Source organism: Rhinatrema bivittatum, chromosome 2 (genome assembly GCF_901001135.1).
Source record: "Rhinatrema bivittatum chromosome 2, aRhiBiv1.1, whole genome shotgun sequence".
Taxonomy (NCBI): Eukaryota; Metazoa; Chordata; class Amphibia; order Gymnophiona; family Rhinatrematidae; genus Rhinatrema; species Rhinatrema bivittatum.
Genome location: NC_042616.1, coordinates 41465531 through 41535160, shown reverse-complemented (window position 1 = coordinate 41535160; position 69630 = coordinate 41465531). Strand labels below are relative to the sequence as shown.

Here is a 69630-nt window from a genome sequence, read left to right as displayed (position 1 = left end):
GGTTAAGTTGTATCCTCTTCCTGAGAAATACAAGAACCAAGCTATTGAGGTTCCCGCAAATTGATGCACTGGTGTCACTGGAACCTCCAATTCGGTAGAAGGAGATATATCTCTAAATGTCTCCCAGGACAAGCAGATAGAAGCACCCTTCTCCACAGGAGCCATGATGATTTCGGCCTTGACTGCCATATAACATGTAGCTTGGGCAGTATTGTGCTCGGGTGCCCAAGAGTCAAGAAACAGGACACCTGGGAAGGGGCCTGTCTGGCCATATACATTGTAGGTCCTGATTAGATTAGCCTCTACTAGTCACCTTCAAGGTGACAGCTTGGAGACTGTCCTAGCACTGTATTCGAGCAGCAGACTTAACACCCTAAAGTCCCTTTAAGGGGGGCTACTATTTGGAGAGATTGAATAAATTTTAGAAATAGCCTAAAGGTTGGAGCAGTAGGCTGTGGACTGGGGAGACCAGTGTTCAGATTCTGCTGAGGCTGCATGCGATCTTGAGTGGGTCACCTCATCCTCTATTGCCTCTGATACTAACATAAGGCCAGACTTAGGGGTTGTTTTCCATTGTACAGCCACAGTGGCCCAGCTTCCAGAGAGGCTGGTCTGGGCAGTGAACTATGCAAAAAACAGCTTGGAGCCCTCACATCCATAGAGTTCTTAGGCACCTTCTTTGATTTGAAGGTAGGAAGAGTGATCCTGGCACCCAGGAGGATCATGAAGATATTAGAGCAGGTAAGGATACTCTGTGCTCTGGTTACACCCAGGCTATGGGATTGTGTCCAGCCATGGATTTATTTATTTATTTATGTAAGGTTTTTCTATACCGACATTCGTTGTTGGATATCTCATCAGTTTACAGGCAACATGGAGTCAGCAACAGAGCTTTACAGTGTAACCAATATAACAACTTTTACAGAATAACTATAATGACAGTTTAACAGAAACAGCTAAGCAGATTATATTTGTTAAGTGCAGTAGTAACAGGTTAATAATGTGATCAATAGGGGTTTGCATCATAATGAAATGTATATAAATATCTAAATTGACTAGTATAGTTAATGTAATAATATATTTGTGTGTATAGACTGGACTGTTTTTAGTAGAATAAACTAGGGCAAGGTGAAGTTTAGTATTCTCCGTGATAAGAGCTACTGTGTTAGGATAAGTGCGGGGGGCGTAGGTTATTGTGAGGGCAGGGAGTAGGGGTGGTATAGGATGCATTGTAATAGGGATGCAGTGTAGTGTTCTTGAGATTATGAGTATGCTTGTGTGAAGAGCCAAGTTTTTAGTTTTTGTTTAAATTTGTGCAGGCAGTGTTCTTGGCGTATGTCAGCGGGCATAGAATTCCAATGGATAGGGCGCGTTCCCTGGTGGCGTTGTAATGGGTGAGTCTGGGTGTGGGAATGTTTAAGGTTGCTAGGTAGCGTGATCGGGTGGGTCTGTTTGTGCTGCGGAAGGAGAAGGTGCTATGGGGCCAGTTCATATCTGGGTTGTGTAAGGATTTGTGTATTATTGTGGTTTAGTTCCCTGGGTCAGGGTTTATATGCACCTATTAAAAAAAAAAGTCAAAATCAGTCCACCGGACTCCGATCCCCCACACCTGTGACCCTCACCTGTGCGTCTCCCAGGTAGCAGATAGGAGTTTTGGGGCAGGTGGCTAGACTCACATGACCTCATAAAGGAAGTGGGCCCAGAACCACCTGGCTGGGTCTTACTAACCACAGACGCCTGCATGGGCGAGTGTGGAGCACCTTGCCATGGCCCGGTGGCCCAAGAGAGTTGATCAGAAGAGGAAGCTCGGTGAGCAACAAAAAGATTGGAGATAAAAGCCATCAAATTATTACTTCAGGCCTTCTTGCCAAAGAGAAAAGGGGAAAGGCAGTCTGAATCTTCTCAGATAGTGCTGTGACGGTTGCAGGCATGATCAGTCAAGCGACAGACTGGACCCAGGGGAGCAGGAGTTCAGCCAGGAAGCTTGCCAGATCATAGTGGAAAAAGAGGGTTTGACCCAAGCTAGTGCCAGTGCGGACTGGCTCCAATGGGATAGGTGGCCAAAGCACAGGCTGCTGTACGTGTTCCTATTTTGGCCTCTGAAGGGCAAGGTAATAAAAAAAAAAAGTTGGGATTCAATGCCAAGAAGTGCAGAGTCATGTATCTGGGGTGAGGTAATCCAAAAAAGCTGTATGTGATGTGGTATGAAAGACTAATATGCATGGGCCAAGAGAGGGTAATATTGTCTAGAGATCTAAAGATGGCGAAGCAATGTGACAAGATGCTAGCTAAAGCCAGAAGAATGCTGACCTATATATAGAGAGGAATAACCCATAAAAAAAAAAGGTGATTATGCCCTTCTATAGGTCCTTGGTGTGAGGCCTTACTTGGAGTGCTGCATTCAGTTCTGGAGTCCATGTCTCAAAAGGGACAAACGACAGGATGAAGGTGGTCGAGAGAAGAGTGACCAAAATGGTGTAGGCTCTGGTAAAGACCTATGAGGAGAGACTGAAGGATCTGAGTATGTATACACTTGAAGAGAGGAGGTGCAGGGGGGATATGATACAGACCTTCAGATACCTGAAAGCTTTTAATGATGCACAATCGACAAACCTTTTCTAATAGAAAGAAATCAGTAGAACTAGGGGTCACAAAATGAAACTCCAGGGAGGATGTCTCAGAACCAATGTCAGGAAATATTTCTTCAAGGAGAGGGTGGTAGATGCCTGGAATGCCCTTCCAGAAGAGGTGGTGAAGATGAAAACAATGAAAGCATACAAAAGGGCATGAGATCCCTAAAGACTACAGAATGGAAATGAAGAAATGATTGCACGGGGGTAACTTGCCGGTGTGGCGGTTACTACCCTTAACCAATAATCCTAATACTTTTGATCCAACACAACATTGCTGTCTGCTTCAACAGCAAAGGGTAATGGGGAATTTGATTACAGGTCTGGGAATCTGTTAAGCATGTGGGTAACCTGCATGACACGGCAGATGTTGCTGTGGGTTTGCTGGGCAGACTGGATGGACCATTTGGTTCTTATCTGCTGTCATTTCTATGTTTCTGTGAGTATCCTTGAAGAAAATATCAACAATAATATTAAATCGTATAAGTGAGAAGTTGTAAGAATGGGTGCTTGTCTGGTTGCTCTAACAGCTAACAGGGCTACTGGCAAGGACCTGAGGCCACTTCCCTCTTATAGATAGAAATGAGGTCATGAGGGGATGTGCTCACTATCTCCATCAGCTGAGGCACGGGGTAAATCCCTAATGTAATGGGTTGCTCTAGAACAGGGGTCAGGAACCTATGGCTCGGGAGCCATATATGGCTCTTTTGATGGTTGCATCTGGCTCGCAGACAAATCTTTAATAAAAAAGTAAAAATCTAACAAAATCCCCCACCCTCCTGAAGCCCCCCAAGACCTCCAAAATTAATTTACTACAACCCCCACCCTCCTGACCCCCCCCAAGACCTGCCAAAAGTCCCTGGTGGTCCAGCGGGGGTCCAGGAGCGGTCCGGGAGCAATCTCCTGGACTTGGGCTGTCGGCTGCCAGTAGTCAAAATGGCGCCGACGGCCCTTTGCCCTCACAATGTCACTGGGGTTGACCAATGGCGGCAGTAGCCCCTGTGACATAGTAAGGGCAAAGGGCCGTCGGCTGCCAATAATCAAAATGGCATCGACGGCCCTTTGCCCTTACTATGTCACAGGGGCTACCGCCGCCATTGGTCGACCCCAGTGACATAGTGAGGGCAAAGGGCTGTCTGCGCCATTTTGACTACTGGCAGCCGACAGCCCAAGTCCAGGAGATCACTCCCGGACCCCCGCTGGACCACCAGGGACTTTTGGCAGGTCTTGGGGGGGGGGGTCAAGAGGGTGGGGGTTGTAGTAAATTAATTTTGGAGGTCTTGGGGGCATCAGGAGAGTAGGGGGTTGTAGTAAATGAATTTGGTAGGTCTTGGAGTCAGGAGGGTGGGGGGTTGTAGTTAGTATGGCTCTCACGGAATTAATTTTAAAATATGTGGCGTTCATGGCTCTCTCAGCCAAAAAGGTTCCTGACCCCTGCTCTAGAAGGACTCAAGGAAAGAAGATTATCAGGTAAGAATAATTTAACCATCTCACTCTGGGGCTGTTATGCGACTGTAAATTGTATTCACCTAGAAAACTCTCCCCCTGCCCTGCTGAGTCCCAGTACTGGGAGGTCTCCTGATGGACGAGATGTAGAAGGTGCTGAATGTGGAAGGGTTTGTGTTTCAGGTCCCAGTAACCTTTGAGGACATCTCCATCTATTTCTCCCAGGAGGAGTGGGAGTATTTAGAAGAATGGCAGAAGAAACTTTACAAGGAGGTGATGAAGGAGAATTATGAGACCCTGATCTCACTGGGTAGGTTATATTTATAGATTTTATTAGCAGCACTGTGCTAGACCAGCCATGAAAAGTCAGTTCTTGATTGTGAGGGTTTCCCAGTTTAATTGTGTAAGAAAGTGAATGAGTTCTGTAGTGATCACTTTGCTTCCTGAAAACATGCAGCTGATAAGAGGGGCTGATGCAACAATTCAGCAGAACAGTGTATTCACTTCTGTTGCAGTAGGATAATGGCATGCTAAATCTTCAAAAGTTTAAAAAAAAAGTGTTTTATGTGTAGTTGCAGTTTTCTTCACATAAAAGGCAAAGTTAGCTGATTTTTTTGTGCATAAAAGTGAGTTTTGAGCAATTTTCTGAAGCAAAGCAAGGATGGATCAGATTTGAGCTCCTTGGGAAGTGAGTTCCAAAGCAAGGGGCCAGCCATATCAGTGCGGCCTAGTATACGTGGTGCTGCATAACCTTTGCCTCCCCCCATTGCAGCAGCAACCAGAAACTTGATAGAAACATGCAATATACCATTTTAATCAGCATTCAAAACGGAATTAAACAACGTCTAATTAATAGTTGGTGTGCCCACCGTTTCAAAGCGGCTTTAAAACGAGCGGGGTATGAACACAACAAATTTTGAAATAAATAGGTATCGTTTTCCAAATTTAATAAGACCAATTCCAAATTTCAACCCAGTTTTGGTGGAATAACATCCCTGACCACTTTCCTTCAGCATTAAAACTCTCCACCTCATCCTTAATAACGGCACCTTTGTTTCCGGCAGCGTTCAAGTCTGGAGAGTTCCCAGGCCAAACGACGTTACCTCAAAAATCAGTGCCACTTTCGTTAAGCAGCTGTGGCGTGGCATTGGCTGTCATGCATGGCGCCTTATCTTGGACAGTAGCAGCTTCACCCACTACAAAAACGTTTACCAGATCACTCCAAACTGGGATAACATTTTCGGCTAAAATCATATTCCGAAAAGAGGTTCCATCCCAAGATTCCCCGCATTCTTTAATGACCCACATTTTCTTTGCTGTGACCATGACAAAAAGACCAATGTAAGCAGGGTTTCTGACAATTTGGTGATAATGTTCCTCGTCTCTAATTTCATTCGAAGTTTTTGACCAAACTCAATCATTTTGAAAATTTGGTTTTAGAACTGACCAATTGAAAAATTTGTCGGAAGGTGCTAAATGAAGGAAATCCTCTTCATCCTGATTTCATAATCAATTTTCCAGCCAGAGACTGTCTTGGATGTGGATTTCAGTTTTCAATGGTTTCGAAATAACATGAAACGCCTGGATACCAGCCCTGACTCAATAATAAACTGTTCCTCTAGCGACTTTTCCTCCTCTCATCCAAAATCATTCTTGCCATCTGGTAACAGCTTTTTTTTTCTGCTTGTTGCTGGAATTTTCAATAATTTCTTGGCTTTCTTGAGACAATTTTAATGGTTGCCTTGTCACCAAATTCCATGAAGTTGGCAAGTAGCTCATTTAAAACAAATCAAAGAAAATTCCTTTTCACTCAGTGCATGGTTAAGCTCTGGAATTCATTGCCAGAGGATGTGGTTTCAGCAGTTAGTGTAATTGGGTTTAAAAAAAGTTTGGATGCCATAACAGAGAATGGATAGGTACCACCGACATCTTCACGCCAAAGGACTTGCTACAAAACTGGTGTGAACCGCTTGTTCTAGGAAACCACCTGACAGCGCCGAAGTCCGCCTTACCTTTATACATTCGAGAATTCCCGTACGTAGAGGCTTGCCGTAAAGCTTGGCGGCATCTCTGCTTGCAGCTTCATATTTCCTGGAAGACTCGAACCTTTGCAACCATCGAAGGCCTTCCTACATTTACCCCTGGATGGGAGCATGCGGCATTTCATCATTGGCGAACAGTGGGCCTCACTCATATCCATCACCTCTTTGATGCTGTGGGAGGACACTTCCATTCATTCACAGAGCTACAGTCCAAATTCGGGATTAAACGAGGTAGTTTCTTCGCCTATCTTCAAGTGAGGAATTTTCTACAGTCATGGTACCCTTACTACCCCTCACCAAGCTTCATTAAAATTATTCTTCTCACCCTCCTTGAAAGCTATGACCTGTTCCATCACGCTGAAAAACTTATTGCCTCTGGAACACTTCAGAGCGTCTCGCTCATATGGCAACTGCCTGGACTCAGGGCCTTCAGTGTGAAACTTCCCCACCACAGCTTGCGGAGTGCTTTAAAACCGTGGCCAGCTACACAGAAAATATACAGTTACGGGAAATCCAATTTAAACTGTTACGCAGAAGTTATGTTGCTCCAGGCCTATCAATGGCGGCTGGCTACGTCTGCGGCTCGTTTTAAATGTGGGCACGAGCCTGCCACTTTCCGGCATAATTTTTGGGACTGTGACCTCATCCGGCAGTTCCGGGCGCAGGAATTGGGCCTATCTGGGCCACCTTCTGGCACGAGCGATACCGAAGGACCCCCGACACTTTTGTGTTTGCTGCCCCTGCTGCGGGGCGTGCTACCAGGGGCCCAGAATCGAGCGCGGCACCTGTTTTTGTGCAAAGCCTTGCTATTAGCCAAACGGTCTATTCTGAAGCAGTGGATATATAAAGACTCTCCGACTCTGACACAGTGGAGGTTGAAACTTCATCAATTTAGTGATCTATGAGCAGCTTTTGGCTAAAACATCTGTATCGGCTAAGAAATAGGACTTCTTTCCAGCTATATGGAACCCATACCTAATGTCTCTTAATCCCAGAGCGAGAAGCAAGATTTTAGATGCAACCAATTAAGGATCCAGAACTATAGGACCATCCACGATGTGCACCTCTTCACCCAATAAGAACACTTTGTTCCATCAGCAAAGGCTCGCTGTTCTAGCATATCCTGGACAGCGCATGTGGGGGGAACGACAGCGGGTTATTTATTTATTTATCACCCATGCTTCTTTTCTATGTTTATGAGATCTGTTTCTACTTTGTGTGTATCATGCATAAGTTCTGTGCGCCTTGTTATGGTGGTAAACGCTGTCCGTGTTTCATGCTGTTCCTTGTTATAAGAAAAGTTAATAAATAAAGGTTAAAAAAAAAAAAAAGGTTTGGATAAGTTCCTAGAGAAATTTAATGTTTGGGTACTTGCCAGGTACTTGTGACTTGGATTGGCCACTGTTGGAGACAGGATGCTGGGCTTGATGGACCCTTGGTCTGACCCAGCATGGCATGTCTTATGTTCTTGTGTTATGTTCCTCTTCCTAGGGACTCTCGCCAGCGTGCCTGAATTATTTAACATGCTGCTACTCTTTGCCGAAGCCTGGAGGGGGAAGGGGCTTGGGTCAAGTGCCCTCCCAGCTCTTCCTCTGCACGGGGTTGCAGCACCCTCCCACCCTAGGCTGGCTACCGAGACCATGGCCTTCTCCTTGGGCCAGCAGAGGAGGTGAGGGTGGTGAAGCCTAAAATAGAGAGTGACTTCCAGCTTCAGGTTATCCCAGAAGGAGCGGCTTGTTCTTGTTTGCCCTGCAGGTTGATGCAGTGGTGTTTGCAGTGGCCCACAAGACACGGCAGCAGATACGGATTCTTAAGGCCCTGCCTTATCAAGTTTTCCCTTTTTAGGGTTATTGTTTGGGCCGAGTCCCGATGAATCCCAGACTCCCAAAGGATCGAGGATGTTAGAAGAGGCAGCCCAGGGAAGCAATGGTTTGTCCAAGTGTTGATCAGCCCATTCATAGGGTGAGGAAATCAAGAATTATTGATACAAGGACTTTTCCAGCTACTTATCTGGCCCATTGAGGGTCGGTGATCCTCCTCCAAAGCAATTCTGCCAGGCAGACGGTTACAGTGGCCCTACGAGGAGTGATTTCCCCATCTTGCCAGGCCAGTGGGTCTTGGTCGTGGTATGAGCAGGGCCGCTGATCTCTCGCAATTCATCGGATGCAGGAAGGGCTGCAGAAATCTTCCCTTCCCACGTACTGTGCAGTTCCCTATGGAAGCTGGGTCCAGTGTTGCTTCTGACTCCAAATCCCCTTAAATCCTTTTCGGGGTCTATGGTCCATGCCCTCCCCCGTCCATGTGGGCGTGAGGAGGAGAGCGTTAGCACATCTGGCTGCGTTTTCTTTCCTCATTTTGCTGGTCGGGCACAGTTGCCACTTTCTTCTGCGGGCTCACGTGTGACAGCAGCGGTCGGGCTCAGCCGGCAGAGGAGGAAGACACGGCTTGATGTGGAGAGGATAAGGGAAAAAGGGGGGTGGAGTGATTGTGTGAAACGAGGGGCTGAGGGGACGGGTGTGGTTGAGTGACAACAGGGAAAAGCCAGGAGGGCTGAGGAAAAAAGGTCATGGGGTGTGGCTGGAAGGGATAAGGGGGAGAGTCGATGAGGGGGTTGCGGTTCAGAGCCTGGAGAGGATATGGAAAGGGGGCTGGGAGATGGGAATCGTGCGACGGGGATGGTGGAGATGGGCTGTGTGAAAGAGTTGCCGGGGAAGGGTAGGTAGACTTGGGTGTGAGAGAGAGATGATGGGAGGGGGGAGCCAGGCTGGAGTCCCAGGGGGGATCCTTCCCTCTCCTCCTCCTCCCAGATCTCAGCACTTCCCTCCTATCCCCCATCCCCAATCTTCACCTCTCCCTCCCATTCCTGATCCCTTTTTCCTTCTCCCCTCCTCTCACTTCCTTTCTTTATCCTTCCCCTTTCCCTCAACCTCTCCTCCCTCTGAGCCTCAGTTCGTTATCTCTCCATCTCTTCTCCCTGAGACTCCGTCTTCATTTCCCACCTCTGGGATTCCCTCTCCCTAATTCCCGAACCCCCATCTTCCCAAGCACCAATAATTAAGATCTCTTTTCCATTAATAAGAACATAAGAACATGCCATACTGGGTCAGACCAAGGGTCCATCAAGCTTGACTAGTACCTAAGGAGGCAAATACATTTGGACACAGAAATGTCATCAAATGACTAGTTTTATAAAGTTACAACAAAATTACATTATTTAAATTGCAAATATATGTAAATGTAACACGCTTGCTGCAGAGCTGTAAAAAATGTGCCACAGAATTTGCTAATTCTTGCCGCACAATCTTGAAAAATCTTACCTCATTAAACCGGAGGCTCTGAGTAATGGGACGTGGTGGTCCCTAGAGGTCCCTTCTCCTTCGTTGGATTTTCCCTGTGCGTCAGCCTCCAAGAGTGTAGGTGGCGAAGGCTGCTCTGGTGAGACTTCAGAGCTGGGAAGCTGCCTTCCAGTGGCACTCGAGGCTCAGGGTTTCGGTCGGCACTCCTGTTTGGGTTTCCAAAAGAAACAGGCCGGCTTCCTCCCGAGCTTCTTCAGTGAGATGGCTTGGCATGTCGCACTTCTGTACAGAAACCCTTGCTCTGTCATTCTGGCGGTGAGGCCACAGGGGTTGCCTCTCTTCCCCTGGGTCTTTCAGAAGCTTCTTTTACAGTCCCATCTGGGAAGGTCTCCGGAGGTTCTCTTCGTTCTTTTGCGCTTTGTATTTGAGGGAAGCGTTTCTGTTTAGACCTCTGCTCTTCAGACTCGCCTCAGTGCCAAAGTCCTACGCTCTGGGGTCTAAAGGACACGCCCCGTCCTTATTGCAGTACGTACCTTGAATGTTAAGGAATGCCTGTCAACCTCGTCCAGGAGGGCTCAGGTCCTTGGGGTCTTGGCCTGAGTGGTGAGTTGTACAGGAAGCTGGTGGGTAAGGCAGTCACATAATGCTTCAATTGCAGATAAGAGAAATAGTTAGCGGTAGTCCTACCGTATTCAGTTTGTAACGATCTGAATGGCCTCATGGCTCCGTCTTCAGACAATACATGGTGCAGATGAACAATTCCCCTAGCAAACCACTTCCTAAAGTCCTTGGACTGCCCTCCTGGAATAAAATCCATATTACCATAAAGTGGTAGCAATTGCGATGTGTTCGGGGAGTGACTGTACAGTCGTAGAAACCTTTTCCGAGCCACCAGCACATTCCTACATAGTGCCCTCGGGAGTTTCTTGTCTGTGGCATGGAGGATATATCTCTGGAATCTCTGGAGGCTTACTTTGACTCCAGGGGTGGCAGGAACTTCTTGACGCAGCTGGGGGCAGTAGGGGACTGAGGGGAGATAAAACAGGACTCGTTATTTTTGTTGGGGAAATGGAGCCTTTTTTTTGTGTGGGTGGGGATGGATATTAGGTTGGAGCTGCTGAGTCTGCATTGCTTTTTTGTGGGAAAGGGTATTAGGCTGGGACTGCTGCGTCCTCAACATTATTCTTGTGGGGGAGGGGTGTTATGTAATATAACAGCCCCTTCTCCCCACAAGAACAATGACTGGGGCTCGACTTAGTATAGCAGGAGAGGATTTCTGCTTCTAGTGCTCCAGGGTTGTGTTGCATGCAGAGTCTGGCTTCTTGGGGTTACCACTTCCGCATATTGTTTTTCTAATTTGTGACCACTTGTTTTGTATTTGGTGAGGGCCGTTTTGCACGTGCGACTGAGGGTGAGGTATTCTAGTGTGCATTTTTTTTGGGTAGGGATCTATAGCGGTCCAGCTTGTTCTGTTTTCCAGTCTGCACCTCTCGATAAGGAGGTGTTTTGATATTCCAGACAATCTAGAGCACATTGCAATTTTTGTAGGAGTGTTCCACTTGCTGGATCTCACTGAAATTTGATTACAGAGTACCTTGCCTGGGTGTTAATGGTGTTCTCAGATGTCATGGAGATTGTCCAAGTGGAATGGTTCCCGAGGGAGTTTGATATGCTGACTTGTACGGGGGGGAATGCTCTGCATCCATGGATGGAGTGGGGAGGATGGGTGTTTCTGGATGCAGAGTAAATATTTACAGGGTTTATATTGTGTTTGTCTTGCCCATTCCATGTCAAGAATGAACTTCACTCATAAGCCAAGGTGTATGTGGTTTATGATCTCAAATTCTGAAATTTACTGCTAGTGATCTTCTTAGTGCATGCGTTGTACCAAACAGCTTTTTTTCTGAAGCTTGTATGGTGTAAATATATACAGGCAGCATTTCGAGGTAAGCTTGGAAGTTCTTGATAAATATATACACCCTAGAGGAAAGGCGGAATAGGGGAAATGTAAGTACCTTTCAGTGGAAAGAAGGCTCTGCAACAAGGGGTGATAGGATGAGACTGAAAGGGGACAGAGGAGTAATCTGATATAAGAAGTTGCCATACTGGGTCAGATCGAGGGTCAATCAAGCCCGGCATCCTGTTTCCAACAGTGGCCAATCCAGGCCATAAGAACCTGGCAAGTACCCAAAAGCTAAGTCTATTCCATGTTACTGTTGCTAGTAATAGCAGTGGCTATTCCCTAAGTCAACTTGATTAATAGCAGTTTATGGACGTCTCCTCTAGGAACTTATCCGACCCTTTTTTTTTTTCCTTCTTTTTATGGTTAATCTGTTTTTATTAATATCATGTACTGTACACAATATTATACAGATATGTATGCAACAAACAATACATCCATAGAATGAGTACCATAATAAAAAAAAAAGTATATAACCTCAACTCTGGGGTGAAGCCATTGTTTGTCCTGACACACCTCGACCCCTCAAATCAACTGGCATAAGGAACCTTTACAACACATTGAGTTAACACTTGGAGTATATACGGTGATATCCCTCCCCCCAAAGAATCTGAATAAACGGACATATAGACCGACATATAAATGGCACATGTGACCCCCCCATAAATGACTGTCCAAGCTAGATGAATATGAACGACATCGTCACCGCATGGTGGGGGGACTCGTTAAGATAAGTTGTTCAATATCAAACTCCGTGCTTTGGGAGTTAGAGAGTTAAGATAGCAGGTCCAGGTAGCCTTAAAATACTGCTGTTTCTTAAGAGTGGTGAGAAGCCTTATAGTCCATTACCGCCAGTGTATGAAATAGGTTTCTCCAGGTCCAGTAGGAAGGTCCGGTGGCCTCCTTCCACGTCAGTAGTATGGTCCTCTTGCCCAACCCTTGCGAAACAAAGTTGGTGTCCCCCCCCCCCTTCTAGAGCCCCGAGGGCTGCATAGAGTCAAAGAGGATGGGCCCATAGTCCAGTGGAATGCGATGATTTCAGAGAGTGGAAAGATAATTCAGGACCTTTGTCCAAAAATGCTGGACTACCCAGCAGGACCAAAAAACGTGCGTCAGTGTTCCTTGTTCCTGCAAACGTTTAAGACATAACTGAGATTGGGCTATGCCAGCCTTACAAGCCTAAATAAAAAAACAAAGCCCAGATCTATTCGAAATCTGAGGAAAATTATCTAAATAATCACATAAAAACTTATCCTCAGTAGAACATAATTTTTCTTTTAAACAGGTAAAGTTTGTAGGACCTTCATGACTTCAGTTTTCGATCATCACAAACTGTACAGACCTCTGGTCCACTTTATTCTTTAATGTTTTCCAGACACACTTCAAAATAATAATTTTTATGCAAGATTTTTTTATTTTTTTTCTAAAAAGTCATGAAAGTCCTCGGGGGCAAATAGATCTTTTCCTATTTAATTCATAGGGGAAGAGAGCTTTTACTATCAAGCACTTAGCTTCAATGTCCGATCTGTACATCACCCCGACATGGCCATGTTTCGATGGCTCTCTGCCTCAGGGGGTCTTCACATCGAAATTAGAATTGCTCACAGTCACTGCATCTGCATCTTTGACATCCAGATCTATCCCCTGCCATTGCAACACATAGGCTCTCCGCAGAACTTTCTGATGGAGTTCCCGTAAGTCCATATTCCCAGACAGTTCCTTTGAAGAGCTAAAGCAAAGCCGAATCTGGACATCCTGCGTTTGAATTCCCCCATCCCGCCGCCATCTCTCCACGATAACATTGTGATTGGGAGGGGTGACAAGAGCTCGGAGTTTTTTCCCCGAAGGGTAGAGACTGAGCATTTAGTCCATTCCGGGTTGAATAGGGTATCCAACAGATCCAACAGTTTAAAATCCAGATCCGTGGTGGGTAAGGCCTTCACATAATGCTTCAATTGCAGATAAGAGAAATAGTTAGCAGAGGTCCTACCGTATTCAGTTTGTAACGATCTGAATGGCCTCATGGCTCCGTCTTCAGACAATACATGGTGCAGATGAACAATTCCCCTAGCAAACCACTTCCTAAAGTCCTTGGACTGCTCCCCTGGAAAAAAATCCATATTACCATAAAGTGGTAGCAATTACGATGTGTTCGGGGAGTGACTGTACAGTCGTAGTTACCTTTTCCAAGCCCACCTTATGGGCGCCACCAACACATTCCTACATAGTGCCCTCGGGAGTTTCTTGTCTGCGGCAAGGAGGATATATCTTAAGCTTAAGGGTAGTGCCAATATTTTTTCCCCGTCAATATTCACACAGTCCGACTTATTATAAATCCAGTCCCACAGTATGCGCAGCAGATTAACAAAGATATATTCCTCCATATCCGGGACTCCCATTCCCCCCTGTTCCCAGGACAATTTTAAACAGGAGAGAGAGATCCTTGGCTTCTTCCCTTGCCACACATATTTGGAAAGGAGGGAGTTCAAGGACCCAAGATCCTTTCGGTTAATCTAAATGGGTAGAGTTTGGAGGACATACAGCCACTTGGGAAATAATACCATCTTGTATAAGTTCACCCTGCCCCCCAATGATAAGGGGAGATCCTGCCACATTTATAATTTCTCCTTGGTGTGGGTCAGTAATTGGGGTACGTTTAGGGCATAGAATTCTGTCGGGTCTGTGGATACCTGGATGCCTAAATATCGAAATTACCCATCTGCCCACTTCAACAGGAAACCCGGCCTCCAACATGCTTGGATATGCTATAGCCTCCGACTTATCTATATTAAGTTTCAGACCTGAGACCCTCCCGAAATTGGTAAAAGCGTCCAACAAAGCTGGTAAGGAAGGTGGTGGGTGACGTAAGAAAAACCAGAATGTCATCAGCGAAAGCCGCATTCTTGAAACCACATTCCCCCAATCGAACTCCCGCTATGGACGCATCAGCCTGCAATGTACGTAAAAAAGGTTCCAAAAACATCAGGAACAAAAGGGGGGGTACAAAGGGCACCCCATGACGAGTGCCTCGCTGAATGGAAAAAGGATCAGAGCAGGTTTGATTAGTCATCACCACTGCTTTAGGGTTATTATACAGCAGTCGGACCGCAGCTTCAAACGAACCTCCCAATCCAAAGAGTTGCACGACCTCAAATAGATATTCAAATGCCTTTTCAGCGTCAAAGCTGATAGCTAAAAAGGGTGTCTGGTGCTGACGGCAATATGTCATAGCGGACATCACCAAACGAACATTGGCCATGGCATGCCGCCCTTGAACAAAGCCCACCTGCCCAGGACGTATCAAAGCAGGCAGAAAGGGTGCTAAGCTATCTGCCCATATCTTAGCCAGGAGCTTCTGATCAAAGTTAAGCAGCGATATGGGTCGATATGAAGCCGGAAGCAACGAATCTTTGCCCGGCTTGGGCAGTACTACTATTTGGGCCACATTGCCTCCCTCCGGGAATGCTCCTTTCTCCATAAGGGCTGGAAAAACCTGGGCTAGTATTTGGGAAAGTGGGTCACATAGTATCTTATAAAATTCCCCACTAAGCCCATCGGGGCCCGAGGCTTTTAGAGGTTTGGCCCGACGGATTTGCACGCTAATTTCCTCCCCTTCTATGGGCCTGTTTAACATAGTGTATTGCTCTTCGGGTAGTTTTGGGAGTCGTACCCCCTGTAGGAAGTGCCTAATGGAGTTGGGTGTTGGCGGCTGTGATGAATATAGTCCCTGATAAAAAGACTTCATCACTTCAGCAATCGCCTTTTGGTGTGAACAATGGACCCTCCCGCGGCTCGCAAGCCTGGAATGTAGCCGGCCCCCTTCGCCGGCCTAACCAAATTCGCCAAATATTTACCAGTTTTATTATTGTATTGATAGAGTTTATATTTGTAGTATGCCACACTCTTTTTGGCGCGTTGATGAAGTAATGTGTTCAGTGGCGTCCGCTAGGCTATATAATTTTCCCTAGCCAATTCAGTATTGGTCCCTATAAGATGCCTTTTAGCTTTATGCATTTGCCGTTCCACCTCCATTAACTGCCTAAATATGTCCTTCCTTCGCTTGGCAGCAAAGGAGATTATTTTCCAACCCTTTTTTTGAACCCAGCTACAATAGCTGCCTTAACCACATCCTCTGGCAGTGAATTCCAGAGCTTAATCGTGCGATGAGTGAAAAATAATTTTCTCCAATTTATTTTAAATGTGCTACTTCATGGAGTGCCCCCTAGTCCTTGTATTATGTGAAAGATTAATTAACCGATTCACATTTACCCATTAAATCCTTTCATGATTTTATACACCTCTATCATATCCCCCCTCAGCCGTCTCTTCTCCAAGCTGAACAGCCCTAACCTCTTTAACCTAAGGAGGGGAACAGCGTACCAGTAGAGGTGGTGAAGACAAGGACGGTATCTGAATTTAAGAGAGCATGTGATAAATGCAGAGGATCTCTGAGAGAGTGATAGGAATTGTAGAGCTGAGTAAATGTATGGATGGGCAGACCAGATAGGCCTTAATCTTTTTGTGCCATCATATTCCTATCGTTCTTTTTATTCAGGCAATAGGTGCCCAAAAAATTAGGACAGTTTCTGTAGTTTTAGGCGCCATTTTCTTGATCTCTGATTACATCTCTTGTCCTCTTAACAATGATCTGTGTTTGCCTTTTTATCTAGAAAATGAGGAGCCCAGCAACAACATATCAGAGCCGCATCACTGGGAGCTCGGTGAGAAGATGAAAGAGGAAAGAATACTATCAGAAAGGGACAGCGAGCATACTTCTTCATCTTCTGACCGGGGAAGAAATTGCAGGAATCAGTTCATCTTAGAAAAGAAGAAAAATTCAACAGGGAACTCAGCCAATAATTCTACTGTGTGTGAACAAAGTGCCAGTAATGTGTCACACACAGGGGAAGAGCAGACAAACCAGACAGCAGCGGAAGCATGTCTATGCGATGTATGTGGGATATTCCTTGGAGATCCTGTAACTCTGAAATCACATCAGCACTCTCACACAGAAGAGAGACCATCTGCATGTATGCTCTGTGGGAAAATCCCGAGTCAGAAGGGAGAGCAGGAGCAACAGAAAACACACACCCATGTAAAACCTTTTACATGTTCTGAATGTGGAAAAATTATCAGTAGGAAGGGAGAAGTAATGCAAGAGCAGAAAATTAACAAAGGAGAGAAACTGTTTTCAAGTACAGAGTATGGAAAAACTTTTATTAAAAATATAACCCTCACTGAATACCACAAAATTCGCACAGAAGAACAACAATTTTCATTCAGTGAGACAATGCACCTGACAGATTGCCAAAAATGGAACACTTCTGAGACTCTGTATTCATGTACAGAGTGTGATAAAATCTTTACTGAGCAAAATAGCCTCACTGAACACCAAAAATTTCACATTGATGAGAGGTCCTTTCCATGTTCTGTATGTGGTGAAAGCTTCAGCCAGAAGTCAGACCTCTCAGACCACCAGTTAATCCACATTGATAAGAAACCCTTTTCATGTACTGAGTGTGGTGAAAGATTCCGCCAGAAGTCAGGCCTTTCAAATCACCAGATAATCCACTTAATCCACATTGATAAGAAACCATTTTCATGTTCCGAGTGTGGTAAAAAATTCAATCAGAAATCAACTCTAAATAGCCACCTGACAACCCACACTAGTGAAAAGCGATTCTCGTGTACTGAATGTGGTAAAAACTTTAAGTTTAAGAATAGCCTCAAAAATCATCAGAAAATCCACACTGGTGAGAGACCCTTTTCATGTACAGAGTGTGGTAAAGCCTTCAGGCTTAAGACCATCCTCACCGACCATCAGAAAATCCACACTGATGAGAGACCCTTTTCATGTACTCAGTGTTACAAAAGCTTCAGGTATTTGAGAAGCCTCAAAAGCCATGAGAAACTCCACCCTCAATACGTTACCTGTTTTTATTTCTTAAGTACGTAAGAAATGCCATACTGGGTTAAGTCAAACATCCACTCTGAGCTCCAGAAGGAAGTTTATTTTGTCTAATGCAGATATTGCAACCACCTACAGTAAATGTCATAGATTAAGCTTGCACTCAACATACTTTGAGTAAGTGTGAAAAAAGCTTCTATAGCAGGGTTGGCTAAAATATGGTCTATAGGCTAAATATGGCCTGTGAGCTCTCTTTGTCCAGCCCACTCAGCTGGTCAGAGCAATCCTCCATCTCCAGCCTCTGGAGGAGACTAGAAGCCAGAAGTGAGCTCAGCTGCAGCTCCCCTCCACCTCCAACAAGCTGAAAGTGAATTCAAGCACCAGAACCATTTTTTTTCTGTATCCAGGGCAACAGGGACAGGCATGGCAAGACCCAAATGTGAGTGGAGAGTAGCCTAGCGGTTAGAGCAATGGGCTCTAAACCAGTGAAGTCAGGGTTAAAATCGGTTACACGTTAGATTGTGAACCCTCTGGGGTCAGGAAAATACCTACAGTACCTGAATGTAATCTGTTTTGAAGTGTCTGAAAGGCGTAATATAAATCAAATAAATAAAATTGAATGGAGACTGGCCTGCTAAACCCCACCTCCCTGGTGGCAGAGAGGTGCTCTCACTGAAGCTGCTGCCTTCACGTCCTGCTGCCTTAATCACCTCCTCCACCTCCTGTCCATCCTTTTCTTGTGCAGATCCAGACTAGTGAGGCAGCAGTCCTGTTCCTGCTTTCCACATGCATCTTTCTGTCTGACTCGCAGGAATTCCATTACTCCTCTTCCCTTTCACATTATCCAAAGACAAGTCGCCATGCTCCCTGACGCTTGACTCCAACAGGCAGGCATCTGCTCTAGCAAGATCTTCTGCGCTATTAAGTTTTCTTTTTTTTTTCCCCTTTGCCTTGTGCAATTTAATCTTTGCCACTCTGTTTCTTGTCATTTTTATCCATGTCCATCTCTCTCTTTGTTTCACTCCCACCCCGTCTCCTGTCACTTTTGGAAAAATAATAAATCAATCAATCAGAGCTTAGCCTGTTCCACCTCCAGCCAGACTCCCATGTGATAAATCCTAGCCCCTTGCAAAGAGTAGCTCCTTATTCCATCTTAGCTGCGGGCCAGCCTCACTGCACAGGCTTCCCTAGTTAGGCCACCTCCAGCCAGACTCCCATGTGATAAATCCTAGCCCCCTCCGAAGAGTAGCTCCTTATTCCATCTTAGCTGCGGGCCGGCCTCACTGCACAGGCTTCGCTAGTTAGGCCACCTCCCATGTTCTCTGCTTGCCTCCCATGTGTGCTTATTCTCTGGACGCGCCATAAATCTTGTTCACCCTGTCTTTTTTTTTGTCTCTTCTGTTTCATTCAAAAATCAAGCCAAATTGTGTAGGTTCTTTAAAAATCTGTGCACGGAAATTAAATGTCCTGTTATCCTATGTTTACAGAATATTCACTGAAAATATTTCTGCTTCTTCCCTTTAAACTCGGACCCTCCACTGACCCACCCACTCCTTCCACCTCCTGTTCTCAGTCAGAACCACCAATGCAAGCTTCAGACCAAAAGGTTTGCCCACCCCAGCAAAGGAAATGCTAATATCACACCTGAAACTGCAGTTATTTATTTAGTTGGATTTCAGGTCTGCCTTAATGGTGACCCAAGGCAGTTACAATGAAAACGCAAAAGAGAAACATAATATATTACATAAACTTCCCTCCAACCAGCCATCTATTTCCCATCCTCAACCACAATAAGCAGTAGCTCCATTTTGGACTAAGTCTAAAATAATCCCCAAAATAAAATATTCCTAAACATGTCTGCAATTACATACTGCACATTTACATTCAACAGCATAACAATATAACTTTTCAAAGGCCTGCCCAACCTTTGAAGCACAACTACTCCTCAAGAGCCTAATAAAACAGCCAGGATTTTACCTTTTTTTTTTTTTTTTTGCAAAACTCAAATAATTGAGCTTATCACAAATCTCAAAATAGCTAAACAGAGAGTATTATCTCTAGGTGCAGCTTTCTTATGTTTCCATGTAAACGTTTAGAGAGCCATATTGAAAAGCCATTTAGATGGATAATGAAACAACTATCCGTCTAAATGGTTTATCTGGCTATATTCAGCCTTTAGCCAGCTAAATTCTAGCCGGCTAATAAGTTAGTCGGAAAAGTTAGGAGTGGTCCAGGGGTGTAACTGGGAGGAGTTGAGTTCGCTGGATAAGTTATCTGGCTGACTCCAATATTCAAGGTTAGCCAGTTAACGTAGCTGGCTAAGAATGGTCGAGTCAGAGTTGTTCTAAAGTTAGCTGGCTATAGTTAGCTGGCTAACTAATTAAGATAGCCGGCTATATTCAGTAGTGTGGCTGCACTGTTTAATATGCCTCAAAAGTTAGCCAGATACCTGTCTCTGAATCTAATTTCCTAATTTCTTATCAAAATAATAGATTTTTCTGACCCCCAGGGCACCTTGAAATCCTTAGAGACAAGACAAATGGGGAAAACCATCAGGAAAGAGGGTATCGTGTTGTTTATAAGATTTTTGTCTCCTATTTCTTGACTGTATTTTGTTGTGATATTTGATTTATTTTTTATTTTTCATCCCTTAGATGTGGGCTAGATATTGTATGCTTTGTGTTTGATTATATGTTTAATATACTGAGCAGGTATTCAGTATTAATATACTTATTTTCTTTATTTTTCTTGAAATATGTTTTAAATTGCAATAAAGAATAAACTGAAAAAAAAAAAAAGAAATCTCAAATAGCATCAGATTCCACAGTTTTAGAAGCAACATAGAAAAAGGATGATTTCTGAGTGACTTCTATCTAACTTCACTAGTGAAGGTTGAGGAACCTTGAAAGAGTGAGAAAGCAAGTTTGCGTACCTGTAAACGGGGTTCTCCCTAGACAGCAAGATGAATTAGCCATGACATGTGAGTGATGGCATCATAGAGCGCCAAACAGACCCATTTCTCAAAGCTCAGTTGAGAGTCGACTACCGGGTGAAACTGCTTCTTAACATTTTGCACAGACACTAGTGGGATGTAATGGTATACTCAGATGACCAAGTCCCAACTTTGCAGAGGTCTTCACTGAGGTGAGCCACTAAAGCCACCATGGCTCTCACTTGATTAGCCTTGAAAGATTCTGTGATCTGTTTGCCTGCTGGTGCATAACATTGTGCTGTACGGCCCGTCAGCCAATTTGATAAAGTCCTCTTGGTTGGTGCCAGTCCCGGTCTATTGAGATCAAAAGAAACAAATAATTGAGAAACTTATTGAGGCTGGGTCCTTCTAAAATAATATGCCAAAGCGCTTTTACAGGCCAAAGAGTGAAGATCCTTTTCACTCTTATGCATGTGTAGCCTTGGGATAAAGTAAGTAGGATAATGACTTGGTTAATGTGAAACGCTGAGACACTTTTTGGAAGAAACTTGGGGGTAGATTTAAAAAAAAAAACAAAAACCAAACACGCTCGTCCATGTGCATGTGCTACTCGGCACACGCACATGGGCGAGCGATTTTATAACATGCACACGCAAATGGCTGCTGTACCGGGCGCCTCTAGCCCCATCCTCCCCCGGACCACCCCTCTGCCAAGGTCTGGCTCTTGTGTTCATAACCCCTGTTTTTTGCGCTCGCGGGTCATTAAAAATCGGGCCTTTTGGATGCATATGCAAAACCAACCTGTTGTGCAAGAATTGAGCAGATGTGACAGCCACTTGGAACAGCACTCTCCATCTGAGGAACTTCATACTAGCCAACTCCAGAGGTTTGAAGGGAGGTTTCATGAACTGGGTCAGGATGACGGTAAGATCCCAAGGCACTGGAGGTTTACTGTCAGGGGGTTTGGAATGCCACAATCCCTTCATAAATTTGGATACCAAATGATGAACGGAGATTGGAGTTCCTTGCACCTGCTGGTAGTATGCTACAGTAGCACTGAGGTGCACTTTCACCAATGATGCACTAAGTCCTGAAGTAGAATGACAAAACAAGTCCTAGAGAAAATCCTTTGACCAACAGGTGAAAGGGTCCAGAGAGCTGGCCTGACACCGGAATAAAAACCTTTTCCATTTGAAGCTATAGGACCTTCTAGTTGAAGGCTTCCTGGCCAAAATTAAGATGTTCTCCACATCCTTCAGAAGAAGCAAAGATGAAACCATCATAAGCTCAAAATCCACACCATGATGATCAGAGAGAACAGATTATGATGGCAGAACCTGCCTCTTTCCTGCGTGAAGAGGGAGAATTCCTTGAGGGGATTGGAGGCTGCTCTGACAACTGAATGAGGTATTGACCATGCCGGAGCAATGAAGATCAATTTTGCATGATCCCAAAATATCTTCAGATTTGTCATTCTAATCAGTGGGATTGGTGGATATGCATAGAGAAGACCAATAGCAGAAAAGTGTCAGGAGCTGAACTATAACTGCTTGGAAGGATAGCAGATCCTTTTCACTTTTCTGTTGCTTTCTGAAGCAAATAAGTTGATTGTCAGTTGATTCCAGAGGTCAAATACACTGCTACTCATTGATCCATGCAGTAGGACTCTGCTGAAGTGGTTTGCCAATGCATCTTGGACTCCTGGAAGTTAGGTCACTTGTATTTGAGCTCCATGACTGAGAGGTCTCCTCCAAATAGACTCTATCTCATGTAGAACATAGCCATCTGATTGTCCATTTGGATCAAGATTTTCCTTCTCACCAGCAGATGAGATAGAGCTTTTAATGTAGATCTAACAGATTGATTTGAAGATGGCTCTCATCTAAGGATTTTGACCCCCTGAGTTTCAGCCATATTGGTGTGTGCTCCCCAATCCCTGGTGGAGGCATCAGTGGAAAGAGTCACTTGATGAGGTGGAGCCCATAAAGGAAGGCCTACATTCAGGGCTCATGGACTCGACCACCGTTGTAGATCCATTTTTATTTCAACCATCACAGATATCCAATGTGATAATGACTGACTTAGCTGGTTAGACCTTGCATGTTCAACCAAGTCATTGGGATATACAGGTACTGCAGCTGCCATGTGACTGTCAGAGTCCTGTCCCATTGCAGGAGGGTTTTCACCAGGCTTCTTGTCATGGGACACTTGCTCCTGTATGAAATCTATCCATGTGTTATGAACTGAATCCTCAGACTGGAGCAGTTGAACTGTCTTCTCAAGGGCTCCAGAACTCCCAACCAAGATGGAACTGTCACCAACCAGTTGTTCATGTAGAAGAAATTGCAGACACCCGATCGATGAAGCTGTGCTGCCATCACTGCTAGACACTTTGTGAACACTATCAGGACTGCTGACAAGCCAAAGGGAAGAACCTTGTACTGGTAATGAACTTTTTCCCACCACAAATCTGAGAAACTGAGCTTGAGCATACCGAAGGTCCAAGTTGCACATCAAATCTCCGGGCTGAACAAATGGGAGAATTATGTGGTGGGAGTTATCTTGAATATCTCCCAAACTAGCAGTTTGTTCATAAATTCAGAATCTGCCTAAATTCCCCCATTTTCTTGGGGATTAGGAAGTATTGGGAGTAGAATCCCTGACCACGCTCCTGGGAAGGCATACGTTCTAATGCCTTCTGCTGAAGGAGTATCTCCACTTCCAGCCAAAGTTGGGTAGACTGAGATGGGTCTGAATTGAAGACTGAAAAGTGCTGAAAAGGAAGGTGAGAGAAATACAAGCAGCAGCCAACACTTTACAATCTAAAGAATCCACCAGTCCTTGCCAATTTTCATCCATTCTAGAAGGAAGACCTGGACCCCTCCCCTTACCAGGAGTGGCAGGAAGTTGGGCTTGAGTTCTATCAAAAAATAGGCCCCAATTTTACCTATGGCTGTTGTGGCACTTTCGTTCAATGTTTTTCCCTTCTTGTGCCCTCTTGCAGGAAACCGCTGCTGTTACAGAGTAGGGGGTGACTCGGTGTTGCTGAAAATAGTCCTTCAATGTCATCCTTATAGCAGATATAAAAATGTTGTAATAGTCTGCATTTAGTCCAGCTGGACTAGGTACTTTTTGGAGTGAACTAGATTTTATTCCTTCTATGATTTCTTGAAGTTGAAGAGGTCTATTTAAAACCTCTAAATGCTTTTCCTCGAATTGTGAAAAACATATCCTCTTCCTGCCTTCCTTCCTTCATCCACAGTATCATTTTTATATAAATTTTCATAGAAGTTCCAGTCAATTTGGCAAATTTCCCTTGCTGAAGTTTTGCGTAGATCTTGGTCATCTTTAAGCGCCTCTATATAAGTTCTACCTTGCTAGATTTTGACCATGTTGGCCATCAATTTGCCTGCCTTATTCCCAAATTGGAACAATTTGTGAGATGAATGCAACAATTTATTTGCACCCTCTAGTGGAGACAGCAATTTAAAGAACATGGAGTCTCTCTGTCTATCTTCCTATTCAAATTGGTTAGTGGGGAAATTAATTTAGCCTTAGCCTTTCTGGCGTGGCCTCTAAATCTACTATTTAGGAGTTTAGCTTTTCTGATTAAATGCACCGTGATTTCTCCCCTCATTAGTGCTTTGTTAGTTTCCCAATACAAAGCCACTTCCCCCTCATGTTGATTACTCTCGAAGTCCTGCCATTTTACCTGTAAGTATTCCTTAAACTCCTTATCCTCTGCCAAATGACTAGGGAAGCGCCACCTATGTGGCCCAGTCTGTTGACCACCTATCTTCAATACCAACCATATTGTTGAGTGGTCCGAAACCTCCATGGGCCTACTTTCTGTCTTCTCCACTAGTGCAAAAGCAGGAGAGGAGACCAACATATAGTCTAAACGGGACAAGGTCATATGGGCTCGAGATAAGTGCGTATAATCTTTTTCTTCGGGATGAAGAATCCTCCGTAGGTATTACATAATGTCTCAATGTCATAATGTATTACATAAATAAGGAATCCCCTTATTCTTCCCCAGCCTAGAAACTAAAGCTAATGAAGATCTATCTAGAGACGGATCACTTACACAATTAAATTCCCCAGCTAAAATCAATAATCCTTTAATGTGCAGCAGTATGGCTGTGACTATGTCCACAAAAAATGTATGCATTAGAGGCATAAACACTACACAAGGTAACCTCATGTCCATACAATGTCCCAACAACCAGGACAAACCTCCCTTCAGCATCTTTATAGGAGAGCGTGTGCTCAAATGGGACCTGCTTTGCTATCAAAATAGCAGTCCTTCCTTTCCTATTACATGCAGGAGAATAAAACGTTTGCCCTACCCGATCTCTGACCAATTTATCATTTTATTGAGCTGTGAGATGCGTTTCTTGCAGAAATGCAATTCTAGCTTTATGCCTGCAGAGCAATTGGCAAATATCTAGATCCTGTAACACAAGAGTGGGTAGAGGGGCCCGATGTGACCTCATATATTGGTGCCCAGAGGCTTAAGCTAATACAAGCTTTCGGTGGCGAGACGCCTTCTTTTAATCATTGGTCACAAAAGGACAGGTTATTTTTGATAGAACGCTCCCTGATCGGGATCTGTACTGTTCATGCACTTTGAATGAGAGCGCTTCGATATCTGAAGCTGTACTTATCTTTACGGTGTTCACACGTATAAGAGCCTTATAATGATGATGGCTAAATGGATGAATCCGACGTGATTCCAACACTGAGTGTTTCGGAGAAAATCTCCTTCTTCAGGGGGTCGGAGTACCAATGTTGCCGGCTCAATCGCGGCGATTACAAACACATAAAAAAGTGCATAAGAGAACCCACTATTTTCTAAACGATGGCAGTAGGGAGGAGAAAAGCACTTACATTGAACAAGAGGTGCGCTTATGTGGCGTCTTAATGTGGCTCTAAAAAAACAAAACAATGCAACATAATGACACAGTCCGAATGTGACAGTTCACAAAATGTACCTTGACCCTGCAAAAGACTGACTTCGGCGATGCTGTTGTAAAGTCTATCGCTTGGCCGTGTGTCATCTATCAGCAGTGATGTTAGAATGAAGACACTGACCTTTAGTGGGTTCTCTTATGCACTTTTTTATGTGTTTGTACTTGCAGTGATTGAGCCGGCAACATTGGTACTCTGACCCCTTGAAGAAGGAGATTTTCTCCGAAACACTCAGTGTCGGAATCACGTCGGATTCATCCATTTAGCCATCATCATTATAAGGCTCTTATATGTGTGAACACCGTAAAGATAAGTACAGCTTCAGATATCGAAGCGCTCTCATTCAAAGTGCATGAACAGTACAGATCCCGATCAGGGAGCGTTCTATCAAAAATAACCTGTCCTTTTGTGACCAATGATTAAAAGAAGGCGTCTCGCCACCGAAAGCTTGTATTAGCTTAAGCCTCTGGGCACCAATATATGAGGTCACATCGGGCCCCTCTACCTACTCTTGTGTTACAGGATCTAGATATTTGAGTATTATTACTTCTTTCCTGTTCTTGTGGATTCTCTATATTGTGCAGAGCAATTGGAGCATTTTTTTTTTTTTTTTGCTTTCTTCACTGGCGATCCTGGTCCAGCAATATTCCAAGATGTGAAACGCATATTTTCACCCATATTTAATCCAGAATGTAAATATTATCCCATGCTGATTTTATAGTAAGCTTGTATAAGTGCCAGTGCTCCCCAGCCTAGAGCAACACCTCTCTGCATCTCAGAAGCCTGGAAATAAAAAAAAACTTTTGCTCCTTGGTTTTGCTGCTATGGAGGTTTGTAAGCACATTCTATTAACATTTGTTGAATATGGAGGCATAGAACACACTTGAGACAGCTTTCATCGCAGGCAGGAAGAGAAGGGGTGAGCCCTCACGAGGCTCTTCCTTTTATTGTACATTCATACAAAGGCAGATGATGTGTCATTACATGATTGGCTACTTTCCCATAGCAACAGACGAGTCCCTACACTATTGGCTTTGGCTCAGGGGGTGTGCACGGATCATCTCATTGGCTGCTGAAATCTATACCTCCTGACTTTGTCCTGCCTCTGACTAGGGAACACCCAGCCCTACTTTCAGGCCATCAGGATTAATTATAAACTAGAGAAATACATGACAGTCAGGTATCCTTTCCCAGGCAGAGACTTAAGCACAAGTGATGCTTTTATTCAGGCAAAGGTCAGGGAGAAGGGAAGTTAAGTGTTTAAACCCTGATGAAATGGCTTGCTGGCAAGCACATATTTCCCACATCTCACCCTTTCTGTTTTTCTTTAGGCAGTTCAGTAAAGCTTTAGACCCTTACTGAAATCTGTTATGTCTTGGTATGGGCTGGAAATAGGGGAAGGGGGATTATGGAGAGAAGAAAGCTAATTCGACGTGGTGTGCCAGCTGCCGATGAGCTCCTGAATCTCCATATCACCCAGAGCTGGTGCAGCGTGGTGTGCCAACGCTGCAGGGCTCATGATTCCCTAGTAGGCATCTTACAAGACATCTTTGTATTCGGGCTGAGAGCAAGGTTTCAGTATGGATATGAGGTTGGGTATGCACTGAATACAGCATCACAGGCAAATAATTAAGATAATTATGGTCATTATAATAGAAATCACCCTTTTGAGACCAGAAATATCAGGGAGCCAGGACCATAGCCAGTCCCATGGAGAAGTTGGTATTCTGTCTGAAAGTGGTGCATCAGCATCCATGGTTTCTGTCTGCTCTATGGTATGTGTAAGGTTTGCTTTATAAACTGATATGTACACACAGCAATGAGATCCAATTAATGCACAAACACCACCCTTTAAGGCTAAAATGGTTTCTAAGGTATAGCTGTTCTGTAATGCTACTTCTCTAATCTGAGAGACTTCTGTTGTGAGTAGTTTTAATACATGGACTGTCTGATTAAATAGGGCAGTCGTCCAGTTAGCTAGGATGTGTAAGTCTCTGTAATTCATAGCTGTCCCCATTGGGGGAAACAGGCTTCTAGCTATCTGAGTTTCTGTATACTTTTCTATGGGATTATTTACCGCCTCCCTTTTGTTACGGAGCCTTGCTTTGGGTAAATTTTTGACTGCATAGTATGAGGGGAGGATGTAGCCTAAAGTGCATCTGTCTCTCCAACTTGGGGAAATGTACATATATGCTCTACGCCCACATAACATCCATATGTTTCCTAACAGATTAGTGGACATGTCATTGGTTATCATTTGGGCTATATAACTACAAAGGGTAAATCCTTCATCCCCTCTATACTTTCTGTACTTGCTTGGGTCTCCCACTGCACATCCTGAAATCTGCCAATTGCATACATATATGTGGTATAATTATGTAAGTGTTCAGTGATTAATACAAAGGTTCGGTTACAATATGGATATTTCCCACCTGAATTCCCTTTCCATCCCCTGTATCATAGTCCCAACAAAGAGCGGCAGTCTCTTGAATATAGCTACCAATGTGTAGTATGGTATTATTAACTGGAGAGTTAATGAAAACCTCTCTGTAAAGGATAATTAGTCCATACTGTAAGGTTAAATGGTACAGCATGCATCAGTCGTTCTCCGCAGGCATGGGTTGGCACGTGTGTGCAGATCGAATTCGCCATAGCTGGAGAAATAAGGCAGAGGATGAGGATGTAGAACACAATTGTTAATGAGTTGGCATTCAGGCAAGAAAAAGCGGCTAATAAGTTCTCTGGAGTTTTCTCAAGGCCTTGCTGTTCTAAGAGTTGTGCAGGTTGGTTGGATAGGGCCTTGATCTGTCCCCAGGTCATGTGGTGCTGCTTTTTGCAAGGAGTCCGGTCTCTGTCCTTCTGAGGGCTGTGGAGGCTCAGGGAGAAGTTGGGGATCGGGTCCTGTAGACCTGGACACCTTTCCATGGCTTGATACCTGTGGAAGCAAGCAGAGAAACATATCCTCGTTCCCCATTTTAAGGGAACGGGACCGTACCAGACATTAAATATTCTATACAAAACTGATGGCTGTGGGTGACTAACCCTAGTCCCATAATGATTACTCATGGCTGTGGTCTTAAATTTGATATGTTTGGATGATTTAAAGTGATTTAAAACAATACTTTGTTCTTGTTCAGCCAGTCCTTCTTAGGGGAAAATCCAGGGGCAATCCCTCCTTTTTCTTTTTGTTTTGTCCAGAGCTCTTAAGGGTATGATTGGCTCTCTCCACAATGGCTTGCCCTGTGGTGTTGTAGGGGATGCCAAATAAGTATTTAATGTTCAATTATTGACAAAATTCATGCAAAGGAATGGCTGCAGTAAATAGAGCCATTATCAGTTTTCAGAACAGAGGGTAACCCCATTATCAAGAAAGTTTTTATGCAGTGATCAATTTTCATTCAGTAAAATAGCAATAAATGTAAATTAATCATTTAAAGGAAAAGTCATTTGTAGTAAGCAGAATCAAATGACAAGTATATTAGACATTACATTAAACATATGTCACACAAGACTGACATATATTCATATTCATTCATCCTGCAAATATTCATTTACACAAAACTGACACATATTCATATTCATTCTGCAAATATTCATTCATAGTCTTCTTGGCATCAAGACAGACAACAGATAACACATAATTTGAGCTAAAAATATTATCAAAAAGTTATCAAAAACAAAATTAGATCAAGGATCAAAAATCAAAAGTCAAAAGGCGTTAGAAAAATGTTAAAATAAACTGCAAAGTGTTCACCTTCACATCTCCTCATGGCAGGAAGGCTGTAAATCTGGAAAATATTAAAAACTGGCATACAGCAAAAAATTACTAAGGTAAGGATTAAAGTGAAGTTTTTACTTTTTTTAACCTTGAAGAATCAATTCTATCATTCAATTTAATAAAATCAATTTGGATTTGCAAGAAAAGGCTTGGGAGGGATTGCTTTATATGTAGCAACCTCTGTCAGTAAAAATTTTAAGGTTCAGAATTCTGTATAAATTTTGTGAAAAAGAAAATAAAACTGAAGTGTCCTTAATAAAATAAAAACTATTATACAACAGAATTATTAAAACAATAATATAATATAACTTGTAGAATAACATAGCGCCTCCTAGTGGAGACCCCATCATTACTTTATAGATTGCAACTATTGTTCCAGGTTGCAATCAATAATACTCTGAGCTTACTTTCAATGTGGAATATCAGAATAGAATTTCTTCTTATAATTATTAGAATAGGAAATTAAACACGCTGTTTGCTCTGCTCTGTCTGCTGCACGCTAAAGTTTGAAAGTATTAAAAGATTAAAGACATATAGAAAGTAGAGAGAGAAACTGCAGTACTAAGTCCAGTTTTTTTTCTTTTCAAAAGTTCTCCCTCCCTCCCCCATGAGTGGCAAGCAAGAGTTAACAGAAAGACAGAAAAGGGGGGGAGGAGCAGTGTTTCTCAAAAGAAAAGAACTGCACCCAAGGAATTAATCCTTCAGTCAATAGGAACTTAAAGATAGCATTGTTTAACAAATCAACCAGAGACAATGGCTTGGCAAGGACTTGCTGATTCCTTGCAGACAGATACTATTTTAATTTACTTTTGTCCTGAAAGGGAGAATCACAATAAAAATATAAGTTCTGTACGCTAGCAATTCAAACTATAAACTTAAATCTCAGAGAAATGGAGTCATTTTAAATGTGAGCCAAATTAATTTTGTAAAAAGTGAACATTTCACAGGAAAATCACACAGCAATTGTTCAAATTTCAGTACAGTTTTAACATAAGGTTCAGCATTCACTTTGTGGGGGAAAATACTCTCAAAGTATGCAGACTTTCTGTAACTGAATTCAAAGAGAAACTACTCCTTTCAAAGACTAAGAGAAACCATTTTTTCCCCAATTCTGTACTGTCTGTTAAGAGAAACCATTTTTTTTTCCAAATCTGTACTGTTTGTTAAGAGAAACCATTTTTTTTTTCCATAGTGATATTTTCTTTGCTTGTAACGCAGGAGTCTAATTAAATCCTTTTTTTCATATTGATATTTTCTTTGCTTGTAACGCAGGAGTGCAGCTGCTTGGCCCAAGGTCTTATACGCTGATTTCTTTGAAGACCTGTGGGCATAGCCACTGCTCATGGCACTCAACTCTATTGCTGCCACGCCTAGTTCTTTGTTTCTTTCTGTAATGGGAAAGGCTTGAATCCCTTTCAATAATTCCTCCCTTGTGAGATTTCCATGTTCTAGGTGAAATCCCATGCTGACCGCGGCACATAAATTGTTACCGGGAGCAGAGGTTTGAGATGGTAATTTACCTGGACAAATTGGTGATGCAGAATTAATGACTGTCTCAGGCAATGGCAAATGAGGGTACAGGGAGTGGTTGGTGGGGGAAGGGGGTTGCAGGCAAGATGGAGGAAGGCTAGTTTTTCTGACCTCAGTGTTTTCAGTTTCCTGGGGCCTTTTCTCTGAGGTGGACGCAGAGTAAGCCACAGGAGCCATGTGAGTGTGTGTCCCCAGATGTTCTATTTCATTTTCTGTCCCCCTTTGTTCATGGTTCTTTTCTGTGGTGGGGAAGGCTTGAAGCCCTTCCAACAATTCTTTTTCTGTAAGGTTTTCTTTCTGCTGAAATTCAATGCTAATCGCCCCACCCAGGCCAGGTTGTGGCTCAATTGTTCTCAAGGACTGCTTTTCTAAAGAGGTGTGAATGGGCTTGGGTGTGGGTATGGAGAGCTGATACAAAGAATTTGCTGTCTCTGAGGGAGACTGAGCATAAGATGGGGGAAGGGTATTCTGATTGAGTCTGCCTGCTTCTAAAAGCACATGGTTTGAAACTGCTGTCTTTAAACCTTTTTTTTTCTATGTGTTCGATGGCCTCTGTACATTTTTGCCAGATTAATCTTTGCTTTATGGGAGCTCTGGGAGCCGTATGAAGACAATTGCCGATTAAAATCCAGTCCTGGGTATTTAGAGTTCCAGCCTGTGAATACCAAGGGCAACGGCAAGCTATTTCACTTATTAATTTTTCTAAGTCCCCCAGGCTGATTTGCGCTATTTTTCTTCTGGTGATGAAATAATGATTATTGATTATTTTCTGCAGCTCTCTGGCATGTAGCCTCTGCTGTACAGTCAAATCATTGCCCATGCTCACGAATGTGGGGAACAAACTTGCTGAGAAATACTTTAAAATTTACTAAGAAGTACTTTTTTAAAAAATATTACGATTGCAAATCTGTTGAACGGTACGTACCTTAAGCTATGACCAGCCGAAATAAGCATGGAGTTTATCATCACGTCGCGGGGATCACCAGATGTAGAGTATGGAGGCATAGAACACACTTGAGACAGCTTTCATCGCAGGCAGGAAGAGAAGGGGTGAGCCCTCACGAGGCTCTTCCTTTTATTGTACATTCATACAAAGGCAGATGATGTGTCATTACATGATTGGCTACTTTCCCATAGCAACAGACGAGTCCCTACACTATTGGCTTTGGCTCAGGGGGTGTGCACGGATCATCTCATTGGCTGCTGAAATCTATACCTCCTGACTTTGTCCTGCCTCTGACTAGGGAACACCCAGCCCTACTTTCAGGCCATCAGGATTAATTATAAACTAGAGAAATACATGACAGTCAGGTATCCTTTCCCAGGCAGAGACTTAAGCACAAGTGATGCTTTTATTCAGGCAAAGGTCAGGGAGAAGGGAAGTTAAGTGTTTAAACCCTGATGAAATGGCTTGCTGGCAAGCACATATTTCCCACAACATTATGTACTTCTCCCCCTCTTCACCCACTCCACTCTCTGCGCTATCCCCTAATTCCACCTTTTTTCCTAACACCCATAAAAAATACATAATCCCCACTAGGGGATGAGAAACCATGTATTAATCTGTACTGATGGCCACCTCACCCCCTTCTTAGATCATTATCAATATTCATCCCCTCACACAACTACAAACAGCTACATAGTCCCCACAGAAAAACCTATTTCAGGTATGTCGCTAGGTGCCCCCCCTTTTATAACCACGCAGACGTATATCCAGGTTTATCAAGTCCATCACCCACTGAACCCATCGGGCCTTAAGAGGATAGTGCACTTCTGATTGCCTATCCTGGACAAAAGATTCAAGGAATCGTTTTGCCTCTGCAGCCACCATGTCCCATTACCCCCCACTCTGAGTCTAGCTGGATACTGAAGTGAAAACTTTGTCTTTTGAATAGCTCTGCGCAGATAGGAGAAAATTCCTTCCGTTTTTGAGAAACCGCATTTGAGTAATCCTGAAAAATTAGTATCTTGTGGCCTTCGTATTTTAAGTCACCCCTTTTGCGGTAAGCTCGCAAAATTTCTACTTTGTCACAAAGTTCAGCATCTTCGCTATTACCACGCTACGTCTGGCCAATCCTGAAAATCTAGGTCCCAATCTGTGTGCTTTCTCCACATGGCATCTGCCTTCCATGTTCAGAGCCCTAGCTCTCTCACCAGCCAGCCCTCCGACAGTGTGTATGCCCCAAACGGTGTGATAAAAATTCAGGAATGCCCACAAACCTCAAATTGTTCCTTCTTGATCTGTTCTCCAGATCATCCACTTTTGATTCTAATACTGATACTTGCTTTTCTAAGGCTTCTTGCCTCTGCATTAATGACTGTGTATCTGATTCCACCTCGGCTACTCTCCGCTGTGTGTTTTCCCCCTGCAGTTTAATTTCATATAATGTGGCATTGCCAGACACAATTTGTTGAGAGAATTTTCAAATTTAGGCCTGGATTTTCTAAGTTCACAGAACTTAGAAAATCCGGCGGTAACGGGGGGGGGGGGGGGGGGGGCGAAACAGAGGGCGGGCCTGCAAAAGCCGGCAGTGATCGCACCACCGCGGTGTGATTGCTGCCGGCTTTCGCAAACCATGGCGCTATTGGCCACGTTACTGACGGCGATAATGCTCCTTACCTTTTCGCCGTCAGCGATGTCTTTGTGGCGTCCGCCCGGGTGCCACCCGACTCCTCCCGGTGCGGACACCGCAAAACTGGCGGCGATAAGGAATCTTACCTTTCGCCGCCAGCAATGTATCCGCAGCGTCGGCCCCGGTGCCGCCCCAGCTCCTCCTCTTCCAGGGCCGACTCCACCGCGATAGCGTTAGAGACTGCCCCCCCCCCCATCCTAGTTGGATTTCATGCCGAGAAGGCCATTGACCGGGTTTTGTGGTCCTTTTTGAAATTTATTTTGGATACATTTGGGTTTTCGGGTTTTTTCTTCCAGGCTATTCGGGTCTTATATGCTAACCCGCCGGCTCATATTTGGGTCAATAATAATCTCTCTTCATCTTTTCCCTTCACCAGGGGTACCTGCCAAGGTTGCCCCTTGTCGCCTTCGGACTTGGACTAGTTGCAGGGGAAGGAAATCTGCCTTTCCCAGGATCTGGTCCCAAAAAACAATAAGGAAGACGGTTTATCGAAGCCGTTGAGGAAACAAAAAAAAGGGATAACACCGAATGCCCTTTAAAATATTTATTAAGAATTTGCCCGACTCAAGGCCTGAGTGTTTCGCCCTTTTATAATAATATAATGATTCTGAATTACTTTACGTTTTGTTTTTTTTAATAAAGAAATTCAATAAGTTGGTTTGTTCACTGAACAAAAGAGAATAATAAGATGGATGACTACAGATCACCAGTGAGTCATAGCTTTTCATTTTGCACATACATCCATGCTTTTTTATTATTAAAAATTGGTATTTTTACATTTTAAGTTTGATATTTTTCACTAGACGAAGGTGGGATAAAATATATATCTGTATTTTATTAAGAAGGTCATTCCAATCTTAATAATTAAGTCTTATTTCCAGTTTTGGTGCCAATATTCTTTAAATTGTTTAAATGTCTTTTGGTACACATATTGGGGTAGATTTGAAAAGGTTGCGCGTGGGCGCACGTGTACACCCGATTTTATAACTTGTGCGCGCAAGTTATAAAATCAGGGATCAGCGCGCGCAAGGGGCTGCACAATTGTTGCGCCTTGTGCGCGCGCCGAGCCGCGCTGCCTTCCCCCGTTCCCTTCCCCCTAACCGGACCTTCCCACCCCTTCTCCCCCCCCCCCCCCCCAGCCCTACTCTAGCCTCCCCCAAAATTTTTATTTTACCTTTTGTGAATATGGCCGCTGTGCCGGGAGCCTGACCACGACCACGCCCCACCCCTCCCCTTTTTCCAAGCCCTTTTTTAAAGCATTTTAATAGCCCCTGAAGCAGCCCTATTTTAAAAGGGCGAAACTCAGGCCTTGAGGCGAACAAATTCTTAATAAATATATTTTAAAGGACATTCGGCGTTATCCCTTTTTTTGTTTCCCAGGATCTGGGACTCATTTATTAAGCAATTACCCGTCGCTTTGCAGAGGCGATACGTACATGCCCTACCTTCAGATGATTCTGTGAAATCTGTCACTTGATAATTCACTGTTCCTATTCAGGAATGCTGCCTAAGTATTTCTTTCTGCAGCTCAAGGGTGTGTGCGTGTGTGTGTGGGGGGGGGGGGTTAGGTTGGGAGTGTTAGGGTGTTGTCAGCTGTCAGATTTTGTCTTTGTATAGTTTGTTCTCTTTCAGGCTGTTCAGTAAAAGGTGCGGAGAGCCGGCGTTCCGAGTTGAGCACCCGCTCTCCCGATGCGTGCCCAATGCCTTTGTATTTAAATGAGGCCCGGCGCTAATAAGGAGGCTCTAGGGACAATAGCGCTTCCCTAGCGCCTCATTAGCAGAAGAAGCGGCTGTCAGCCGTCCAACAACCGCTGCTAAATTTTACTGGCGTCAGTTTTTGAACCCGCTGACAGCCATGGGTTCGGAAAACGGATGCCAGCAAGATTGTTTTCAAACCCATCGACTGGCGGGCAGATTTTTTTTAAGTTTTTGGTTCCTCCAACTTAATATCGCTGGGATATTAAGTCGGAGGGTGTACAGAAAAGCAGAATTTTCTGGTTTTCTGTACACTTTTCAGGTTGGCTTGGTCGCACATTTTACTTTCAGTATTCCAGGCGACTAACTAATAGGCTCATCAATACGCATGTGATAAGCACTATTAGTTTCGAGGGGCTTGGCCACGTGTTTTCCACGTGCTATTACCCCTTACAATATAAGGGGTAATAAGGTAATAATAGCGTGTCTATAACATGTGGCCAAACAGGGAATAAATGGTGTGCTCAGCCGAGCGCACCATTCTGTATCGGCCTGAGTGTATGTTAAAATTCAATAAAGACATTTATAGAAAAAAAAATAATAATAAAGATAAAAAAAAATCTTGTGCTCTCCAAACCTGGGAATGTTTGATTTCCAGTCAGCCTAAGATTGTCATACATTAGCAGGAGAAAGTGGTTGCACAAACTTTCTCCTCCCTCCCACATTTACACTGACAGAAACAATCTCCTTTTCTCACACACACAGATAGGAGCATTCTCTCTCGTAACGGTAATTCTGTTTGCTCATGGCTTTCTGAGGGCCAAACTCACACCCAATACGCATTATAAAAAGTCTAATTCCAGAGGAGTTCCAAGTGTCTTTTTTGCAGTTTTCTGGTGGCACCACAGGAGTGCATGTAAATATAATATGCATGTTGGGTTATTTTTGCCTCAGCAGACTGTACTTTTGAATGTTTTTTTTCATGTAAAATGTATTATAAGTGCATAATTTAATTGTGTGTGTCTGTAAAGGATCTGGGGGTGGTGTTTGCAAGGCTGTAAGATTTGCTAGGGTACCTCATACCCTTCCCTTGAACATAGGTGGGGGGGAGGGGGCTGTCAGTTTTTAAAAATATAGATTGCAGGATGGAGCTGGGCTTTATCTGATGGGCCCGGGGCAGAGAATGAATCGGGAGGGGGGGGCAGCACACTAATTTTTCGCACAGGGCAACAAAAAAGCTAGCACCGGCCCTGAATGTTATTGAATCTGAAATGATGCCACTATGTAAAGAAAAGTGTGATTACCTGCAGAGAAACATTTCATGCCCTTTTAAATGAGTAAGTAATATTTAGGGATAAGAATTTCTGTAAACTTGGAGGAAATATAACAGTAGAATTATGCCCCCCCCCCCTCCTTAAAAATCTTGAGAGAAGATAGCTATAAATGGAAGAGCTGTATGTTAGCTGGTTGTGAAGATTGGCATGAGCCCTTGGTGCTGTGGCTTACACCAGCAACTGGCGATTGCACCCTGTAGCAGGACAGACTGGAGCTTCACCTATGCCAGCCACCTCCCCCCGCAGGGGGGGGGGTTGAGCCCTTGGGTTGTGGCACCCGCCACAACCCAAGGTTTCTTAGGTGGTCCCTAGGGTGGAGACAAGAGCAAGAGTCCAGTAGCACACCGGGGTCAGGACACAGGCAGCAGGCAGAGAGAGTCAGAGACAGGCCAAGGTTGGGACAGGCTGTAAAACAGACATAGTCAGGACCAGGCAGCAGGCAAAATGTGGTCAGCTCCAGGCAGAAGGTCAAGATCCGGAAAGTCAAGCCAAGGGAAGTGGAAGACACACTGAAGACACTGGATAAGATGGGACAAAGCTGGATGAGGTGGACTGGACAAAGGAAGCAGGAGAAAGCGAGGAGAGCAGAACAAGGCAAGGACAAGGTTGGATGAGGCAAGGCAAGGCTAGAGAACAGAAGACAAGGTAGGAGGAGGTAAGCTGAAGACTCAGGAACTCGGGAAAACTGGCAATGTATACTGTAAAGCAGGAGATTCATTGCAGAGGTGAGGAACGGGCCGGCTATGGGGGCCTTGGCTTAAATAGCTCAAGAGGGTGACATCATCTGGAGGTATCACTCAGGAGTTCATGTCACTGCTTGCATTTTATATGTGCACCTATGGGAAGGCAGGGTTATGGCAGCACTTAGAGAAGATAAGGCCATCGCGGAAAGATTAAATGATTTCTTTGCTTCGGTGTTTACTGAAGAGGATGTTGAGGAGGTACCCGTAATGGAGAAGGTTTTCATGGGCAATGATTCAGATGGACTGAATCAAATCACGGTGAACCTAGAAGATGTGGTAGGCCTGATTGACAAACTGAAGAGTAGTAAATCACCTGGACCGGATGGTATACACCCCAGAGTTCTGAAGGAACTAAGAAATGAAATTTCAGACCTATTAGTAAAAATTTGTAACTTATCATTAAAATCATCCATTGTACCTGAAGACTGGAGGATAGCAAATGTAACCCCAATATTTAAAAAGGGCTCCAGGGGCGATCCGGGAAACTACAGACCGGTTAGCCTGACTTCAGTGCCAGGAAAAATAGTGGAAAGTGTTCTAAATATCAAAATCACAGAACATATAGAAAGACATGGTTTAATGGAACAAAGTCAGCATGGCTTTACCCAGGGCAAGTCTTGCCTCACAAATCTGCTTCACATTTTTGAAGGAGTTAATAAACATGTGGATAAAGGTGAACCGGTAGATATAGTATACTTGGATTTTCAGAAGGCGTTGACAAAGTTCCTCATGAGAGGCTTCTCGGAAAAGTAAAAAGTCATGGGATAGGTGGCGATGTCCTTTCGTGGATTGCAAACTGGCTAAAAGACAGGAAACAGAGAGTAGGATTAAATGGCAATTTTCTCAGTGGAAGGGAGTGGACAGTGGAGTGCCTCAGGGATCTGTATTGGTACCCTTACTGTTCAATATATTTATAAATGATCTGGAAAGAAATACGACAAGTGAGATAATCAAATTTGCAGATGACACAAAATTGTTCAGAGTAGTTAAATCACAAGCAGATTGTGATAAATTGCAGGAAGACCTTGTGAGACTGGAAAATTGGGCATCCAAATGGCAGATGAAATTTAATGTGGATAAGTGCAAGGTGATGCATATAGGGAAAAATAACCCGTGCTATAATTACACAATGTTGGGTTCCATATTAGGTGCTACAACCCAAGAAAGAGATCTAGGTGTCATAGTGGATAACACATTGAAATCATCGGTGCAGTGTGCTGCGGCAGTCAAAAAAGCAAACAGAATGTTGGGAATTATTAGAAAAGGAATGATGAATAAAACGGAAAATGTCATAATGCCTCTGTATCGCTCCATGGTGAGACCGCACCTTGAATACTGTGTACAATTCTGGTCGCCGCATCTCAAAAAAGATATAATTGCAATGGAGAAGGTACAGAGAAGGGCAACCAAAATGATAAGGGGAATGGAACAACTCCCCTATGAGGAAAGACTAAAGAGGTTAGGACTTTTCAGCTTGGAGAAGAGACGACTGAGGGGGGATTTAATAGAGGTGTTTAAAATCATGAGAGGTCTAGAACGGGTAGATGTGAATCGGTTATTTACTCTTTCGGATAGTAAAAAGACTAGGGTGCACTCCATGAAGTTAGCATGGGGCACATTTAAAACTAATCAGAGAAAGTTCTTTTTTACTCAACGCACAATTAAACTCTGGAATTTGTTGCCAGAGAATGTGGTTAGTGCAGTTAGTATAGCTGTGTTTAAAAAAGGATTGGATAAGTTCTTGGAGGAGAAGTCCATTACCTGCTATTAAGTTCACGTAGAGAATAGCCACTGCCATTAGCAATGGTTACATGGAATAGACTTAGTTTTTGGTACTTGCCAGGTTCTTATGGCCTGGATTGGCCACTGTTGGAAACAGGATGCTGGGCTTGATGGACCCTTGGTCTGACCCAGTATGGCATTTTCTTATGTTCTTATGGGATGCTGGATTCAGCATTGTTCCTTGCCATGCTGAGGCCAGGCCGCGTTGGGGCCGGCAGGAGAGACAAGGCAGCATGGGATGCTGACTCCTGTGCTTCCAACTTCACTGAGGCTGACAGGCTTCGGGGGTGAGCGCCATGGCTCATGGAGCTTACCTACACATAGTCACTTCTCCTGGGTGCCTGATGCCGAGGAGGCGCTACGGACGCACAATTTCTCCAGCCCCTCTTTTTTAACGCAGTGGATCATTTGCCTACTGCATCGCACGCCTGGTGGAGGGGCATGCGTTAGCAAAGCGGGTGCTCAATCATGAGCGCCTGTTTTTCCTGTGCAGATACTGCATCGTGAATATGTGAAGAGGGGATGCTGCACTGGTGAGCCAGACCAGAAGCATGACGGATACAAGATAAATCAGAATCAAGAGCAAGGTGACACCTCTGTGGGGAAGAACTTCTCAAGGCCAGATAATTAATGACAACATTAAAACACACACAGCCTATCCTTGGAATGCCTTTTTGTGATTCACTTGTATTTTCTGGCAAATGACTTATTTTGTTCTTTCTGTTTCGCTATAAGAGAGTGTCAGCACCCAAATGCTCGTCAATAAATGTATTGAGTTAGTCCAATAGAAAGGTGCCCCCATCTCATTATTTTCTTTTTATTTGTTAAGCTTTATTTTATTTTATTTTTTTTGCTTAAGCAGAACATAAGACAATTCCTAAACATAGAAACACTCCCCAGGATAAAGCAGTGCCGCTGGAAGCCCACGTGCACAAGAAAATGATCCTTATCCCACCTTCCAGCCCCGCCCTCTCCTGTGTGATGTCATCAGAATGCGTTCGTTTAGAAGAGGCGCTGCCCTGGAATGGAGACAGAGTGGAGGAGGCTTTCCGTCTCTTATCCTTTTTCTTGCAGATAAACAGCGGAAAGCTGGAGACCGCCCGCCCGCCGCCTGTAACAGGCACTGAAAGAAACAAACCCTCAGCTCTTCCCCAGTCCGAAAAAGAGCCCCCCAGTCATCCCTAATCCTGAAAGCAGCAAGAACAGAGAGGAGAATGCCTGCAGGAGCTTCTGCTCAGGTAGGAGATTGCCCCCCCCCGACTTCCTGCCCTCTCTATACAAACCCTGCTGCAGCTTTCTAACCAGAGTCGGCCCTGACTTTAATAGGATCCTGAGTAGACCTTGGGTGCAGAAAGGGCACTTTGAGACCCTCCTGAATGTAAGAAGAGAGAGGAGGAGTCCCAAAAGTAATAGTTTGTGTCCCAGGTTCTATGTGTAACTGGTTTCCAGTTGTTATCCTTCTGCTCTTAGACTGTGTGCTTATGTGACTGAATTATAAACACCCAGAAAACTCACCCCTGCCCTGATGAGCCCCAGTGCTGGGAAGTCTCCTGATGGATCAGATGGTGAGTGTGAAAGGATTTTTGTTTCAGGTCCCAGTAACCTTCGAGGACATCGCCATCTATTTCTCTCTGGAAGAATGGAAGGATTTAGAAGAACAGCAGAAGGAGCTTTATAAGGATGTGATGAAAGAGAATTATGAGACCCTGATCTCGCTGGGTAAGGGGCAATTTTACTTTATTATTAGCGGCCTGCAGTCATTTAAAAAAAATTTGAGTGTGGTTTCCCAGTATAATTTGGTGAAATAAAGAGAAAGTGCTGCAGTGACTACCTTGCTCCCTGTTGCAGTAATAGCTATCATTCTGTGTGAGAGGGGTGGGGATGGAAGGGATAAGGCACAGGCTAGGTATGGGTCAGAGGAGGACTGGTGTAGATGAAGTGTCTGTTTGTGTTGGGGAGGATTAGCATAGGTTTGGAAATGTGAGGGGGTGATTGGAATTAGGATGTAAATACATCTGTGGGAGAAATGGAAATTTGGCACAGTAGAGTGTGTCTGATAGAGAGATGGGGATTGCACCGGGGTGAGTGTTTATAAGTGTGAGTGGGGGAGGGAGAGATGGGCACTGGACATGTATTTGTATGAGGAAAAGAGAGAGAGAAGGAGACTGGTTGGTTGATAAGGGTGGCATTGTGTATGTGAGAGGGAGGATGGGCACTGGAACGTGCATGAAAGAGAAGGGATATTCCCTCCCCAAATCTCTCTCTTCTGATCCTTTATTCCCCTATCATGGCCCTCTCTCTTTCTCCCCACATTATCTCTGAACCTTCCTTCTCCTTTTACTCCTGAACCTCCCTCCACCTCTCCATTTCTCCCCTCATTGAATACTCATTCCTACTCTCTTCCCTGACCCTTCCTCCCTAATTCCCTTCCCTGTCTCCCCTTTCCAGCCAATATCCCCTCTCAAAATCATGTTACTGTGGTGATTACCTTTCCATGCAACCCTTTTTAAAATTGCTATCTGCCACCCAAAAGAGCTAGCAAAAATTGTCCATGAATATAAAGAATAGTCAAAGTGTCTTTTTTTTAAAATTTAAAACTGGATGGGCCATTTCAATCTTTCTGACCATCAGTGGCCTCAAAATGGCCATAGAAGTGGAGGCAGAAGTTGGTCGCCATTAGTTTTATGAAAAGCGCCCTGAAGCAGCAGTTGTAGTAACAAAACATGGCTGAGTTGGCTTTTTTTTATTTGGGAAGAAACAGGACATTTTGAAAATGTATTGAAATGTGATAACTACCCCGAATCAATTAAGCCTGATACTTCACTTGGAATACATATACAGCGCAGCTAACTGCTTCAACAGCAGGGGGGAATGAAGATAAGGGAATTTATATTCAGACAACAACCAACAAGGACTGAATTGCACAGGCTGGGTAAACAAATAAGCATGGGAGTAGCTTTCTTATTGCGGCGGTTACTACCCCAAATCAATTAAGTTAGGTACTTTACTTTGATGCGGCTCCAGCACTGCTCTCTACAACAATGGCAGGGGTGGAAGGAAATTGGAACCAAAAAGTTACCAATAAGGGCCAAGAGTAACAGATAAGTATGAGAAAAATAAGTGTGAAAGCTTGCTGGGCAAACTGGATGGGCCATTTGGTCGTCTTCTGCCGTCATTTCTATGTTTCTATAACGTTATTAAGCAATGTAAAAATTTCAGAAGGGGTTTTTCCCATGATGGCAGGATCACAAGAAATAAAAGAACAAAATATTTTCTGGGGATGTGCTGTCTCAGGCTTTTTCCCTTTTTACATTGCTTTAATGTGACTAAGTGAAAAAGTTTGACAAAAAATAAGATTTAAGATAAAAATTGAAATTTTTATAATAAAAATCCCCCAAAAATGTTTTTGAAAATTATAAGAATTTTATACATTTTGGTGAAAAGTATAAAGTGTTTTGTTTCGAATTCCTAAACTAAAAACAATATATAATTTATAGTTAATATGCAACTATAAGCAATTTCAGAAACTTTGTCAGAATTTTCTACTTCTCACCACAGGAACTCATTGCCTGCGGTTATAGTGAGGGTACAGGTTAGAATGGATGTCACACGGGGCTGTGTCAGGGGGGTTATAGTGAGGGTAGAATGGATGTCACACGGGGCTGTGTCAGGGGGGTTATAGTGAGGGTAGAATGGATGTCACACGGGGCTGTGTCAGGGGGTTGTAGTGAGGGTAGAATGGATGTCACACGGGGCTGTGTCAGGGGGTTGTAGTGAGGGTGGAATGGATGTCACACGGGGCTGTGTCGGGGGTTGTAGTGAGGGTGGAATGGATGTCACACGAGGCTGTGTCAGGGGGTTATAGTGAGGGTGGAATGGATGTCACACGGGGCTGTGTCAGTATGGTTATAGGTTTGTTTTTGTGTCAACTGGATTTGAATAAAACCTTGCAAAATAGAAATATTTGTACGGCTGCATAACTATGGTGTGGGAGAAAGACAGGTCTCCTTTCATACTACACACGCAGGTTTTCTTTAACTGCATATCAGAGGTGGCTCTAGAGGGGTGATACAGTGAAATTAAAAAAATTACAAATGTTCTTTGTAACAGGGTGTCAGATTCTAAGCCTCTGCTTTAATAAACCATAGTCTCTCATTCATTTTCCAATTTCATCTACATTTTAACAGAAACTTTACAAAAAATCGGATTTACATATAGCAGGTTTCAACATAAAGAACAAACTTGCCTCAACCTTCTATATTAAGTCCGTAACCTACGTACCAGGCTTACCCAGGGCACAGTCACTTACACACAAGTTCTGTTACTGGGAAGAACTCATAACAGGACAAGGGATTTCAGTTCCAAGTAGATGTAAGAAGGTTCTCATGCATATTTATTGTGGAAATCCTGCAAACCAGACTGACTGGGTGTTCAGGGGAGTGGATTGAGAACAACTGGTTTAATCAATATTTGGAGAGGGGATTGGTTGTCCCTCTTCATAAAGTGGAGAGAGAGCAGAGGTTGCTAACTGCGAGCCAAGCCTGAACACAATGGTGGACAAATGTAATGGAGACCGTACTGAAGGAAAGGATAGTGAAGTAGTTAGAATCCAGCGGGTTGCAGGATCCAAGGCATCATAGATTTACAAGAGGGAGGCTGCATCCGAGTGATAGAGAATTGGATCCAAGGCATGTTTAGGATATTGTGCACTTTGATGTCAGCAAAGCTTTCAGCAGATCTGCTCCCCTGATACAAGTCATTTTTATATTTGAAACAATACAAGTAAGATGTTTTTCATAGCGGGCCCCAAGCTGTGGAAGTCTCTTCCAGAGCCTTTACTTCAGATAACAGAAAGAGAGAGAGTTTCAAGCGAGAACTGAAAATGTGGCTCTTTAGAAAAGCATTCGATTTAATGTAAAATACCAATAGGCCGATATTTCCACCGTCAGTACCAGAGACAAAACCAGTGGCGTGTAGACCAAGTAATGTCCGATGTAATGTTGGCAGAATCAGAGTTGGGATTTGTGTTGACCAAAAACATGTAAAATATGGACTAGAATATTTATTTGTTATGGTGCTAAACTAGAGTGTGAATGCTGCTACACTGTATGTGATTGTTAATCAAGAATATGATTGCTGATAATGTAAGCAGTTGTGATCTTCTTTTGGAACAACGGTATATAAAATCGCTTAAGTAAAAATAAATAAATAGTAAGATGTAAGTTTCTAACAGACTCGAAAAGAAGAAGGTGGCAACACCATGCTGTAAACTATTGTTGTTGTCGTGATGCCATCTGAAGGTGCTGACGCAGGTCCAGCTCTCAGAGCCCCGGGACTTCCTGCACACTCACGCAGCCTCGTGAGTCCCTCGGTCTTTCTTTGACTAAGCTACCACATGTGCACGTTTCAGTCTTTCCATCAAACCTGTTGTTTTTTTTGCCCTTTCTGCTCTCTTGCTGCCTCATTGCTACTGCTTTTTTTTTTTTTTTTTCTACCACTGCTTAAGCAGCTCTTCAAGCAGGGTTTTGTTTGGGTTTTTTTTTTTTTTTTAAGAACTTTAAAAGTATTTGAGTGTGGATAAGCCTGAGGCCAAGAAACTTGCCTCTATGGATCCTGGATGTCTATTTTGTTTATAGACATTTGATATCCTGCTTTTTAACAAAAAATCTGAAGGCATATTACAAACAAGTTAATTCAACTACTATTGGACCTTGTTTATAGTGAGCACAGCATTCATAATCGTAAGAGCAGCGTCAAGAGGAGTGGAAGAGGTAGAATATCAGTAGTAGGTAGGATATGTACTCAGTCTGCTGTCACTTCTGTGGGCCTGTGCTAAAGGTTTTCCAGCTACTACAGCTGTGTCAGCTGACCCATGGTGCTATGGCATGGAAGGAGATTCTGCTGGCCCCAGCTGTAGACCAAGAGGTCAAGATTCAACAAGAGTTGTCAATGCAACCAATATGTGCTGCTTCAGACCCAGCAGCTACCACAGCACCAAGTTCCTCCTTAGCTTTACTGGCCGCCCTTAGTGATGAGCCAATCTGAGTTTCTGAAGAGGATGTCTCTCCTCCAACTCTGGCACAGATAAAAGGTGTGGCACCCAGGCTGAGAGGGGCCACCCACCATCCAAAGGCACCCTGCACCATCTCAAGTAAAAACAAAAGAAGAAAATAAATATTGTAATTCTGTTGCAGTTTGTAAATTCTTTATTTGGTTTCTTCCTGTTAAGTTTGCTTCTTCCTAGCTTCCTATATCCAATTTATCGGTTGTCCTGTTTTCCCCCTCCCCTGTTTATTGTATTTTCCATCCTTCTTGTTAAAATGTAAACCGATATGATGTGTATTTTAATGTTGGTAGAGAACAGTTGTTAAAATAAAATGGGAAAGAAATGTCACCAAACATTGTGAAGAGAGCTTCGATGGAAAGCCCCACCCCCTGACATCATCAGAAGCAGCACCGGACAGTTAAACGATGCCGCGCGCCCTTTGTGCACCCCTTCGTACAACCCGTAGTGCTATATTTATCTAAAGATATTCTACAAATGGTCGCCTATTGCTGTTAACTCTCATCTTAATATGCTTGTAACCTTCACATGTTTGTAATCCATGATGATAGCTTTATTATGAAGCTTCCTTCTCCCCTCCCTTGAACCCTCCCATTATTTCTTTGATTAGCAAATGTTAAATTAGCTTTATGTTTGATGCTTGTAAACCGTTGTGATGGCTTTACCGAATGACGATATATAAAACTCAACAAATAAATAAATAATGGGAGCCCAGGTTTCAGAGCTAGTGAAGAGTTTGTGTGCCTAAAGACTGGAGAGGGACATGAGGACATTTTTTCACCTAGTTATCCACCCAAAGTCCCATACCAGTGTGTAGCCTTTTTCAAGAACTTCTCATTGTTGCGAGTATGTCCTTACTTGAGGTGGTGGATTGTCCTCCTCTAGGGAAGTCCTTTATTAATCAGAAGGGGAAGAAGTGGGGCCCATTCATTCTGAGTTGCTTCCGGATATTTCTCCCTTGAACCAGTGGAGCTCTCCTCCTGAGTCACCCTCATTGTCATTGGGGTTGTGGCTCAGTGTTCCCTCACTCATGGCCAGGGGAGGAGGAAGATTGCATGGGGATTTCTGCTAGACTTGCCTCAGCGTTCTTCCCCTCCAGAAGCCATCTGCTACTGTACGTTTTCAGATAAGATGGCAAAGATGCTGTCCATCAGTATCAGGAGGGGAAAGGACCCAAGAACAGATGTCTTTGGGCTTCTTCAGGTCTTTCAATCTCCATCATATTCTGTGGCTATCCCTGTTCACAAACTCCTCAAGGACCTGTAGATGAGGATGTGGCAGATGCCAACATTGTGCCTTCTGATAATCATGAAGCTAGACTTTAAAGTAAAGGGTCCAGGCCTTTCCAGGGTTTGGGGAGGTTCAACTCCAGCACCACTTCATGGTGATGGAGTCAGTATGGAAATTTGCTAAGTGCACTCGTGATACCTTCTAGGAGGATTGTTGAAATTATCTAAATCAATAGACACATTTGGGGAAAAAAGATCTTCCAGGGATTGCCCAGATTGTGGCGCACCAGCTCTACATTATACAGGATTAGCACAAATACATGCAAAAGCGAAAGCCTTTGCTGGAATCATCAGACCCAGAGCAGGCAGCCTTCAGTCAAGCAGTGGATATGGAGGAAGGTGAGAAGCACTTCATCCATTCTGCTTACAAAGCCAGGATTTTGGAAGTTTTCATAGGAGTCCGAAGGTTTGCGTACTTGCGAGTGAGTGGCCTACAAGAGGATGTGCATTACTGTCTTGCAGATGTACTTTATACAGGGGAAAACATATTTGGTGACAAAGTTCAAGAGATGGTGACTCTCTTATTAAGGAGCATCAAACCACCTTATGGTCAGCCATGGTAGTGGGGGACTAACCATCTCCTGTCCAAAGCCAGTATTTCCTACAAGCATCTAGTCTTTCAAAGACGCCCTTTCTGTTTTTTCTGCATCAATGAGCTTCTCCCACACTTCAGCAGCAACAGCTGTCCACTTGAGGTTGACAGAGGGAAAGTTGTCAGCCAATGGCTCAGCAGCAGACACAGCCTAAGCCTGGGATCAGTTTTTAATGACTAGTGAAGGGAAGAATTAATTCCTTTTCTCCTAGAATGGTTCCATGTCACCAAAGATGGGTGGATCCTGAAAACTGTGGAATATGGCTATTGTTTACACTCTTCTCATCCTCCTCTGACCCAACAGATTTCAGTCTTTGGCTCTGACCCTTCTCAAGCTACCCAACTGCAGCTGGAGGTGCAGTTGCTCCATTAGCAGAAGGTGGTTGAATCTGGCCCTTCTCAGGATTGTAGTCAGGGATTCTGTTCCTGGTATTTCCTGAAAATTGGGAGGATTGAGACCTATGCTGGACAAGTGGAGCTCTATATTCAGCCTCTGTGCAGCTCGGCAAGTTAGCCGGATATACAAATGAGTAAGTTTGTCCAGCTAATTTGCTGGCTAACACAAACTCTCTAACACATGTTCATTCTTACACACACTCGTATGCTCACTCTCAAACACCACATGATTCACACACATGCTTACTCTATCACACTTCAACACACATTCACTGACTCTCATGCTCTCTTGTACTCGCACACGTTCACTGACTCGCACACTCCTGCACATGCTCACTGACTCATGCTTGTTCTCTCACTCTTCTTCCCTTCTGAATAAGTAAAAGGAATGTTTTTACTTACATTGGTGTACAAGAGGGGTCAGTGCGAGGTCCTAGAAGAATAGTGTCTGGATGGGCTGCCTTTTGCTGCTTCCAGAGGTCGGCTGGAAGGCCCCAATGCTGTTTTCTTTTTAATTACTATTTTTGGCTGCAGCCTACCATAAGGGGAGCTCGGTGTCTGAGAGCTGTGCAAGAAATTGAGGCAGCAGCAGGAGGTCTGCTTGTTGTGTACTGTTGGGTGTGAAGGGAGGCAATAGGAATACGGTGATGGTGGAGGGGGAGCGGTGTCTGAGCAAAGCAGCGCCAACAGGTCCATGGAGCTGCCGCTACCATTACTACCACTGTGGGTTAAATGGAGAAAGTACAAGTGAACGGAGAGCCTCAGGGCAGCTTCCATTCAAGTGAGAAGAGCTGAAGGGCTGGTATTGGTCGCAGCAGCTCCACGGGCATGGGAGCCACAGCGACCAACATCAGTTATGTAATCTTCCTGACCGGCCCACCCGGGCATGCCCAAAGCACTGATAAACCAATTTGCCCCGGATTCTACCCTTCAGCCGGGCTGTGTGGACTGACATTGGTGCTTCCTGCTCCTGTAGACTTTGCAGCCACTCATCTCTGCTGGGGCCACGTGTTCTCCTGCTACTTCTGGAGCTAGCAACGTGGGAGCTGCAGGGAGAGATGAAAAGAAACCGCCAGTTGTTGAGCTCTGCTCTAAGTGCTTTCTCTCATCTTTCAGGGAAGCGAATCTTTAATCTAGATGGACAACAAGTGGCCGTGTTTTACATAATGTAAAGGCAAGAGAGCATGGTACATGTAGTTGTCCTCTCAGGAAAATGCAGTCATTCACTCTAAGGTAATCATGTACAATTTTATTAATGAAGAGATTCCCAGGTTCCAATCAAATATTTTCAAAAGTTGGAATGTCTCCCACACGGCCACCGTTTCACCAGAAGGCTGCATCGGGAGGAAATGTGTTGGCAATAGCTCAATCACAATACAAGAAATAACTAGCCAAATGCCATAATATACAGAGTAGCTGGGTCATCAGGCAGTGTAATACTTTTTAGAGAGACACTTGTGATCATGGCAGGAGCTCTTACAGCGATCAGCAAAACAGGATTATTTAAGGGCACTAGCTTTTGGTGCCAAATGCATAGACTGTCCAATCAGTTAAAAATCACATGTTCTTCATAAACAAGTAATGAGGTACAGGGTCTTACGTTTTCTGTCAGGAGGCCCTCTGAACTTGGTCATTGACAGAACATCACGATGGCCATCTCTAGGCTTTCTACCTTCTGGGAATCCAGAATACACTGGAGGACTGCCTCAGCAAAGTATTACAACTGCACAAGTTGTTCTTGATTCAAAGAATGATGGAGTAGTCTGGTAATCAACTTGTTTGCTTTAGAGGACAGCAGAATGGTTGAGACGTTCTGCTGCATGGATATGAGCAGCTGCAGATCAGCTTTTGTGTTAGACTGGAGTATCTGTCTATTCTGTGTGTACCCACAGAATCACCAACACTGCCCAGAAGGTTATTCGGGACAAGGCAAGAATGATCCTCGTAGTATTAACCTAGCCACCTCAAGTGTGGTATCCTGTCTCATCCATCTGTCAGTTCAGTCTCAGGATTTATTGGGAACATCTCTGATTTCTTATCACACAGGAGGAAGGGATGTTCTGTCATCCAAACCAGCCATCAAAGGTCCTCACAGCATAGATGTTGAACATGTAGTTGTCTCCTTGCCAAAGTGCTGGAGGATATTCCAATTCTCGCTAGAAAACCCTTACTCAGACGATCTTATGGTTTTAAATGGAAGAGGTTCTTATCTTGTATGTATGTTACTTGTTAATTATTTGTAAACCGTTATGAAGGTCCCAACTGATATGACGGTATAGAAAACCAAATAAACCATAAACCATCTTGGTGTAGGACCAGCCAGCTGGAGACCTTCTGCTACTACCCAAGGGACTTCCTTCAGTATCTATTCTGCCTCTCAGCCTTGGGCCTTAGCCCTTTTTAATACGTGGTTCCATCTAGACAGGACGTCTGTAGAGTGTCTAATAGGAAAAGGATGTTCTCAGTTGGTGGTCCCGAGTTGTGGGATTCAGCACCTTTGGAGGTGAGGGCAGGGCAGAACAGAACTATCTCAGCTTTAGGAAAAAGACAAAAGCCTGGCTTTTTCCATCATAGCTTGGGCAAGTTTTATGCTGTGAGTGGTACAGATTAGATTTGAGTTTTGAATTTTTTATTTTGAATGTATTTTACTGTGTTTTAATTGTAAACCGCTCTGGCCAGATCTGGAATCTGTACGGTATATGAGAAATAAATTCTGACTGGATTTATTTATCTATCTCAATGCCATTACAGCATGTCACCACCAGGTGGAAGTGGTTCCAAACTCTCACCATCCTTTTGGTTTTGAGGTTCCTGAAAGGACTGTGACGTTTCAGACCTCTGTTCTGTAAACCTCCAGTGCCTTTGGACCTCAATGTAGTCCTAGCACAGCTAATGAAACCTCCTCTCTTCACGTCCACAATCTCTCTCGAGATTGTGGACGTGAAGTTTCTCCCTTGGAAAGTGTTTCTTGTGGTCATTACTTCCGTACAAAGAGTGAACTACAGGTTCTGGTTTCAAATTCAACATTCCTTCAGTTTTTTCTTAATAGGGTGGTTCTACCAACTCACCCCAAGACTTCGTGCACACAAAGAAGAATTGAATCTTGGCTACTTGGACAATTAAAGAGTCCTGATGCATTACCTAAAGAGGATTCAATCTCCCTGTCAAGTTTCTCAACTGTTCATGTGCTTTGATTCCAATAAATCAAGACGGGTAGTTGCCAAACAAACTCTGTGCAGTTGGGCTAGTGGATTGGGTTTCCCACTGTTACATGATGGCTGGTTACAGAATACAGACTCTGTCAAGGCTCATCGAGTGAGAGCCATGGTGACTTCATTGGCTCATTTCAGGGCCACTTCTATTGAGGACATTTGCAAAGCTGCTACTTAGTCATCTTTTCATGCCTTCACAACTCCAATGCTTTCTGGACAGCATGTCCCAAGGAGACGACAGTTATGGACAAGAAGTGTTACGCAGCCTGTTTTCTCAGTAATCCACGCTCTACTTGGTGGGGCCGGGTTGTCTTCCAAGTATTTGCTTCACTGTGCAACCCTCAGATTTGGACCTTGTATGCATTATGGCTAATTCGGCCTTACTTGTCAATGAAGAAAGCGAGTTTCCTTATCTTTAAACCGGGTTCTCCGTAGACAGCAGGGTGAATTAGCCATGCTTAATATCTGCCTGCCTCCCTGGAGATGCAGCTACCTAGCTAAAACTCAAGCTCTGGAAGAGCAGTGCGCACATGTGGGAACTTTCATGCATGTGCCATTGGATGACATCACCCACGTGTTAGGGATAATTCATCCTGCTGTCTATGGAGGTATGCAAACTTGCTTTATTAATTCAAAAAGGCAAGAAAGATTTATTATCATTCACCCAAAGCAGGAACAGTGGCTTAAAACCATTGAGATGTTACAGTTTGGTTAAATAAAGTGGGGTAGAGGATAAATAAGAGAAAAATTAAGGTACAGTAAATTAAACAAAGCGGTAATATGTGATAGTGTGTACCTTTTGGCAGTGTGAGCCATTTTGAGGTAAATTTTAAAGTGGGGAAGGCGTAAATTGAGGAACAGCAAAATAAATCCGTAAACAGTGATGTAGCAGCATGTGATAAAGCAGCCCATATCCCAGGACCCCACAGTTACCTCTATGGGAAAGACATTCAGTATAGGAGGGATGCTGCTCATCCTGCTCCTCTACTGTAGTATGTAGTATTCACTGCAGAAGAAGTGATGAGGGATCCTACAGCGGTGAAACAGACCAGAATTGAAAGCAATCAACTTACTCAGACACAAAAGTATACATCGCAGAGAAGAGTAAGGTAGCACCTCCGTGCTGGAACGTTTTTCAGAACTAAACCATTGAACTTTTGTGATCAATGCACTACAAGGTAAATTCAGAATAATCCAGGAACTTAAAAGACATTTGAAGTTAAAATGATCTAACTCTTCAGACGTCAAATAAAAGGACAACAGAGACTTGGGATTTTTTAATCTCACTACCAAAAATAATTCTTCTGCTGCCACCTTATCACTCTGATACATCCGATCCCTTTCACACAACCATTGTAATGTATTATATGATTTACTTGTGTCTTCTGGCAGTGTCATCCTTTGCTTTGATCTACTCATTCTGTTTGGATCTGAGGAAGGGAGTGTTAACTCCCAAAGGCTAATCAGGAAACACGTTAAGTTAGTCCCATAAAAAAGTATCATCTTTATGCATATATACAGTGTGTGTGTGTACACCCACCGTCCGAAAAAACCTCAAGACCTGGCTCTTCCGGAAAGCTTTCACACTAGACAAATAATCCCCCCCCCCGCCTCCTAGCCCCCCCTCAGTTTCCCAACCCTGCCACTGTACATAGTTATTTAACTCTTAATATATTCTGTAAGAAGTTATGCTATTAAGCACGTTATATTGTATTACAAGCCGTTAAGCCCGTTAAAACGGGCTATATCCCTCTGTCTCTCACCTCCCCCTCATTCTCTCTCCCCTCACTCTTCACCACCCCCTACCTCCCTCCCTCACACTCACCCACTCCTCCCCACCCTCCCCCTCTCTCCCTCCCTCTCACTCACACTCAGTCCCACTCACTCTCCCTCAGTCCCACTCCCTCCCTCCCTCCCTCTCTCCCCCTCACTCAGTCCCACTCACTCCCTCCCCCTCACTCAGTCCCACTCATTCCCTCTCACTCAGTCCAACTCCCTCCCTCTCTCTCTCTCTCCCTCTCACTCAGTCCCACTCACTCCCTCCCCCCCTCACTCAGTCCCACTCCCTCCCTCCTCTCACTCAGTCCCACTCCCTCCCTCCCCCCTCACTCAGTCCCACTCCCTCTCTCTCCTCCCCTCTCACTCAGTCCCTCCCTCTCTCTCAGTCCCACTCCCTCTCTTTCCTCCCCTCTCACTCAGTCCCACTCCCTCTCTCTCCTCCCCTCTCACTCAGTCCCTCCCTCTCTCTCAGTCCCACTCCCTCCCTCCCCCCTCTCACTCAGTCCCACTCCCTCTCTCTCGTCCCCTCTCAGTCAGTCCCTCCCTCTCTCTCAGTCAGTCCCTCCCTCTCTCTCTCCTCCCTCGCTGCCGCCGCCGCCCGCTGCTGCCACCCGATGCCGCCGCTGCCACTCGACGACGCCATTTTTTTTTCTGACGCTGGCTCAGACCGACGTGCTCGCCCGCACATGCACGGTAGAGCTGGTCTCTACTGCGCATTTGCGGCACGTCGGTCAACCTTCAATTATTAGGTTGATTATCTTGTAAAACAGTTATATGTACGTAGCCAGTTACTCAATTAAGCTGTTATATTGTACCATGTCATTATAAGGCTCGCCTTAGACATCTTGTGATATGTAAACCCATGTGATATGTCAAATCGAATGTCGGTATAGAAAAATAAATAAATAAATGAAGGCTCATGGCGCTGGATCCTAGTCCTAGTCCTGGTTGGGCTGGATGTATAAGAAGACGTAGGGGAGAAAAATAATGTGCATGGAAGTCCTGAATAAATGAATATAAAGTATTTGCTGTAAAGGGAATGAAGCCATTTTTATAATTTACAGAGATTCAGTTTGCTTTTGGTCTATGGTTATCTGAATGTGGATTGCTTATGTCATTTTGTACAGACATTTGTAGGATATGAAGGCCCTGAAAACTGTTCCTCTGAGGGTTTGAATATATTTATTCACGGAGGTTGCTGACGTTCTTAATGCTGGGAATATTTCTAAGCCCTGAATTTAGGGTAATCAAACTCAGAGTGACTATGGGAAACCTAATGCAGTGTTCTCACCCCAGGAACAGGCTCTCCGACTGTCACCCCTGATATTATCTCCCACATTGAACGAGGGGAGGAGCCGTACATCAGGGATGAGCCGGGATCAGAGGAAAGAGAAACTGGGAGAAGCAGCTGCTCAGGTGAGTGCAGGAATAAGAGGGACCGGGGTAAAACTGCTGAGAGGAAGAGTGGAAGGAGCACTGGGAACTGCAGAGACCCCTGCACAAGCTCCTCTGGAGATCGCTTTAATCACTCACAGGGTTTCTGTTACAGGTACCGGGCCCACAAGCTGCCCTTTTCCAAACTCAGACACCCAAAACTTTAAGATCCTCTGAGGACTGCAGGTGTCTTTCCCAAAACATTTAGGACTGGACTCATCAAGCCAGGGTCTGAAAAATGGAAATCTGGAATAAGATGCAGATAGGGAGCATAAAACCCATCCAGTCTGCCTGATTCACTTCCTCTTATAATGCCACAGACCCCAGGTAATCTCCTGCTCTGTCTTCACTTCTTCACTGTTAGGGATCCTCTGTGTTCATTGCATCTTTTATTGATTTCTGTTACTCTTTTGACCTCTACCACTTCCCATGAAAGACCATTCCATGTATTTACCATATATATATATATATATAAGTGCCGCACTTATTTTTTGGGCGCATTTCATTTTTGGGTGCGAGCTGTTCTGAAGTATGAAGTATTGGCTGAAGTATGAAGTATTGGCTGCCAATAAAATATAGAATTCTATATAAAGCTCTCACTATAATCTACAAATCTATCCACAAACAGCTCACACTAGACCTTCAGATCCCACTCAAACACCACTCGTCCGAAAGACCCATCAGAGAAGCTTATAAACGAACCCTTCAAGTCCCACCTACAAAATACACCCGTCTAAAAACCACCAAAGAACGTTCCTTCTCCACAGCAGGCCCTGTCCTCTGGAACAGACTACCGACTGACCTAAGACTGGAACCTTGCCTTCATACCTTTCGAAGAAAACTGAAGACGTGGCTTTTCCTCCAAGCCTTCCCCTAGTCAAAATGCCACTTCGGACTCAGCCCAAGGAGTGAGATAATTACTAATCTCATAACCCGTCTTATATTATTATTTATATGTTGCCAATTCCGTTCTACCTTTCTTCCTGGCTCCTTTAGCCCCCAAGTTCAATGCCCTTGTTTTATGTAACTTTGCTTGTTTCAACCTTCTTGTTTGGTTACTCTTGTTAATCCCCTAAGTTCCATGTAAACCGGCCTGATGTGAATTCCATTCGTGAAGTCCGGTATAGAAATATATATTAAATAAATAAATAAATAAATGTTTGCCGCAGCGATGGCGCCGGTAAGCAAGAAGCTTAAGCGTCTTCCAATTTGTGTTGCCTGTCATGTTAGGGCCTCTCAGCCTGACCTGGCTTCTAACCTCTGTCAGTGCTGCGCAGACACTCAGGGAGAGACGTCTTCCTCGGATTTTGCTAAGCCTGGCTCCTCCCATTCTGATGATGGCCTTGACTGGGGGGGGACTCCAGATCTTGGTTCTCCCTTGCTGGCTCCTCCGCTGATGATGGCAGTTCTGTGGGACCAGCTCCAGTTCCTTCTGGGCTTGGTGTGGACCCGGCTGCTTTTTCTTGGGTGGAATTTTTTCAAGGCTTTCAAACCTTTCTTCAGGCTCAGTCCTCTGCTTCCCTCTCAGCTGGTGGCTCCTCCCTCTTCCATCATAACACCGAGCGGTTACATAGTCAATAAGGCATTTCTTCTGCTTTACCGGTCATATATAATCATCGGTCCCTACAGTCACTTTTCTTTTTTTAAATGTTCATAAAACATGAAAACTTCCCATGTGTACTTGCAGCCCATACTGTGCTGCCTTATACTTCGTTGTTTGGACTCTCTCTCTTTTTTGAATGATTGGTCTAGGTAGGACCCTCAGACCCACAGGCCTTCCACCTCCTTGAAGAGTCATTGGTGGCTCAGCATCAGCCTGGAGTGTCCCCTAGCTCCAGGCCAGTCAATGGCATCTTTCAAAATGGTTAAAGACCAGGGGGGGGGGGATGCCACCTTCGAGGAGGTGGGGGTCTGGGGACTCCAAACCACCAGGTCCTTTTTTGATGTAAGGGGAGGGGTCCACTGGGTACCAGGGATTCCAGTCTGTTCTGGGAAGGAGAGACCGGGGGGGGGGGGGGAGTTTGGGAAGGGGGAGAAGCATGGCCACATGAGTTTATGGGTTGTTTTTTTTGTTTTGTTTTTATGTTTGTTTTTTTTACTTTTAGGGTCCATGGCACTTTGAGAGATGGTGGGTGGAAGGGTGATCAGGGGTCTTGGGAGCCCCCCTGGGGGGGGATTTTTAATTTATGGGACCTCAGGGCCCTTCAAATTTTACTGTGGGAGCATTGGGACCTGCAGTAGCATCCTGATGCTCCCATGATAAAATATCAATATTTCTTTCAAACGTGATAAAATACTGATTTTTTTTTTTTCTAATTCAGTTATGTTCTTTTATTAGCATAGAATTTAGGTATGAATTAGCTGCTTTGCAGGATTATGCAAAATTCATGCATGCAAATCTCATGCAAAGCATCGGATTGTAATAGGGTTGTATTTGGGCCCTAAATACTGCACTATATCGCCTGATAAATGCTATTTAATGCATGTTAAAGACTTATTGCGGCTTAATAAATCTAGCCCTAAATTTGAATACGAAAGAATTCAAAGCTATGAATTTTGGGCACAGAAGTTCAATTGCAGGCTACATAATTAGGGATAAGATGCTGATGGCATGAAAGAGACCTTGGAGTGATTATACCTGGTGATTTCAAGGTAGGGAAACAGTGTGAAATAAGAAAAGGAGAAACACCGTGTGTGTACCTCTGCAAAGAAGGGCAAGCCAAGCGTGTGACTATGGTGGTAATCAGCAAAGGACGAATTTAGGGTCCCTAAAAAAAATCATTATATTATGCAAATGAAATATGAAAATATAACTAGTGATAATGCACAAAAAAAAAGAATTAGAATAATACAAATAAAACAGAAAAAGGAGTCCAAGGGCACACTTAACTTTCACAGGCTTTTTATGTTCATTCTTCTTATAACTTCCATAAACCCACAAACCTCCATGATTCAGTGGTGGGGGGAAGTTCCCTGTACGTGCCAGGATCAGTCCAGACAGTAGGGTTATGCCTCCCTTCCAGCAGGTGGAGTCAGAGGTCAAAGTTCTAAGCACCTCCCATATCCCAGGGCGGCTCCTGCGATCCTCCAGTATTCCTCTGACTCCAGCAGGTGAAGGAAGACATCCCCTGCGGTCCTGTTATTTTAGTCAGCTGAGTAAATTTACCTTTATTTGTAGTGAAGGGAGTTTTTTTGTCCCTGGCTGATCTTTGACTAGATCTTCTTATGTTTAAAAAAAAAAAAAAAAAAAAAAGAATTTAGAATTAATTTGATGCTGTGTCCTTTGGCCTTGACACCCGGAAGACTTTAATTATTCCCGGGCAAAGAGGGGATTTACCGGTGGGCCGGTTCCTCCCCCTTTCAGTGCCAGAGAAGTTTATATGCCTCTGAAGGGAGCTTAGAGATTTTTTTGTTGATTTCCAGGGAGGTTTCATTCCCCTGAAGAGAAAGCTCCATTAACTGTATAGCAGTTTAAAAAAAAAAACACCCCCAAAAAAACCTGTTAAGTTCAAGGCAAATTTTAATATTGGGAAGAACACAAGACAAATTTATTTCAAGCCTTTCTTTTTTTCAGAGCTGCTTATTAATTTATTTTTTTTTGTTATGCCACGCGGTTGTCGCTGTTCTGCCTGTGGAGAGCCTGCAGCACGGCTCTCCAGAGACAGTCTGTGCTTTCGCTGCGTTTCTGGCGGTGAAGGGCCATCTGAGCTACCTCTTACTGGCAGAAAACGGCAGTTGCCGCGTACGTGCGATTTAAATGCTTCACAGCTGATTTCCTTACCTATAACGGCCCCGTCTCCGAATCGTGGGGCAGCGGCGGCCATTTTGAATTTAAACGATGATCGCGTTGGCTCATGGTCAGACGGAGGGGAGCACATTGAATGTTTATCACCTCCTATTTTAGCCCCAGAGCACTCTAGTTTGAACGAAAATGATAATATTCAACCTTCTTTACCCCCGGGGGGTTATTAAAGAAGCCATTTTCATCACAATTTATTTTGCTTATGCATAAGGCATTTTTGAAGGCTACAGCAGATACAGAAGGTAATCAGCCACCCTCTGCTAAGATTCCTAAGCATGCAGAGGAACCTATGTCACATTTAATATGGGTCAGGATCCTGATTTACAAGACCCACTTCTGGGATCATCAGCTGATATTATTGATGAAGAGGTTATGGGATCAGCGCTGGTGGAAGGGGATGATCCCCAAGTACTGCGATTGTTTCACAAAGAGGAGTTAGATCCTCTTATTCCTTTTGTACTAGAGGAACTGACAATTCCAGCACCACAACCAGTAACGGATTCTACTCCTGGGGATCCTGTTCTCGCAGGATTAGGGCTCCGCCTAAATCCTTTCCTTTTCATCCTAAGCTTTTCCAGTTGCTTACTAGAGAATGGGATTTCCCAGAAGCTGGTCTTAAGATAACTAGAGCTATGGATAAACTTTATGCACTTCCACAAGAATTTTTGGATTTGTTAAAGGTCCCTCAGGTTGATTCTGCAGTTTCTGCTATTGCTAAGCACACCACAATTCCAGTAACTGGAGGCACTGCTCTAAAGGATTTTCAGGATAGAAAACTTGAGGTTCTTCTTAAGCGTATCTTTGAGGTATCCGCTTTAGGTGTTCGGGCGGCGGTGTGCAGTAGTCTAATGCAGAGGGCAACTCTTTGGTGGGTCCAACAGTTACTTACCTCTTAGGATTTGCCGTCAGCAGAACTTGAACAAGCCAATCGTTTAGAATCAGCAGTAGCATACACTGCTGATGCTTTATATGACTTGTTACGTACTTCATCTCGTACTATGGCTTCTGCAGTTTCTGCAAGGAGGCTTCTTTGGCTTCGTCATTGGGCAGCTGACGCAACTTCCAAATCTCGCTTGGGTTCTTTTCCATTTAAAGGATCATTACTCTTTGGGAAAGAGTTAGAGCAGCTCATTAAAGATTTGGGAGATAATAAAGTTTATAAATTACCAGAGGATAAACCTCGTTCCTATCATTCGTTCAATTCCTTTAGAGGCCGTTTTCGGGGCCAGAGAAGATTCCGTACTGGTAGAATTCCATCTTTTCTACACATCAACAGCTTTCAAGGGCTCAGGTTTGGGCCCATTCCTTTCGTGGGAGACGGCCTCTCCGTTCTAACAGCTCCCAAACTTTTCCATCCTCCAAATCTCCATAATGAAGGTGCGCCGGCCCATTCCTTGGTGCCAGAAATAGGAGGACATCTCTCACGTTTTCACAGGGAATGGGTCAAAATTACCTCAGACAATTGGGTCCTCAATATTATAAAACAAGGCTACGCTTTGGATTTTGCACGCCCATTAAATGATCTGTTTCTAGTATCTCCAAGCGGTTCTCTTCTAAAGCAGCAACTTGTTCGTCAAACCTTACATCGGTTGCAGGATCTAGGAGCTATTGTTCCGGTTCCTCTGTCCCAATATCGAACCGGTCGTTACTCCATTTATTTCATTGTTCCCAAAAAAGAAGGAACATTTCGTCCAATATTAGACTTGAAGGAAGTAAACAAGTCACTTCGGGTTCCTCGTTTCCGTATGGAGACCTTGAGATCAGTCATTGCGGCCGTCCACAAAAACAAATTTTTGGCTTCTTTAGATCTGTCAGAAGCTTATCTACATATACCAATTCAAGAATCCCACCAGAGATATCTTCGTTTCATGGTACTGGGCGAACACTATCAGTTTCGGGCTCTTCCATTCGGTCTAGCAACTGCACCTCGAGTGTTTACCAAGGTAATGGTGGTAGTTGCAGCAGCACTCAGACGAGAAGGGATATTGGTTCATCCCTATCTCGACGATTGGCTCATTCGAGCGAAGTCAAAGACTCTTTGCAAACTAGCGATCCAAAAGGTTCTGCATCTTCTTCATATACTTGGTTGGGTAGTCAACTTCAAGAAAAGTCATCTAGTCCTGACGCAAGTTTTGCAGTTTCTGGGTGCTCGATTCAATACGGCTGTGGGAAATGTTTTTCTTCCACAGGACCGGATGATCAAATTGATGTCTCAAGTCCGTTGGCTTTTGGATCTAAATTTACCCACAGTATGGGATTATTTACAGGTTCTTGGTTCTATGGCATTTACTCTGGACATGGTCCCCTGGGCTTTTGCACATCTAAGACCTTTGCAAAGGGCGTTGCTTTCCAGGTGGGACCCCAAGTCAGAGGAGTTTCATCTTCCTCTACCCCTTCTGGAGCCGGCTCGGTCCAGTTTAAATTGGTGGTTGGTACCGCGTCACTTGCAGGAAGGAATGGACCTGGAGCCTCCTCAGTGGATATTAGTGACAACGGATGCCAGCCTTTTCAGTTGGGGAGCTATATGCCAGTCACATTTGACACAAGGTCGGTGGACAGCTTCACAAGCCAAGTGGCCCATCAATCGTTTGGAAACCAGAGCGGTACGACTAGCACTCCACAGATTTCTACCACTTATTCAACATCAGTCGGTGAGGGTTCTCTCCGACAATGCCACGACGGTAGCGTACATCAACAGGCAAGGCGGCACAAAAAGTCGCTGCGTCGCCATACAAGCAGACATGCTAATGACCTGGGCCGAATCTCATCTACGCCGTCTAGCAGCATCGCACATAGCAGGAGTAGACAATGTTCAAGCAGGCTTCCTCAGTCGTCAGTATCTAGATCCCAGAGAGTGGGAACTTTCCTGGGAGGCAATGAACATTCTCATTCAAAGGTGGGGGACACCCAGGTTAGATCTGATGGCTACCCGTGTCAATACGAAAGCGGCTCGGTTCTACAGTCGAAGGAGAGAACATGGAGCGGAAGGGGTGGATGCCTTGGTTCTACTTTGGCCCAAAGACATCCTTCTTTATGTGTTTCCACCATGGCCACTAATAGGAAAAGTCGTGAGACGATTAGAATCCCACGAAGGTCCGGTGATTCTCATCGCTCCAGAATGGCCTCGCAGACCATGGTATGCGGATCTCATCAACTTAGCGATCGACGGTCCAGTCCGCCTAGGCCACCTCAACAACCTCCTTCGACAGGGTCCAGTATATTTCGACCAGGCGTTTCACTTTTGTCTAGCCTCCTGGCTTATGAAAGGAGGCAATTAAAAAAGAAAGGCTATCCAGATTCAGTCATCACCACCATGCTTAGTTCGAGAAAAATTTCTACTTCTCTCACCTATGTTAGAGTATAGAAGGTATTTGATGCTTGGTGTAGTAAGTCCGGTTTGTCTTCGCGCAGAGCTACAGTTGTAGACATTTTGGCTTTTTTACAAGACGGTTTAAAAAAGGGTCTGGCTTATAATTCGCTCCGCGTTCAAGTTGCAGCAATAGGCTGTTTACGAGGTAAGGAGAATGATGTGTCTATTGCTATGCATCAGGATGTTGTCCGTTTTCTCAAAGGAGCCAAACATTTGAAAACACCAATGCGGGCTATCTGTCCATCATGGAATCTGAATTTGGTTCTTCGTAGTCTTTGTGCTCCTCCTTTTAAACCCCTTAAGCGAATAACTTTGAAGGACTTAATGCTCAAGGCAGTGTTTCTCGTATCAATTTGTTCTGCTAGACGCATTTCAGAAATTCAGGCATTGTCTTGCCGTGAGCCTTTCTTGAGAATTTCAGATTCAGGTATATCATTGCGCACAGTACCATCCTTTTTACCCAAAGTGGTTTCCTCTTTTCATCTCAATCAATCTGTTGAATTGCCAGCCTTCCCAGATTTGGATAAATCTTCTTCTCAATCACGAGACTTAAAAAGACTTGATGTCCGCCGAGTGCTTTTATGTTATTTAGAGATCACTAATGTCTTTCGTCTTTCTGACCACCTTTTTGTTCTATGGAGCGGCCCTAAGAAGGGCTATCAAGCTTCTAAGGCTACCATTGCACAGTGGTTGAAGGAAGCCATTGCTTCGGCATACATTTGTAATGGTCGCCCAGTTCCTGATGGTCTCAAGGCGCATTCAATACGCTCTCAGGCTGCGTCTTGGGCCGAGAGTCATTGTGTTTCAACTCAAGAAATTTGTAGAGTGGCGACTTGGAAATCTTTGCACACTTTTGCCAAACATTATTGTTTGGACGTTCGCGCTCCAGACGTCGACTCTTTCGGCAGTAGTGTGCTGAAGGCAGGACTCGCCGGATCCCACCCCATTTAGGGCAGCTTTGGTACATCCCTACTGTCTGGACTGATCCTGGTACGTACAGGGAAAGGACAATTAGTTCTTACCTGATAATTTTCGTTCCTGTAGTACCAAGGATCAGTCCAGACGCCTGCCCAGTTTTTTTCCGGAGAGTTCGCTATTAAATACTGTTAATTTCTTATTTTGATTTCCTTTTTATATTTTTCCTATGCAGTGATTTAAGAAGCTCTGAATATTGTTACGTTATTTTTTTCAGGTTATGTATTTGTTCTATTCATATATATAGTTGATCTAGTCATTGATTATCCTTATTCATGAGTTTCTGCTTTGTTATTCAAAATACTGGAGGATCGCAGGAGGCACCCTGGGATATGGGAGGTGCTTAGAACTTTGACCTCTGACTCCACCTGCTGGAAGGGAGACATAACCCTACTGTCTGGACTGATCCTTGGTACTACAGGAACAAAAATTATCAGGTAAGAACTAATTTTCCTATTTCTCTCCAAGGCCCTGAGGGTAGCTGTAGCAGTCTTTAGGATGTACAGTAATAAGCTGGGTGATGAATATGGTTCCAATATAAATTTACTGAAAACTGATTTTTAAATTCAAGTCACACATATAACTGTATGCATTGCATTACTAGCCTTTACTGTTTAGTGTTACACCAGAGACCCGTGTACTGCTGTTTTGATCTGGACTCTTCTGCTGCTTTTGGTTTTAAAAAGTTTAAATAAAGTTAAAAAAAAAAGAAATCATATTTCCTAAAATTGAGAAAAGAGGTGCCCCTTCTACTTTTCCATACCCCGGCCAAATCCATAAGGTGCAAAGGGTCCTTTCCCAAACGCAAGAAAAAATCTAATCAATAGCAGGAACAGCAAAATCCTCTCTAGATGTTGGTATTAAACAGAACTGCCACTACCACAGAGTCCCCCCATGCCAAAGAATCGGTTTGAACAATATCAATCAAACTTCTCTGGAAACAAAAATTCAGACTTTTACTATTCTCAATCTCTTACAAAGAAGTGCTGAGCTTGCTATTCAAACAGGCCCCTCAGCGCTGCAGTTGGTTGGGTTTGCTTCGCACATCCATTTATCAGAACTGCTTGCACTCTCATCATCAGGTCTCAGTCTCTCTCTTTTTCACGTCTTTTGGATTTTTTTGCAATTAAAATCCAATGGTATTAATACACACCAATTATATCATTAAATTTACTCAGCTCTACTTAGCTGCCAGCTATTCAATAATCCTCTTTTTTTTTTTTTGTCCCAGTCCTGACATGGTCCGTGTTTTGGAATAAAAATTTCCTGTGTTCTTTATCCAGCATTTCTGTTAATATAGAAATGACGGCAGAAAAGGACCAAATGATCCACCCAGTCTGCCCAGCAAGCTTATGCTATTATCTGCCGTACTGTGCAGGTTACCCCTATGCTGATCAGTTTCCCAGACCGTAAAAGTCAGGGCTCTCGTTGGTTGCTGTCTGCATCCAGTTCCCCTTTTCCCACTGCCGTTGAAATAGAGAGCAATGATGAAGATGCCACACCAGCAAGTTACCCCCATGTACTCTTTTCTTCATTTTTAATCATCGGTCCAAAGTCTATTTTTATATAGATATATTTTTCTATGCAAATAAAAACATTAAATCACCCATTCAGTGTGGTTGTCTTCCACATAGTATGTACTTATCTTTTTTGTCTCTTAATATGTCCCTTGTAGACTGTAGACATTCTTCCTTAAATCCATGTTTGTTTTCAAGATGACTTCAAAATGGTTACCTTACTGGATACCCTCTCTTCATAATGGTTAACCCACACACGTGTTTCGAATAGTCACTCTGCGTCAGGGGTATCTTTCATTGGAACTTCTCAGATTACTTTCCATACCCAAGAGACAAAAAAGATAAGTACATACTATGAGGAAGATAACACACTGAATGGGTGATTTAAATGTTTTTATTTGCATAGAAAAATATATCTATATAAAAATAGACTTTGGACTGATGATTGAACATAAAGCAACGAAGATATGTTCATCAATATCGGTAGTGCTTAGTATGATGGCCCTTTTTTGTTAAATAAGCATATCATTTGGGGTAGTACTATTTTATTTTCCATAAACTGTGTCATCTCTGGGGAAAAAAGTACCACTACCAGGTACAGCCAAATATTTGCTTGGGTAGACCCTTGTAATGTAGCAGAGTGGCATGTTTTTGAACAATAGAATGTGTGCACTACAGGCTCTCTCTCTCTGTATGTGTGCGCGTGTGTGTGTGAGAGAGAGAGAGCAGAGAGTAAAAGGAACAAATTACTAAAGCGAATACTACTTGCAAAAAGTAAAACCCCTTTTCCATAGGCAGTGCCTTTGCTGCTGTTGCTGTTTGCCCCTCTCACTGTGCATGGTGGTGCTCATGCCACTATTGTTGATACCCCTTGCTTGTAGTGCACATGTCAATATTATTGGTGCCCATTGCTCCCCTGTAGGTACCTTGGGGCTCTTCATACCAATGTATTGGTTCCATTTGCCCCTCTTTTGGAGCCTTGTGGTTTTGTTCCACAATAGCTGGCTGCTTTGTTCCTTTCATGGTGCTTTGGGTGTCTTTATGCCACTTTTTTTGCATCTTTGATCCCCTATCAGTGCCTTGGCATTTTTCCTGCCACTTTTAGAGCTTCGTTGACCCTCTCATGGTGCCTTCGGTTTTTCACAGAAACATGGAAGCAGAAAAAAAAATAAATGGCTTATCTAGTCTGCCCATGTCACACTTGGTGCCCATATGTACCTCTTTTAGTTCTTTAGGTTCTTCATGCCACTGTTTTGGTACCCTTTAACCCTCTATTCATACTAAATTTGGTGCCACTTTGACATAGTCATGGAGTTCTCTTCCCTTTTCTGATATCTGCTCACAAGTTTAATTGTAATTCATTGCAAAAACCTCATTGTTGGAACCTATAATAAGATGCATCACGTCCCCCATTGCCTTTAATGAATAAGCAAATGACCTGAATGACTTTTTTAAATTTGAAACAACTAAAATGAATTTGGAGGGCTTACAAAACAAATTACCAAACTAAATTTAATTTTTTTTTCTGTGCACATCCCTATACTTTACTGTTTACTCAGTAACAGAACAGGAAGCAGTTTAACAGCCTCTAGGTTACTGTCCCAGGTCTTGTCCCATGGTCAGAGGGTCTGTGCTAGAGCCTGAAGTCCTGCCAGTGGGGAATTCTCTCCACCATCAACTGAGAATCTGATATTTACTCTCATTCTGACTTTGTTATATGAAAGCCTCTCACTTCTCTAGTTTTTTTTGACTGGTGTTTTGGCAAACTTTAATAACAGTTTTTACTTTTTTAAATTTAGAAATTGATGATCCAGAGAGAGATCGTTGGCAACTCAGCAAAAATCTGGAAGGGAAAAAGATGTTACTAGAAAGAGACAGAGAGGATACGTCTTCATGTTCTGACTGGGGAAAAAATTGCAAGAAACAAATAAATTCAACAGGAGACCTGACTGAGAATTCTCCTATGTGTAAGCAACCTGCCAGTAACATCACACACACAAAAGAAGAGCAGAGAAACCAGACAACAGAACAAATGTATTTATGTGATGTGTGTGGGATACTCCTCAAGGATCCTGTAACTCTGAAATCACATCAGTTATTTCATGCTGAAGAGAGACCATTTATATGTACTGACTGTGGGAAAACCTTCTTTCAGGAAGGAGAACTGCTGGAACAAGAGAAGAACCCCATCGAAGAGAGACATTTTATATGTTCTGAATGCGGGGAAAAGAGACTGTTGGAAGTAACACAATACAGGAAAAACTTTATTATACAAGCAAATCTTATAAAATACCAGACAAGCCACCCAGAAAAAAAAGAATTTCCATGTAATATTCTCTTTTCAGAAAAGCTTTTAACAGAACACCAAAAAATGCACACTAATGAAAGACCATTCTCATGCACTAAATGTAAAAAATGGTTTAGCAGAAGGGATGTCCTCTCACGCCACATGAAAATCCACTCAGGAGTGAACAAATTCACATGTGCAGAGTGTGGTAAAAGTTTCAGACAAAAGAGCTACCTCACTAGCCACCAAAAAATCCACACAGGATTGAAAACATTTACATGTACTGACTGTGGAAAAAGCTTCAGGCAGAAGAGCAACCTCACTAGCCACCAGGGAATCCACACAGAAGTGAAAATATTTACATGTGAAGAGTGTGGTAAAAGCTTTGAGAAGAACAGTTACCTCATAAACCACCAGCGAATCCACATAGCAGTGAAACAATTTACATGTACCGAGTGTGGTAAAAGCTTCAGTCATCCATGTAATCTCACAAACCACCAGAGAATCCACAAAGAATTTAAAACATTTATCTGTATGGCATGTGGGAAAAGCTTCAATCAGAGCAGTCACCTCTCAAAACACCAGAGAATCCACACAGCAGTAAAACAATTTACATGTACAGAATGTGGTGAAAGCTTCAGGCATAAAAGTAATCTCACGAACCACCAGAAAACCCACACAGTAGAAATAGCAGTAATCAATGCATCTCAGAAAGGGAGAAAAGAAATTCAACATGATACTCAGACAGGAATTCTAGTTTGTGCAAGCAACACACAGGAAAATAGCAGAGAAACTGTACAACAGAACAACGATGTTTATGTGATATATATGAGGTGTGATTGAGCCTGGCCAGCTGATGAGGAATGGAGATTAGGTTGTGATTTTAATGTCTTGATATAAATATATATTTTTATATTTGATGTATGATGTAATGTTCTGTCTCCTAATTAAATTAACTATGTACAATGACCCATTGATTAATGCTACCCAAAAACCCTGGCAGACCAATCATATCCAGTATTGGCACATTCACAAAGGAAATATGTGGACTTATTTTATTTATTTATAGATTTTTATATTCCACAGCATCAAAAAAACAAATCTGTTCAATGCAAATTTCATCTTAAAATATTCACAATTACAGTAATCTCAAATATAAAATAAAGTATATCAACAAATTAAAATCCCTAAAATCATACAATGATCACCATCAGTTAAGAGTAAGCTTGCACAAACAAAAGAGCCTTTTCTGAGCTTACAATAATCAGCTTCTTCTCGCAGCTACCTGGGAAGTGTATTCTATAAAGTCAGGCCAGCAAGTGAAACTTAAAATCATGCACAGAAGGTATCACAAGTTGAATCTGCCCAGAAGAATGTAGTGCCCATTGAGGAACATACCTGCCTAACAGCACTGCAAAGATAAAAGAGCTTTTGATTGTAGATACCATTTATGGACTATGGCAAGGATCTTAAACTGAACTCTAAATCATATAGGAAGCCAGTGTAACTTTTGAAGTTTTAGAGAAATTCTGTCCCTTGCCTTTGTTCCAGTAATGATACATGCAGTGGTGTTTTGTACTAACTGAAGTACATGCAATAAAATCATAGAGAGCCCCAAGTATAGCACCTTGCTTCTCCCAAGACAAGCACCTGCACCACCATCTTAAATTCTAATAATAAGAATGTTAGATTTCAAATGCCTTAGTAATCTATTAAAAAAAACCACAGATCTAGCCACTTTCTGGGTGTGATTCCTCACATCCCTTGTGTACCAAGGGATTTCTTAAACTCTTAGAGCACAACACAAATAGTCTGCAGTATCTTGTAGGAAGCTTGATCAAGTTAAAGAGCATTGAACAGCTACTGCCTGACATTCTCCTAGGGACAATGGATATAGAATCATTATACAGCAACATTTCCCATGCAGATTGCATAACTGCATGTGACAAATCTTTAAAGTCATCTACCCTGGATCACCAATACATACTGGAAACTATTCCAAAATTTATCAAATTCATCCTGACTGACAAAGATTGCGATTATATCCACCATACCCTGGCTTGCTAGTGAGGTTCATTTCTGGCCTTGACTGGCTTCTCCACAGGTGAGGGGTGTTGTGTGGGCCCTGCTCCAGTTCCTTCTAGGCTTGGTATGGACCCAGCTGCCTTTTCTTGGGTGGAATTTTTTTAAAGGCTTACAAGCCTTTCTTCAAGTGCAGGCATCCGCTTCGCTCATTCCTATCGGGTCAGAACCCCAACTGGTGGCTCCTCCCTTTTCCAGTCCTATGCTAAAGGGCTGGAGCTCGCCTCAGCTTCCTGTGGATGTTCCTGACAGGAACCCGGATGGCACTGATGATGAAGTGGATCCTGATTCCCTGGAAGAAGGGGAAATTCCTCTGGGACTTGAGCAGTATTGAACCGTGTTGTGGTTCTTTCATAGAGGTGAACTGCCAGCCCTGATTTCCCAGACCTTGAAGCAGCTGGGTGTTCCTGGTTCAGATGCCCTGTCAGAGCCAAAGAAGAATATCATTTTGGTTTCCTTGCGTAAAGCCTCTTGTTTTTTCCCTGTGATGGATGCCATTCAGGAATTGATTGGGATGCCCCAGAGGCAAATTTTAAAGGGGGTCGGACATTGGAAGGACTGTAGACCTTTTGGATCCAGTACGCGAGAGTTTGTATTTTCCCAGAGTGGATGTACTGGTATGTGCCATCTCTTAAGCGGACGACTATTCCCTTGGAGGGAGGAGCAGCCTTGAAGGATGTGCATGATAGAAGGCTTGAGATTATCCTTAAGCAAGCCTTTGAAGCAGTGGTGATGACTGTACAGATCACTTCCTGTTTTGCCCTAGAGGAATGATCTTGTCTGCTTCTCTCTCAAGAGGTTAATAATTCTGTAGGGAATTCCAGAGCAGTTATGGAGCTCACTGCTACCTTTTTGGCAGACGCCAGCTGTGATTTGGTCCAGACTTCAGCCAGATGAGTGGCTTCGGTGATAGTGGCCAGGCATCAACTCTGGTTGCAAAATCGATCTGCTGATGCAGCATCCAAAATGAATCATACTAAGATACCCTTTAAGGGCTCACTCTTATTTGGAAGTGAGTTGGAGAAAATGGCCAGTAAGTGGGCGAATCTCCAGTTCCTTGCTTGCCAGAAGATAAGCAATTTCAGTGCCCCTTTGGTATGACGGGCCAGCTTCGAGGTTCCAAGTGTTTTCGTCCCTACGGAGGGTCAATCTTTCAGAGGACTTGGTAGGTCTCAGTCCTTTTATCCCAGACAGCCTAAAAGAAACGGCTTGGGTGGTGGCCCTGCCCGAGCTTCCTAATGAAGGTTTGCCAACCAACCTTCGGAAACAAGAAATAGGAAGTAGAGGTGTGAATCGTGTGATCGATCGTCTTAACGATCGATTTTGGCTGGGGGGAGGGAAATCGGATCGTCGTGTTTTGTTTTGTTATGAAATCGTTAAAAATCGTAAATCGGGGGAGGGCGGGAAAACCGGCACACCAAAAAAACCCTAAAACCCACCCCGAACCACAAACCCCCACCCTCCCAAACCCCCCCAAAATGTTTTAAATGACCTGGGGTCCAGTGGGAGGGTCCCGGCGCGATGTCCCGTTCTCTGGCCACACCAAAAAAACCCTAACACCCACCCCGAACCTTTAAAACAAACCCCCCCAAAATGTTTTAAATGACGGGTCCAGTGGGAGGGTCCCGGCGCGATCCTGGCGTGATGTCCCGCTCCTGCTGTGAAGAGAAATGGCGCCGGTGACCCTTTGCCCTTATCATGTGACAGGGCAAAGGTAGCGCCGGCGCCATTTTGATTCCTAGCTCCCGACGTCATGCATCCAGGAGATCGCTCCCGGACCCCCGCTGGACCCCCAGGGACTTTTGGCCAGCTTGGGGGGGGCTCCTGACCCCCACAAGACTTGCCAAAAGTCCAGCGGGGGTCCGGGAGCGACCTCCTGCACGCGGGCCGTATTGCCAATCTTCAAAATGGCGCCGGCGCTACTTTTGCCCTCACGACTCGGTGAGGGCAAAGGTTTCTCCCTTTCTTACAAAGGTTGTTTTGGAAATTTATTCTAATCAGGCGATATCCTTGCCTGTCTTTAATAGGTGAAACTTCAAGGAAACACGCTTCTTTGTCCAATAGTCAGCTGGAGGCACCTTTTGAGATATCTAGAAGTTATTAGTGCCTTTAGGGGCTTTGATCATTTCTTTATACTGTATGGAGGAACAT

At 43.8% G+C, this 69630-nt stretch overlaps 2 protein-coding genes across 6 annotated transcripts in view; both read left to right on the top strand.

The window, feature by feature from the left end:
• Nucleotides 1-20066, top strand: part of LOC115085932 (gastrula zinc finger protein XlCGF57.1-like) — a 22531-nt gene extending 2465 nt beyond the window's left edge. For 2 of the 3 annotated variants that reach the window (XM_029592480.1, XM_029592479.1), the window contains 2 exons: nt 4260-4386; nt 16045-20066. In XM_029592480.1, the coding sequence (XP_029448340.1) occupies nt 4260-4386; nt 16045-17330 (1413 nt within the window). In that variant the 3' untranslated portion in view covers nt 17331-20066. Of the gene's footprint in view, nt 742-4259; nt 4387-16044 lie in introns of all 3 variants that reach the window. The other variant, XM_029592481.1, reaches the window with a different exon arrangement.
• Nucleotides 20067-39555: 19489 nt separating this feature from the next.
• On the top strand, nt 39556-66366 carry LOC115085929 (zinc finger protein OZF-like). 3 transcript variants are annotated; one of them, XM_029592472.1, is made up of 4 exons: nt 39556-39918; nt 40273-40399; nt 53309-53428; nt 64910-66366. In XM_029592472.1, exons 1-4 carry the CDS (start codon nt 39895-39897, stop codon nt 66238-66240), a joined length of 1602 nt encoding a protein of 533 aa, XP_029448332.1. In that variant the 5' UTR covers nt 39556-39894; the 3' UTR covers nt 66241-66366. The 3 variants fall into 3 exon arrangements, with proteins under 3 accessions (XP_029448332.1, XP_029448333.1, XP_029448334.1); XM_029592473.1 differs by lacking the exon at nt 53309-53428; XM_029592474.1 differs by lacking the exons at nt 39556-39918; nt 40273-40399; nt 53309-53428 and adding an exon at nt 53635-53773.
• Nucleotides 66367-69630: the final 3264 nt, after the last annotated feature.

Excerpts from the sequence above, each read along its gene's own strand:
- LOC115085929 (XM_029592472.1), top strand. The coding sequence starts at position 39,895 with ATGCCTGCAGGAGCTTCTGCTCAG. Across the intron at positions 40,400-53,308 it reads TGAGACCCTGATCTCGCTGG|GAACAGGCTCTCCGACTGTC; the intron begins GTAAGGGGCAAT and ends TTCTCACCCCAG. Across the intron at positions 53,429-64,909 it reads TGGGAGAAGCAGCTGCTCAG|AAATTGATGATCCAGAGAGA; the intron begins GTGAGTGCAGGA and ends TTTTAAATTTAG.